The sequence below is a fragment of the Dermacentor silvarum genome, chromosome 10 (genome assembly GCF_013339745.2).
Source record: "Dermacentor silvarum isolate Dsil-2018 chromosome 10, BIME_Dsil_1.4, whole genome shotgun sequence".
Taxonomy (NCBI): domain Eukaryota; kingdom Metazoa; phylum Arthropoda; class Arachnida; order Ixodida; family Ixodidae; genus Dermacentor; species Dermacentor silvarum.
The window spans coordinates 30,407,834-30,479,922 of NC_051163.1; the positions used below are offsets into that span (position 1 = coordinate 30,407,834).

The 72,089-nt window shown below is 46.6% G+C and overlaps 3 protein-coding genes across 3 annotated transcripts; all 3 read right to left on the bottom strand.

Moving 5' to 3' along the window:
- Positions 1 to 7,326: 7,326 nt before the first annotated feature.
- LOC119431442 (GILT-like protein 1) lies at positions 7,327 to 17,152 on the bottom strand. The gene is made up of 2 exons (XM_037698930.2): positions 16,906 to 17,152; positions 7,327 to 7,911 (listed from the first exon to the last, which is right to left on the bottom strand). The coding sequence occupies exons 1-2, from the start codon at positions 17,149 to 17,151 to the stop codon at positions 7,327 to 7,329; spliced, it is 831 nt and encodes a 276-aa protein (XP_037554858.2). The 5' UTR covers position 17,152.
- Positions 17,153 to 20,527: 3,375 nt separating this feature from the next.
- LOC125939604 (GILT-like protein 1) lies at positions 20,528 to 23,981 on the bottom strand. The gene is made up of 2 exons (XM_049657860.1): positions 23,805 to 23,981; positions 20,528 to 21,112 (listed from the first exon to the last, which is right to left on the bottom strand). Exons 1-2 carry the CDS (start codon positions 23,916 to 23,918, stop codon positions 20,528 to 20,530), a joined length of 699 nt encoding a protein of 232 aa, XP_049513817.1. The 5' UTR covers positions 23,919 to 23,981.
- Positions 23,982 to 29,740: 5,759 nt separating this feature from the next.
- LOC119431444 (GILT-like protein 1) lies at positions 29,741 to 37,212 on the bottom strand. Its single transcript, XM_049657015.1, has 2 exons — positions 36,890 to 37,212; positions 29,741 to 30,762 (listed from the first exon to the last, which is right to left on the bottom strand). The coding sequence occupies exons 1-2, from the start codon at positions 37,004 to 37,006 to the stop codon at positions 30,181 to 30,183; spliced, it is 699 nt and encodes a 232-aa protein (XP_049512972.1). The 5' UTR covers positions 37,007 to 37,212; the 3' UTR covers positions 29,741 to 30,180.
- Between the last annotated feature and the right edge of the window lie 34,877 nt (positions 37,213 to 72,089).

A 72,089-nucleotide genomic window follows, 5' to 3' on the forward strand; every position in this document is an offset into this window, starting at 1 on the left:
AAGCGAGAAGGTTCGGGAGAGGCGATTAGCAGTACGAGCTAGACAACTGCCACTTTCAAATCTCATGATATCCACTTAAGTTAGGCGTGGGTACGCATTTCGTAAACTTTGTCTCAGGAAAACAGTAGAAGAAGATTTTGAATTGAAACAATAAGTTAGGCTAGTTGATAACTTAAAGGTAAAGTGTATAGAGAAGATCGACAATCGGAGTTAGAACAATCGGTTAGGCCATATATTAAAGGGACACTAAAAATTTTGTTATTCTGTAATTACGATGCCTCACTAGAAAGTACGCAATGGTTCATCCAGAACATCTTAATTTTCTTTCATTAGAGTCCGCAGACATAACGTTTGACAAAACTAGACAAAACGATTGGTTAGCTACCGTGGGAGCCATCGGTTAGTACGTGAATTTCACTGATCTTCGTATTTTCGGCACCAGATGTTCTTGTGGCTTTATTTACGGCGCTTTATATGCTTCTGTTGGTATAAAGTTTCGAAGCTGTCTTAGTTTTCTAAACGCAAAGGCAGCAAGACGGTTGCGCATATACAGTGAAATAAATTGTTGAAAATTCTCAATTTGCACTGTCGCAAAGCCGTTTGAAGCCAGAATGATGTAGTTTAGGCAAATCTATTGACTCATAATTATTTTCATGAGGGCTAAACCACCATGCTTCCAGCTCTCATAGAGCCTCATTTCCCTCAAATAAGTTGTGTAAGAAACCTTATGTGAGAGATACATTGGAATAAAATTCTGCAACTCTGACAAATCTACCATACAGTGCACCATACTTCGCGACGAAAGAGTAAATTCAAATTGAAATTTATTTTTAAGAAAATTGATTTTGAATGCTCACTTCCCTGTTTCCAAATGGGAATAAAGAATTGAATAACTCATTCCCAAACGGGAACAGGTTAGAGGAAGCCAGATGTTAGCCCACGAATTGTTGCACACAATGGACGTCAGACAAAGTGGGGCTACGCCTCTTCCACTCCGATAGTCTCGTTCCTGAGGCGTGCCGTCCAGACGCTGTCGTCGGTGTTTTCTCGCGCTTGGAGACACCGCGCGACTCATCCTTGCTCCATACTTGTGGCTGCTTCTCTTGCGTCAGCTTGTGTCATTGTTTGCAATGTGTTCGTGGCAATCTCGCGCTTCTGGCGGATTATACGTGGGACACCCGCAACCCCCTTATACGGTCACGCCCTGTTGTCCTCGCCGAACGCTTAGCGCTCAATGTGGACGCGTGCTTCGGTAGCGTCAACCATAGAGTTTCTTACGAAAATCACTACAGGGAACTCTGGCATTAGTTTCTATGAAAGCTGCAATCATGGTCATTCATAGCCAGCACAGAGATAATGGTCCGTCGATGGATTTGCCTAGACTTCGTCCATCTGGCTTGAAACGGCTTCGTGACTTGAGTTAGACAGCTGTGCTGCCACAGAGGACGAAAAAACAATCACGAAGCACCTTCTTGAACACCGCAACGTGACATAAAAGAAAGGGTCAACCGAATGTCGGCGCTCAAGAAGACAAGGTCGACGGACGGGGTGGTTCAAGTGATTTGATGAATGAATGTTGATTATAACTCTGTGTTTTGTATCTTTCTGTCTCTATTTTCGTGCTCAACGTTCTCTGATTTCGTGTCTCATTCGAGTGAGCTGCGTAGTAGCTCACACGATTGCCAGTTCCTAAGTGTCCGACATATCAGGGCTGCAAATCTGCACGAAAAAAGATGTTTCCCTCAAATGTCGGTGCGTGATTTCGCATGTGAGGTCAGTTTTGGAAGACACTTTCGCCTCAGACATTGGGCAATCTCGAGCCGGTACCGTCAAAATGACTCATCAAGCTTTAAAAGCAGAGGCCTTTACGCAGCAACTGCCTCATCACCGGTGACTTCAACGTTGATTTACACAGACGCGGAACTGAGAAAAATGGTCTAAGAAGACTTAATATATGAAGATTCCCACGCTGCCGATACGTCGAGCCGATAGGTGCTTGGACATTGTCCTACTGAATGATGGAAGCAGAAAATACGACTGTTTTACACAACTTATCAAAACTGCACGGACCACAAGGCAACCTCACATGATGACACAAAGAAGAAACGAAAATAGAGGTGATACACCAAGATTGTGCGAACTAAATATTTGAAACAATAATGGTTGGCCTGCCTCGAAAGAAATATAATCATAAGCCTTTGGCCACGTAGATGCGAACCTACGAATATTTGCTTTCTAACTATTTAAATCTAGTCTACATAGATATGGGGAGCCTGGGAGTATTTAAGTCTGTGCAGGTATTCCGATTACCACAACATGCATTACTATTGGTCATATAGAAATGAAGTTACATGTATCGCAAAGAAGATACATTCAACAAATATTTATCAATAAAACTTTTTTCCTTCTCTGATATCACAAATTTCTAGCTATAACCTTATATATTGGTTCTAATATTTTGTTTTATTTTACTTAAAATTGTTGTATTATTTTCGCTAAAGGAATCTGCTCAACATAATTTGTCATTCTATTAACAGATGGGAGTGCTTTAGAGATGCCTGTGGGCCGACGTTATATGTTCAAGTTTCATGTAGGAAGTCCTTTTTTGTTACACAGAGGTGAGCTGGACATACGTGGTCAGCTTGCACGGCTTGTATAAGCGAGTTGGTGGGTACCTTCATGTATATACCATATACACCCAGGTAACGACCAAACCAATAGCACCCCAGCAGCCGAGCAGCTAGGCCATACCCGGAAAGTTGGCAGAGAAAGCTTCACTCTAAAAGCAGGCAAGCAGGTTCAACATAGTGGTTTTCACTGTGGGCGAATGGTCCTGTCGCAGTGGGTGAGCTCCGAGCTGAAGGATCTCTAAAGTATGCTGCACTTTCTTAAGTGAATCTTGAAGGAGGAGCGCAAACATGTCAACACTGGTGACACGGCATGCACTGAAGCCTCGAGTCACACTATGGAAGGCTGGAGCGCAAATGTTGGAAGGTTACGCAAGAATTACGCGGTATGACATTATCGTCACTTCATTAAGCTGAACAACAAGGCTAAATATTACTCATTAGACAGCGCTTCAACCGCTTCTTTTCCCTCCTCTGACGCCCAACGCTCTCATTTCAGACAACAGCGCACAATGTAACTTATTTTCATCTCGTGACCTCGTTTTTCTACCCGCATTAGGCACCGTGATATCCGATGCTTTGTACTTTCGTCATCTTCGCTGCTTGCGTGTTACGATAATAGACCAAACGAATAGCTAGAGCTCTTCACGCGACGCTGAAACAACGCCCCATAAACTGCGTGTTATGCGGTTGGTTGACCATGCGTCCGCCTGTGTTTTCGAAGTCAGTGTCGCAATTTCGTTGCCTCTTTGTGACTATAACACTCGGCTTCGCTGAGTCGGCACGTTCTTCCCGCATTCATTTCTTCTTTCTTTCATTCTGATTCACATAGAAGCGTAGTGTTCGCTGTAGCTGGCGGCGTCGCCGACTGCCAGAAAACAAAAATGTTAGCAAGAACTTGGCAGCTGCATCGTTGGTTAGTATGGCGTGTAGTGACCAGAAGGGGGTACAGTAAGTCATTAAAAAAATAACTAACCGATCACACCTGTGTTCCGCTATTTCGTATACAATTGTTACCTCAAGAGGAAGCTTAGCACGAGGCCAAATTCCGATTTGCGAGGTAGGACATGCTTAAGTAAAGCTTCCACTTATGGTGTGATTGTTATGATGTAGCATTTCATGGATTATGCTGACTCAAATGTCTTTTGGCGCTTACCTGAATACGTAATTCAAGAGAATGATCCGACAAGTACAAAAAAGTTATATATTTGCACGAAAACCATATGCGCTCAGTGTTTCTACTGGTGTGCTTGAGATAAGGTTTTGAAAAGCGATACGCTACTGGCATCGTTTCACCATGATGCTGTCTAGATGTACTGTGGGGCTCTTACTGTGATGACGTCTAAAGACATGCCGCAATGACACGTGCCTTGTTTGGTGCGTTCATGCGTCATTGGGCGATCATGTTATAAAAATGTTATAAAAAATTACGGCAGAATCCATCGCGTGGTCACTGTCGGCGGTAAATAGATGAGCATTAAAGAAACGTAGCGACACACCATATTGCTGACGTCACGTTTATTTAAAATCTGTGATGGTCATTCTGAGACTTCCGTTGCTTCGGCTATATGCGACATGCACTGCCTCTGGTATCTGCCCACTTTTCTTTGGGTATATATAGATAGATAGATAGATAGATAGATAGATAGATAGATAGATAGATAGATAGATAGATAGATAGATAGATAGGATAGATAGATCGATATACAGATAGAATAGATATACAGATAGGATAGATAGATAGATAGATAGATAGATAGATAGATAGATAGATAGATAGATAGATAGATAGATAGATCAAAACGCCTGAAGTAAGCAAAGAATGCTAATCGCATAAAAGCATCGTGTACTATGCATTGGGTACACGTTAATGAACCCCTGGTAGTCAAAATTGATCCGGAATCAGCCACTACGGCGTGCCTCAGAATCACATCGGGATTATGACACACCAAATCCCAGATTTTAATTAAATTGAGACTTTCCAGTGCAGTCGTCAAATTGCGTGTACAGTTTGCGTGTTCGAGTTAGGAATAAATTCAGCTTTCTTTCTTTTTTTTTTTATGTGCGACTGTAGTCGGCGTACTTTTGCTCCCGTGTGAGCGCGTTTCTTTGTCTTTTAAAGTTTAATTTTATCCTTCCGGATAGGCAATCTGCCAAGCTAACGGGGTAATTAGCGAGTACAAGTACAGGGTGCTTGTCTTATGACTTGGAAAGTGTTGACGCGGCTCCTTTGATGAAACCATGCTCAAAAGACGAGTCACAGCATGTGCCAGTGTAGCACTTCTGAACCGGTTCCGTCATTAGTTGGGCAAATTGCGATGCAGGAAAGCGCACTTGAGAGTTAAGAAAGGGTGTAGCGATTCCTTTATTATTTACAGTTCATTCGTTCGCCATATTAAACGTGGTTTTTTGTTTGCGAGACAGTTTTGCCTGTATTGTTAGCTGATTGATGGATTGATTTCTTGGTTTCTTGGGATTAGCGTCCCAAACCGACATAAGAAATATGAGAGATGACATAGTGAGGCCCGCGCACTACTTTTCACCTCGGGGCTTCTTCAACGTGCATCTAATTTTAAGTACGCAAGAGCTGTGCTTCTGGTTGAAGACGCAGGTGTTGTCGTTTGAAACGCGGCGCCTGCGACCAGATGCGTCTGCAACGAGAGGTAAACGCATTCTTGAATAGCAAAGGGGGTTGGTTCTTCACAATTTTTTTTTTTCATTTTGTGCTCATCGAAAGGCGGCCACTGCGGCCAGAAGTTGAACCCATGACCGAGTCCTCTACAGAAAAGTGCCATTAGTACTGGACCACCACAAGTGATGTGAGTCTGCTAGGTAACTGAATGTCTTCGAAACATGATCGAATAGCTTTTTATTTATTTTTTACACCTGAAAGCCTGCTCTCGAAACGCTATCCCGCCCGCTTCTTCATAGGTGAAGCAAGTCTGTCGCTCTCACCTCACCTAACCTAATTAGGAGCTGGGCCGGGCTTTACTATTCGTTAAAACCGGGCTAGACCACTGAACAAACAGGACCTGCATATACAGAAACCGAGAAACAAAAGGAATGCCGAACTGCAATACAAACACCAGCGTTCTCACATTATAGGCGAGGAGGCAAGGACAATTTATCACAAGTCATTCTCCGCTTGCTCGTACGCCTGGCGGGCAAGGACAACAGAGTCAAGTCATCCATCCCAATGTCTCCAACTTTTTTGTTCTTTCCCAACCACGTGCCGTGTTAATGACAAGGTCCGGCCGCGAGATGAGACACTATAGGTTCCGAGAAATATGGGCACCTCAGTACGAGAACTAACGACCTCTTGTCGTCACCTAGGACGTGTGAAAACATTGCACACCTCGCCAACTGTCTGGACGGTCTTGCGGTTGTATTGGCACACACAAAGACCGCGGCGGCCCCTTGAGTATATCGTGGCGCGATATACGATGGCTCATTGAAGGCTGACCTGCTTTGTCTTTTTCCAGGCTACGCTGGTTGCCACAGGAGAGGTTAGCGAGGGGATAACGTCGATAAGTGGTTGCAATCAGCTAGAACGGTTAAAGTTTCGTGAAGCCTCTGTGGCTTCTATTAGCATTAGCTTGCAGCGGTTATCAAAGTGCTAACTGGACTGTTGCTATGACTTAGTTGCTATGGCGTTCTGCTTACGAGAACGAAGTCGCAGGTGCGATTCCCGATAGCATTTTTGCATGGTGGGGGAACGCAGAAACGACTGCGTACTTAGATTTAGGTGCATATTAACAAAACTACAGGTGGTCGACATTAATCGGAAGTCTGTCATTACGGCGTTTCTCGTCACCAGGGTGCCGCATTTTTTCACTAGCCTGAACTGCATTCGATTCGATTGAAACTAAGGGCTAGCTTACGTGAAAAAAAAAAGCACGCCATGTCACAGCTTACGAGGATCTGTTGATTGGTTGCTGTGTGCGTTACCAAAGTAGGACGTGAACGCGTTATATTTGTGAATTTTTGCTACAAGAAAACTACCGATATATGCGGAAATTGCTTAAATACCGCAAGGGACTTCTAATGGCACTGACGGCTGACATTATAAATCTGTATAGAGTCGAAGCGGTCGCATAACTTGGTTATACGCAATATTCCGGAAGATGAACGTGTCTTAAGACGGGTACATCAGAATGAGGTGATGCCGATTTGATGTGAAACCAATGCATCCGAAAGGACGAAAGATGAAAACGAACCATACCATCCGAGTATGCGAACATCAAACAAGCCGATAAGATTCACCATTCAAATCAACACTAACGCATTAGCAATGACGAAGCAGATGGAGAATTTTATTGTCCTCGCGTCGCCGATGGCGAGTTACGCCGATAAATTTTTCTCTACGGTTTTCTCCTTCACGGTGAACCGTTCTCTTTATGACAGGGCGTCCGAATTTAGCAGCTAGCTTACTGGCCTTGGTACTCAGTCTCACACGCGGTAACATGGTCGAATCTTGTTTCTCAAACACGACAGGTCAATTTTTTTAGGCCCGTTTGCGATGTTACTCTAGTCTATGCGAAAGGGTAACAGAAGATGGGGCGGGGACGACGTGCCGTCTGCCTCTTTGGGGAAACTCTTGCTAGAGACTATCAAAGTTTGATTGCCAAGCCGAAGATTGGGGACAAACGGACGTCGGTGGTGAGGTGGTATGGGGGAGAGCGGATGTCGCACGAAGACTTCAGCGCCCGAACCAGCCCTTCTTTTTCTTGACCAGGCACGGTTCCGGCACCGGCGGCTTGAAGTGCTTACAGACGGTCTCCTTGAAGTGCTTCTGCAGCTTCTTCTGGTAGCGCTTGTTGAATCCGCCGTCGATGACCACGCTGGGCACGTAGTTGATGGGTGGTCGCACGGACATGGTGCGCCAGCCCATCTTCTGCAGGAGAATCTTGCCCTGCGCTGACGAGGCGCAGCCGACGATCTTGCTGCTCTCCATTTTGTGCTCGTTGCTGCACTTCTGCACGTTCTTCTCGGGCTTCCACCCCTTGAGTGTGCACGCTATGAACGGCAAGTGCTTGTCGGTATGCGGGTAGAGAGCGATGGCGCATGCATGGAGCATGCTCGCCTGGCACTCGGGCTGCCCGTGGCGGCAGGTGAAGGTCACGGTCGTGTCGGCGCCCTGCGGTTCCTTCATGCGCGTGCGTCCGAACGGCACCATATCGACGACGAGGTGCTTGCGCAGAAGCCCGTACACGGGCACCAGCTGCTTGGTGATGAACCACGAGCAGTCCTTGCAGTACGGCTCGTACAGGACGGTCACATTCACCTACGGCAAAATGAAATTGGGTAATCGAATGAAATATAGTCTAACGGCAATCGGTAGAACACACGCTTATTATACGGTGTGACAGAGTATGTATGTATGTATGTATGTATGTATGTATGTATGTATGTATGTATGTATGTATGTATGTATGTATGTATGTATGTATGTATGTATGTATGTATGTATGTATGTATGTATGTATGTATGTATGTGTATGTATGTATGTATGTATGTGTGCGTGCATGCATGTATGTATGTATGTATGTATGTATGTATGTATGTATGTATGTATGTATGTATGTATGTATGTATGCATGCGTTGTAGTGCACGTTAAAGAACCCCAGGTGGTCAAAATTATTCCGGAGCCCTCCACTACGGCGTGCCTCATAATCAGAACTGGTTTTGGCACGTAAAACCCCAGAAAGAAGAAGAAGAATGTATGCATGCATACATGCATTCATGGATGCATGTATGCACGTACCATCGTCAACAAAAGTAACCAGCCCCTGCAAACGCGTGGCCGTATTGTGCTGAACTGCATCACTGCCCCACCTACTTCCTCCACACTTGAACTGTCTGGTGTCGAGAGCCACTCAGGCCACATGTGTGCCCTATATTACTCACCGGCATGTCCACTCTTCTTGTCGCGCCGTGCTCTAGCTTTTTTTTTTATTGCGTTAGTTTGCCTTACGGCATCAAAAGGAAGTGTTACACAAGATTGTGAAGCTTTGTCTCTTGCATAAAGTCGAATAAGGAGCGATGATGAGGGCCAAAGATCCACTTGTGTAAGTCTGGCGGCCGATTAGGGTGGAGACCCACACGTCTCAGATTACTTGGACGAGCTGATTGCAGACCAGGGCACGTCCATAGCAAGTGCTGTAGGTCTGCCTCCCGTAGTGCCGCAGGACAGTACGGGCATCTAGAAGAGGTGCCGATATATCCCCCCTGCGCGCGGATTGACGGTGTGACAGCCGCACTAACGCGAACTCTTCGGAGCTATTTCTCCTCTTGACGGGTGAGGCCACCCGGGAGGTCACAACCACGCGGAGGTATGAGAGCTCGCGTGGTACGCCGAAGAATTTCTTTCTGAATGTCCACTGTTTCAGCGTGCGGATAAGATGGGCACACCAAGCAAGTATGAAGAATTGCTGAACTCGACCCGGCGTCGACATAGGCACTCAGGTCTAGTTCCTGGAACTCCGAACAGGAAGGAGGGCACCGGTGCGGTGGTGTTCACGGAACTTGAGTTTCGATTAGTCACCTGCCGAATGCGACCAAGTGGCTTGTTGTTAGTCACCTGGCAGTGGTCCCATGGTGCTAGCGGCGATAAGGATTGATCGACTAAGGGGAAAGTCGGGTCCATGTAATTCGCCAAGGCAGCAGCCTCAAGAACACTACTGTCTTTTATCGCCCGCGCTACGCGTCTTTGACGAATGAGCTCATCAAGTGTGGCTATTTATATCAGAGGCTGCGGCAACAGTGGAGGAACGCTGCGAGCGTGGAGCAAGCGGACGCGCTTCACATCGGCTCCGGCAATTTCCCTCTGGTTTACCGAAAATTCCAAGGGACCCCGTGAAATTTTGCGTCTACTAGACGGATAACATCACCCGGCGCCCGAAGATACCACTCTGGACCAGGTGGGCCAATTTTCGGGCCTTTTAGGCCCATTTTTGTCTTCGCCACTTCACCCAGCTGGGCCTAACACCCCGGAGCCGGTCTCCATCGTTCTCCGCGGCCGCCATGGCGGCCTCTGCTTGGCGCGGCTACGATCCCGAGACGATGACATGGTCAGAAATCGTCGCTGAAGCCCCGTCTTCGCTTGAACCTTCCACTCCGAAAGAGGAGATAGTGGATGAAGGCCTTTTCTCGTTGGTGGCACTTCGTAAACGCCAGCAACGCCCGAACGCCTCGGTGGTCAACGGACTCTCCATAAGTGCCGGTGTTTCTGTGCCTCCGAATACTGCAAGGTCCAACCCTCAGCTCTCGCAAGCAGCAGGGTCGAAGAAATGGCGGCCCACCGCTATGCCTCGACTCCGCAAAGAAGATTTCACGATCGTCATCAAGCCCAGAGTGACGATCTCCCTGAAGACGGCCCTGCAGAACGGTGAGCTTGGTGCTTTGCTCTCTGCCTATGTAAATCCATCTTCGGCGGACATTCTTAGTGTCTGGCCCATCTGGGACCAGAATATCGTCATTGCCACCACTCAAGACGTCAATGCGGCGAACGCGCTCGCTCGTGAATTTACACTTAATGCTTCCAAAGGCCCCATCCCGGTGGTCGGACACGCCAAAGTCAACGGTGAAGTCTGCAGGGGGATTATTACGGTCCATGAGCAGGAAACTTCTACCACCTTGAAATCTAAAGTCCAGTGGCGCGGAGGAGAGATAGCCTTCATCCGCAAGCTGGGGAAGTCGACGATTGCCCTGCTCACCTTCGTGGGGCACAGAGTACCGCGTTACGTGCACTATAACAGTGTGGTGACTGTGGTGCGCGAATATAAGCGGACTATTCCCGCGTGTTTCCGATGCGGCACCATCGGTCACCGTCCAGACTTATGCCCGAATCCTCAAGACAATCGCTGTGGACACTGCGGCGAAACAGTCGCAGTCCTCGAAGACGGCAACATGGCGCCCCACGAGTGCACTCCTTCCTGCATTGTGTGCGGTGGCGGTCATCTTACGGGCTCACAAGACTGCAAAGCCAAATTCCGACGGCTGCAACAACCGGGCAACCCGACCGGTCAACGAACCCAACCTCGGACTGCAGTGCCCTCGGGTCCTGTCACCACTTCAAAAGCTCCCACGCCTAGCAACAAGACGACGAAAGGCACAACCGGACCAGCGCCACCGGCGGGCACCTTGCCTGGACGTGCCCCCAAGTCTCCTCGGTCAACTACCCCGAAAGCGTCACGGGATCCAGACGTCCCTACATTCCAAGACGGGGATTTCCCGGCTCTCCAGGGCCCTCCGTCTGGCGCACCAAAGAATACGTCTCAGCCCAAGGTAGGCAGCCGAGACGGGCCTCCTCCGCCTCCCCGCACTCCTCTACCTTCTCCCCCACCAAAGCTTCCTCCTCATCCACCCCTTAATTCTGACGTCGCGGACCTCCGCCGCGAGCTCGAGACTCTCCGGGCACAGAATGCTCAACTTAACGCCAAAATTCACGCGCTAGAAACGGCTCGGTCCTCCCCGCCCCCCGCACAGGTAGCTCCGGAACCGATGCAAGTGGTGCCGGCGGACCCGACACCCTCTAGCTCCGACTTGCGTTTCACCGCCCTCGAAAACGCCCTTGCCGAGTTGACGACTCAGATATCAAATTTTGGCCAAATCCAAGACAGCCTTCTCAAGGCAGTCACAGCCACGGTTACGGCCGCCGTGACGACCAACATTAAGACATGGCTAGAGTCAAACCCCCGGCTTTTACGCCGAACGGGACGCCTCAAAGACGCGAGCCGCCCATCAAAATTCACCCGACCCATCGATCTAGCCGAACTCTCGGAGGAGCCGGAATCGCTCCCGCTGCAGGTGACGGAACCTGGTCCGGCTCTCCAAGGCAATCTCTCTTCAAATCAACATGGCTGCGCCCCCTCCCAACCAACCCCCTAGAGGGCGGCGCCCCCCGCAAAGACAGCAAGCTCTCTCTCTTGTACAGTGGAATTGTCGGGGTTTCAAAGACAGGACGAAACGCGCCCACTTAAGGGCGTACATTGACAATCTCGAACACCCCGCCGCAGTCCTTGCGCTGCAAGAAACCGGAGCTGCGGTTAAGCTCTCGGGCTTTAACGCTTTTCAGCGAGACCCGTCCACCTGTCTCCTAGTCAATAAAGGCTACACAGCGCAGGAGGTAGATCTCGACCTAAATCTGGAATATTCGTACGTGATGGTCTCTGTCCTTCCCCTGCGGCGAACAGATAGTCCCGTACACATACTTAATATATACTGCCCCCCGAAACTAAAAAACGTCACTTTTTCTAACATCTTTAGCGCAGCGCTAAGGATCGCGGGTCGCGATCCCCTGATGATAGTGGGCGATTTTAACGCCCCCTGTCCCATGTGGGGCTATCGCAAGGAAGAGCCGCGTGGTCGTAAGTTGGCGGGACTTATATCTACGCTGGGCATCACTCTTCTAACCGACCCGGTCCACCCAACACGTGTAGGGAATTCCGTCACTCGGGACACCTGCCCCGACCTTACCCTCACGAAACACATCCGACACGCAGACTGGATCAACACCGAGGACACCCTCGGTAGCGACCACTGCATACTGAACACTGTCATTTACACTCGACCCTTACATCGCGCTTTTGCACAAGCCAAACTTCCCGACTGGAATGCTTTCCGCCAGGCCCTCCCCGTAACTTCTCTCTTGGAACAAGACTACTCCACTTGGGCACACGGACTCGTGCAAACACTCCGTTCACACGAAAAGCAGATACAGCTTACGGAACGTGCACCGGACGTGGATAACCACCTGATGCACCTCTGGGAAGCTCGCCGCAGCCTAACCAAACGATGGCGGCGGCAGAAACACAATCGTAAACTCCGCGCTCGCATCTCTGACCTTACTCAGCAAGCAGCCGAGTACGCTGCCCAGCTCGCAGACACTAACTGGGTAGATAGATGTAACAGCGCAGCAAGACAGATGTCGAGCCGCAACACTTGGCGGCTCTTCAGGAGTCTCATAGACCCTACACAAACACGATCGGAAACCCAGAAACACCTCACTCGCGCACTACACAACTTTCAAGGAAACACGGAGCAGCTAGCGAACGCTTTGCGCTCACAATACCTCAATCAGGATCGAGACCCACGAGGGATGGATTATTCGTATGCAGGCTGCGATAATCCGGAAATGGATCAGCCTTTCCAGCTTCACGACCTTCACGCGGCTCTTGCACAAATGCGCAGGGGGACGGCGCCTGGGAGAGATAAGGTAACAGTCAAACTATTGGCAAACCTTTCAGATCGGGCATACGGAACCCTACTCGAATACATCAACGCCATTTGGACCGGGGACACTTCGTTGCCAGCCGATTGGAAGACATCATTGGTAACCTTTATCCCGAAGGCGGGGAAATCGGTAAACATAGACAACCTCCGGCCCATTTCCCTCACTTCATGTGTAGGGAAACTCGTGGAAACGATGGTCCGTGACCGCCTCTCGGAATATCTCGAGAGCAAGAACACTTTCGCAGACACCATGTTCGGTTTCCGACCTCAAAAGTCGGCACAAGACATCCTTTTACAGCTTCATCACGAGATCCTCGAACCCACCGAACACCCACATAACGACAAGATAGTCCTGGCACTCGATCTCAAGGGTGCCTTTGATAATGTTAAGCACGCCGTCATACTAAAGCATCTTAGCGAGACCAACTGCGGCGCTCGTACGTTCAACTATATCAAACATTTCTTAACGGACCGCTTGGCCTTTATACGCCTACAAGAGACCGAGTACGGCCCGTTTGAGATGGGAACACGGGGCACACCACAAGGCGCTGTGTTGTCCCCGCTTCTCTTTAACATTGCCATGACACACCTCCCGGCACAGTTGGCGGGTGTCGATGGTGTTCAGCATGCGCTGTACGCCGACGACATCACCATCTGGGCCACTACGGGAAACATAGGAGTGATGGAGGAATGCCTGCAAGCAGCGGCGAGCATAGTAGACCACTATGCTACGTACTGCGGCCTCGAATGCTCCCCGTCCAAGTCTCAATTTGTGCATATTCGACCTTCCCCGAAATGCAAAATCTCAGTTCAGCTTTCTCTCGCCAGTGGCCCCATCCGAGAAGTGGAGGAGATTCGAATACTCGGTCTCTTCATTAATCAACATCGCAAGGCAGACACAACTCTTGCCAAACTCCGCAAGGTCGGCGACCAGGTGGGCCGGATGGTTCGCCGCGTTTCCAACAAGCGAGGAGGGTTGCGAAGTAAGGATGCGGTGCGGCTCGCACATGCCTTCGTGACTAGTAGAGTACTGTACTCGACTCCATACCTACGCTTACGGAAACATGACGAAGATTGCTTGGAGGTTGTACTCCGCAAAATGCTCAAGAGAGCCCTCGACCTCCCGATCTCCACTTCCAACGCGCGTCTTCTCGCGTTGGGGGTGGTGAACACCTATCGGGAACTTCGCGAGGCGCATCTTGTTAACCAATACACGCGTCTCGCCCAGACCGTGTCCGGTCGCCGCCTCTTGGACCGGTTACATATTAAACATGACCACCATACGATGGAAAGGGTTCGAGTGCCCGAACTGTGGAGACGCGCCCTCTACGTTCGACCCCTTCCAACTAAGATGAACAAGGAGGACCATAATGGCCGGCGCCAGGCGCGGGCGGATGCCCTGCACCGCCACTATGGCTCTAAGAAACACGTATTCTACGTCGATATTGCAGGTCCAAACCACACCAGGGGGGGATGGTACATGGCTGCAATCATACACGAGGAAAGACAAGTGGACGGCCTCTCGTTCAAAGCACCCAGCTCAACGCACGCGGAGGAGGTGGCGATCGCCCTCGCAGCCTCCCATCCCGACTCTAAATTCATCCTCACAGACTCCCGCGGAGCCTGTCGTAACTTTCAATTCGGATGGATCACTCCTCTCGCTGACAAAATTCTTCGCCGCAGTATTCGCGACTGCGACCCAACTCATCGCTCAATCATATGGGTCCCCGGCCACCAAGGCATGCCAGGTAACGAAGCCGCCCATGAGGCAGCCCGCGCACTCACTTACCGGGCACCAGGCATCACTTGGGAGGACCTTGACCCAGATCACAGCCCTCTTCTTTCTTTTAAAGATATTACTGAGCACTATCGTGCCGAACACCGGCGTTACCCGGTTCCTATGAAGGGGCTGGGTAAAGCTGGCGAACGAACTCTCCTTAGGCTCTTTACAAACACTCTGCTGTGCCCGGCGGTTCTCAAGCACTTTAATCCTTCTTTTGACGGCCGCTGCTCATTCTGTGGGGAGGTGGCCGACACCTTCCACATGGTTTGGGCATGCCGGCAAAATCCTTCTCTCCCCCCCATCACCCCTTCCCCTACCCGAGAGGACTGGGAGGCGGCCCTGCTCGGCTGCCAGGAACTATCGGCCCAACAAGCCCTAGTTCGGCGGACCTGGGCAGCGGTCAAGACCAACGGGGTCCCGGAATGAGGGACTCCGCCCAGTATTGCAAGGGGCACGACCCACTAGAGGCCTCTCCCCCAGCACCTCTCTGTATAGATAGACCAATAAATGCTTTTCACCACCACCATCAAGTGTGTTCACCTGAGCTTCTGCCTGAAGTGTCGTGATAGGTGTGAGCCTTGGAAGACCTGTAATCACACGCATAGCTTCGCGGTTAAGGTTTTCCAGTCGAGCCTGTTCTGCTTTGGTAAGACGCTGAAACTGTGCTTGATAGATCAAGCGAGGCTGTAAGACGGAGCAAACCAGCTGCCGAGCAATACGAGTGCGAGCCCCACCTGATCTCTGGGTGATGCAACGAAAGAGATGAAGCATGCTAGAAGGGGATCTGCGTGCAGAGCGTAGCCAGGGCGATGCCGAGCCGGATGCAGAAAAATCCACTCTAAGCACTCGGACTGTGGTGACGTCTGCCAAGACGCGACCATCGAGCGTAAGTCGAAGTGGGGCTTGGTTAAGCTATGGACGGCCCCAGCTGCTAGCAATGCTTATGTAGGAGGTCTTTTCAGTTGAGAGCGTGAGCCCCACTAACGTGCACCAAGCAAGTGTTGTATTAAGTGGTGCCTGCAGTGCCTAGCTTGATGAGTTGTGTGTGAGCAAGCCCCCCCGAAACATGCCGTGGCTAGTGCGCTACTGAGAAAGTAATAGAGGCTTACATGCGATAAAACCAATTAATGAAAATGCCGGCGAGTGATGGAAGACCTACATGTACAATGCGCAGGCCTCGTCACCAACTGAGTTCTAGCGGAGATGAATTATTGAAATACGGGATGATGCAGTTCGCCATATGGTACGGCCACGTGCACCTGTTATCCGCTAAGGATGCTCACGACAGTACGTATGATTGAACCAATGGACACCCAACTAGGGCAACACCTCATGGCTTGCTTATAAAAGTGAACCGCTTCCAATCCATGCCCGAGTTTAAACTCATACTACATGCAAAGTTGTACAGAGATCAACACACTTCTCTAGAACTGCACTGGCGATATCTGAAGATGACCTGTGACACAAAATCGGCTGTATGTGAGGTTCCGTGACTACATTGACAGTTTCCATTGATTTCGCTCGACCTGGGGGTTGGATTAAACTTTGGTAGCTACTTTGGCCCTCAGGAGTGTGTTCTAGACAAGCGTGTTGACCTCTGTATTATATAGACCAGAAATTTGTAACACTCGCCCCCGCGTTTGGAGCAGACGTGCAGCCGACCACAAAAGCTTAGGGGCCACGGGATCTCAGAAAACGTTGAATTTCCGAGCAACCTGTGAAACAGTAGCCAATAAAACGGTACATGACTATGTCGCTCGCATATACTAGTAGAGGCTGGAAATGCGAATAGCACGATGCACTATGAGGCTGCGGAGATATTCAGATTTCTTTCTTAGATCCGTGTGGTTCATAAAATTTTGCGGTCGACTGTCCTTAATTTTCGTACCAGCCTCCATCTGTCGGCGCTGCCCACGCACGAACTGCTGGTTGATGACGCGGCAGCTGATGGCAAGCGAACACTGCCATCCAGTACGCGATAAGAGCAGGCTGAACGATATGGCTGCCGTTCGTATTCTCGCAGTCCCCGGCAAACGAGGACTGTCAGCTAAATGCGCTGAAGATTATCGCCTATATAAGTGGAACGTGGAAACGCGATACACTTGTCCTAAGTGAGCGATGCTTTGAGTCCATCGGGAACGCACAATACATCCTTCGGGATACGATTCATCCACTCGCTAGTATACGTGATCTGGCGCTGCCGTCAGTACAAAAAGCTTGTGCGCGCTCTGCCTTATACGAGGAGCTCGGGGTAGCCCACCTTCTGCACAGCAGGTGGGAAGAGGGCCGCGGCTGGTTCCGGCTGGGTCTGGCCAAGACACGGGCTGCAGGTGAGAAGGCCTAGGAGCAGCAGGCTGCACAGCGAAGCGGCCCCCATGGCCGAATCTTGAGCGACGGCGACGCGAGGACACCCCAATGCCCCGATGCCGGCTTGACGGGGCCTCGGGTCTACCGGTGGAAAGCCGCCTGGGTTAGGCGGAATTTTGTTTTGCGACGGCGCGCGCATCGCGTGAAGTGCGCCGACTGTGGCCTGTATGGCTCTTCCTCGTCTTCTTCTTTTTGTCAAAAAAAAAGGAATGAAATTTTCAATCGTAAAATAAAAAAATTAAGTCGAAGACTACAAAGGAGGGCGCATAGAAGACGTTCCTAGGGTACTGAGACGAAGTTTCCATTCGCCCATCAATGCATTCGCCCATTCAAGTACATGTAAGACGCAGAAATACTTTGCTGAGATAACCTCTGGGCAGATTTTAGTGACGTGTATTGTATTTCAGAGAGAAAGTTAAATTCGAGCGACTGTTGGAAGCGGAATGTTGATATAGGGCCTGAATTGCATTCTTTTTCCTAGTATACCGAACATTTGTAAGTTGGAAAAAAAAAGAAAGAGAAGAACGGCACGAGGTTTACAAATCCGTAACCCTGCACCAAGAACATAGATCGCAGTTGAGTAAACTATATCCGTTAGATTGTCCAAAAGCTGACAAGTTTGATATATTGATTACTTCTCACGCGAATTTATTACAATGTTTGCAAAGGTTTTGCCGGTGTCTTAGTCATAAAATAGCGGTTTACGTAAACATTATGTATAACACATCAATATTGTCCACTATGATTTAGTATTAGCTGCAATTTACAGAATTGTGATTTCGTTTTCCATTGCTCAGTTGCAAAGTTGTAAGCATGATTGTTTCGTTTTCCGAAATGTTGCGATTTTTAGGAATTATTAATAAAAAATTGACATCTCAAAACGTACATACGTTTGCAACAGTCACTAGATTTTAACGCTTGCTTCAACACGCAATAAACCTCATCACATTTGGTGCTGTGGTTGCCTAGATAAACGATTTCGCTTTTCCCATGTGTTCTGCTAGGAACCGCCGAGCTTAAAGGTACGATTCAAATGATGCTTCGGCAGACAGTACATTTTTTCATGCAAAATATTTCAGGAATTCATTTGTTTGGTGTCAATAAATGCTCGCAATTAAAAAATTAAGAACGGAGGGGGTTGAGCTTTCAGCCGGTGCGTTTAGCGTAGAATGACCCCGTCGCCCTCTGCCTGCTTTATTGTCCTTCTGCCGCACAACGTTTCTAGCCGAATAAAGTTGTTCTCTCTCTTTACTGACACCGTTCTGGCTCTTGCGGTCAATTCGATTTTTATTTTCGCGAGAATTCAAAACTCTGTCGTGAAGTTCATACCGAGACAGCTCCTCGAGCGCCAGACTTCGTCGCTGTCACTGGAATCCGCCTTCTGGTATCTCTTCCACCCCAAAACGTGCTAACGCAGCCACTTCGCTGATACGTAGCAACATTACAAAGTTGATAGCCCTGTATCTTCTGCCCTCGTAAGTGGACGACCTTCGTCATCTGCTTGGCACCTACTTCAATACTTTTGATTTTGGCGACCGCTCCAAAGGCCAAAGCTCGCTCGTTAAGCATCGAATACTTACTATCGATGCGCCACCAATTCACAGGAGGCCTTTACACCTCTCACCATCCGAGCGCGAATGTATCAATAAAACGCTTACAAACGTCAATATTGAGCCATCTTCGAGTCCGTAGACTTCCCCTGTTGCCTTAGTTAGAAAGCAAAACACCAGTTGGTGTTCCTTCGTAGATGGTGGACATTTAAACAGGGTCGCAGAGAAAGATGTCTATCCCCTTCGACGTCTCTATAATGCTCAGGATTGTCTTCCCAGCGTTACCTTTTTTTTTGTTTTTTTTTTTGTTTTTGTTTTTTTTTTTTGCTCGATAGACCGGCGCACTGGTTACATGGAGATCGTCGTAGGCGATATGGACCGTAAGTTCCAGTTGAAATTTATGTCGTCTGACTTGTGCAATGCCCCGGCCACGTTCGAGCTAATGATGGACACGCTTTAGAACAACGACAAATGGTCTAGGTGGCACTGCTACTTGGACGACGTCATCATGTTCTCTCCGACATTTGCGGCACTTCTTCAGCGACTTTGACTTACTTTATTTAGCGTTCCCGTCACCTGGCTACAACTCAATTTTCGGAATTTCTTCGGTATCCGCTAAATTAAAAAATAGTAAATTATGGGGTTTTACGTGACAAAACCACGATGTGATTTTGAGGCACGCCGTAGTGGGGGGCTCCGGAATAATTTGGACCACCTGGAGATATTTTAAATCTTCGACACGCTTGTCTACTGTGCTGGCTTCCGCCCCAATTTCGCCAAAGCTCGTGCTGTCCTCGATTTAGGTGTACCAATATCTGCAAAGGACGCTAGAAGTTTTGTGGGATTGTGCTATGTCCACCGATCTGTAAAAACTTTGCCCCGCAAGGGTGCGGGCAAAATGAGGCAGGTCGACTTGCAAAATTACACAGCCCCAAGATAAAACACAATGCGTTACTTGCAAACGAGGCATTTGTAGTAGGTCCCAAAATGGCGTGTTTCGCCCGTGATTCATTTTGTACCCCCCCCCCCCCCCTTCACTTAGCCTATATTATACAGGAAAGGGTCACAAAATCAGATTGTAGTGGCACCTTCAACAGGAATGGCAATGAACTAATCCAGTATAAGCAGCTTAACAGGTACAATAAACATTAACAACAAAATCTAACTACGCAGTAATAAGGATTCAAAAGCATAAGTATTGCGTGATTGTGTTATATAAGTGAATTTATATTTCAAGAAAACTACATCCGTTATCAAAAATTGCCTAACTAACACAAGGAATTTCTAATGATATTGAAAGACGACATTCTAAACCTATACAAAATTGTAGAATTCGTATAACTTAGTTTCGCGCAAATTCGGAAAGATAAATATGCCTTAGCGAAAAGTATCTTAGAGTGAAGTGATAGAGATTCGCTACGAAATCAATATAACTGATCGGATGACAAACTAAAACTACTCCTGATGCACAAATAAGCGAACACAAACAAGTCAGAAAATATTCTTCATCGTAGCACCAAGTAGAGCGTGGAAACTTCGCATTTACGCTGGTCACACAGGTACTGACAGGGCAGGTGCTGTATAGGTGCCCTCACGTCACCTACAACTTACGTCGCCGAATTTCTCACTTCGCTTTCGCCTTTACCACGAGACGGCCTTATTTCGACAGGGCATTCAAATTTATCAGCCGGTTCACTGGCCTTGGTTTTCAGTATCACAGGCGGTCAACGGGTCGAATATTCTCTTCCGAAGACAATCAGTCAATTTTTCGAGGGCCGTTTGCGCAAGTTAATTCAGTTTGTACGAAAGAGGCAACGTTGAAAATAGGGGCGTATCGTCTATCACATTGCGACAACCGTTTCGAAACAGTGTCGGGGTATCAGCGTCAAGCAGAATATGGGGGGAGGGCAGAAGCTGTTGGTTGACTGGGTAGAGGGGAATGGTGTGGGGTGTCGCAAGAAACGTTCAGCGCCAGAACCAGCCTCTACGTTTCTTGACTAGACAGGGCTCCGGTACAGGTTGCTTGAAGTGCTTGCAGACAATCTGCTTGATAAGCTCCTGCAGCTCCTTCTGGTTGCGTTTGCTGAAGCTGCCGTCGATGACCACGCTGGGCACGTGATTGATAGGCGGTCGCACGGACATGGTGCGCCAGCCCATCTTTTGCAGCAGCAACCTCCCCTGCGCCGACGAGGCGCAGCCGACGATCTCACTGCTGTTCATTTTGTGCTGGATGCTGCACTTCTGCACGTTCCACTCGGGCTTCCACCCCTTGAGCGTGCACGATATGAACGGCAAGTGCTTGTCCGCGTCCGGGTAGAGAGCGACGGCGCATGCGTGGATCATGCTCGCCTGGCACTCGGGCTGCCCGTGGCGGCAGGTGAAGGCCACGGTCGTGTTGGTGCCCTGCGGTTCCTTTATGTGCGTGCCACCGAACGGCACCATCTCGATGACGAGGTGCTTGCGCAGAAGGCCGTACATGGGTACAAGCTTCTTGTTGATGAACCACGAACTTTCCTTGGAGTACGGCTCGTACAGGACGGTCACGTTCACCTGCGGCGAAAAAAAAAGTGAACAGGAATCGAATGAACTTCCGCCCTGTTTCCATCTCCTGGATACAATAGAAGGAATTTTTCGAAGCGTACTGAAGCGAAGGGGGTGCCCGCATCTGAAACGACATGACGTTACCATACGACGTCGTGACATAAATTTAACATACTCCCGCCTTACAGTAGTGTTTTGCCAACGTTGCCGTTGTGGCAGGCAGAATGTTTTATCTTGACTAGGAAGCTCGTGGCTCGCTCTAGTGGCTGAATAGTTCTAGAGTTGCTAGGCTTGTCATTTTATTCTCACTTTTACTCGATGGGCCGTGGTGTAGTCAGTGCATCTCAATGAGTTACTCTAAATTTGCATCACATCGTCATGTGATATTGAAGTTCCTGCTCAGGTAGTGTCAAGTATATAGACTGAGTGTCATGAAATTCATAATGAAATTCATAGTCACTACAGTGTGGATCTCGCGAACCTGAATCAACGAAAGTGTGGAAATAGAGCGTGTATACCTGATTGGTAGATTATGTGTTTTCAAGCAAAATACCTTCAATGCCTTCGGAAAAGTTTTCGAGTTGAACTCGAAAGTCCCAAAACCATTAACGACTTCGATCCGCAAATAGTCTGTGTTTTCACTGCGTATCACCTCTTTTGTGTCACCGCAGCAAGATATTTAGCATATTGCTGAACTCCATTAGGTTCTTGAGCGTGTCAATTTCACTTGATGCTTAAAGAGCGACATGTGGCATGTCCCCCTCTGAGCCTTCATTTATCGGTGAGCGCGCGTCTGATTCTCTAAAGCACGCTGAAATTGGCTGGTTTAGCCATTTAGGTACACCTTACAGCTGCGACTCTACAAGCCCAGAAACCGGGTTCGACATTGACTGCCGGAGCAATTAGGGTCACTGTGTATGTCACACTTGATATGTGGTGCTCTTCAATCGATCTCTTTCGCGTCAACTTGGGTGACATGAGTACATACCCCTGGTCATGTGCCACTTTTCAATGAACTCTTCGATCTGAACTTGGGTTCCTAAATATGTGCCACTGGGCATGTACCGCTCTTTAATCTCAATAGAAAGAGTGTTCAAAATATTTAGTTTACTGGGCGGAATCGAATCCCTATCATACATATTTGGACAATTTTACCGGAATATATAATCACGCATGCGCAACGGGTATCTTTTGTGGCGGTGCCGCTAGACATCGAAGCGCATCCAGTGGCAAGTGCCAGAAGGACGCCCGGCTGCGCACATGCCTCATACATGACGGTATGTTTCTATATGGTCGGTTTCTATAATGCTTTAATGCCTATCGTGTTAACATTCATCGAGAGATGGGTTCTGCCGGAATTTCAAACAACGTTTACTACATCCGCAATCGGTCCGTATTCTTTTACCAGTTTTTAACAGCTTGCTTAACAGTAGCTGGACCGCCATGTGTATTCAAAGCTAGGTGCGGGCGTCACCCATTCAAACCGATCAGATATGTGTGTACGCGCGTGTCGCCATGGAGTAAATCACGCATGTCGTGTGCTGTAATTCAGCATAGTTGAGGGCGCCACCCATTGAAGTGGATGAGATACCGGTTTACACGCGTGAGATCACGACTCAATGCAAGTGCGTAGTTGCTATACTATACCCGAGGATAGGCGCAAGAGTCAATCATCGAAGTGCCTGAGATGTGGACCCACGCGTGGGAGGTCAAGGCTCAATGCACCTTTAGGTGCAGCACGTCTATAGGAGCAGCATATATATCCAAGATAAACGATCGCACCACTCATTGAAGTGCATAAGCTATCGGGCGTAAGCTATGCAAGCGCTTGCATGTAGGCTCCCTACGCTGTGAGAGTACGCCGCGCCACCTAACGCTTTTTACGCGAACCTAACCTAACCTAACTTAACCTAACCTATCCTTACCTAAGCTAACTTAAGCTAACGTGAGCGACACGCATTGACAATAATCCTCACGACGTGACATCAGGGCGTCACCGGCGGCGTTTCAGCCAATCGCGTTCAGCCGCGTTCAGCCGCGGTTGCTAAGGCTCTAGATTTTCAATATACATCACCGCGTTGCGGCTATTTCAGCCTCCTACAGGATCTGCTGACGGCAGCCGCTTGGGATACAGCGGAAACGATGATGCTATTCTGAGCAACAGACGCGAGCTCGTTTCATGGCCTACTTTTGATAAGCAAAGCATTTGCAAATTTACGGCACCGTTTGAACTCGCACAACTTGCATACTTCTTCTATATTGACCAGAATATCTTCTTTACGCTCGCACCCGCGTTTAGAGCAGGCGTGCATAATTTCGGGCCTAGTTCACCATCTGTCGCACTGCGGCTCGTGCAGGTACTGCGGATTCGCTAACGAAACAGTTGAAGGCGAGCGAGCACTGGTAGCAAACATGCGGTAAGAGCAGGCTTAGCCATATCGGCACCATTCGTTTTCCCGTAGTCTCCGGCAAGAAGATGGTTGTCAGCTACAATCGCTTAAAATTTTGGTCTATACATACGGAGCGTGGAAACGCTTGTCTCCAGATGCTCGCTAGCTAAAGCAAATCCTGAACCTGCTATACCTATCCTACAAGATATGACTCCTGCACTCCCTATATACAGGATATGTGATCAGGCTCTGCTGTCAGTACGCAAAGCGTGTTCCAACTCGGCCTTATACGAGGTGTTCTTAGTGCCTACCTTCTGTACAGCAGATGGGAAGACGCCCGTGGCTCGTTCCAGGTGGGTCTGGGCAAGACAGGGGCTACAGGCGAGTAGGCCCAGCAGCAGGCTGCACAGCGAACCGGCCTCCATGGCCGAATTTAGGGCGACCGGTGACGCGAGGACTCGCAATGCCCCGTCGCCGGCCGGACGGGGCCTCGGGTCTACCGGTGGAATTCCACTTGGATTATGATGATCATCATCATCATTTATATACTAAGGCACATACCCACAACAAGGGATGGGGGTGGTACATTTCAATTAGAATACGCAGATGAATCCCTAAAAGGCATTGAAAAGTAAAACAAAAGGGAAAGCGAACAGAAGTTACGCAGAATTGCGTGAATGACATTGAACTCGGATTTCGCATACAAATTTTCAAGAAATAAAAGCAGGATAACATCAAATTAGCGTTGTAATCCTATTGTGTGACAAACTGGATTGCACGTTACGAGGGAAACATCACTTTGGCTGAAGCCACAGGGATGCCTTTCTTGCAGTTTACAATTTCGTCAGAGAAGGAAAAAGAGTACCTTGCTGAATTTCTATATTTATGAATTATTCCTATTATTTCACTTCAGTTATGTCACTATTAATTCATCTCAAAATTCTTAACACTATTTTTCTAGTTACTGCTATGAAATTTAGTTTTTGTTTATATTCTAACAAACATAGCTTAAAACGCATGCTTCTTGGCAAATCCCCCGTTGTGGGTATGAGCCAACGTTTGGGAGATGAGATGAGTCCAAGTTGGCGAAACAAAGCCTGGAGAAGCATTTTTCTTGTTGCGAGAATCGACGATAGAGCAGAAAAACGATCAATTGTCTCCAGTTCATTACAGAAATAGCCTCCGCAATTCTACTAGAGAAACCAAGCACTTGACACACGTCACGTTTATCAGACCGATGCTGAAATATGCGAACATAGTGTGGTTTCAATTCACAAGTACCTGGCATTTCTGCTATTTGAGAGCATCCAGCGAGAGGTAGTGAGATTTATCTTTAACTGTTACAAGCGAACCGATTCACCTATACCGAGCTTCGGCATTACGCGAGGACGCGGGATATCGAAGGGTACACTGCCAGACAGAGCAAGGATACATCGCCTGAAGTTCATTCATGAATTGCTTAACGGTCACTTCAAGACTAATGCAGTAGCTTTCCTTAACAGAAAATGAAAATGTGCGCCAGAAGCATGACTAAATGTACAAATAATATATTTTTTAAATAAACATACGTCTGGTTTTTATTTTTTTTCCTTCAAGTAATCAGGAAATTTCAAGCAGAGCAGCCATCACTATAAAAGTTTCTAGAGGAAATAGCAAAATGTATGGTGCCTGTGCTCCTGCCAAAGTGGCAAACAATTCTTCGTGTGCCGTTACATTAAGAACGTTCTTATTTATGTTTTTTATTCCTCAATAATGTCATTATACATCCAGCGCTTTGATTACGCCTGTATTATGTCTGTATTGTACACCCTCTCCTGTAATAATTCCGCCTGTGGGATTGAGAGTATACCGAAACAGTATATAAAAAGCAGAGAAACAGTATAGAAAAGCAGAGCTACATCCGAGCAGTCCTGTGCAATTAAAAATTTTGCTGCGGAATGCGGTGTCGCAATCTTGTAAATTCAACGTCATAATGCGGTGGTGGACACCATTACGAAGTCCAGGGGAATAGCTGATGCTAGAAGTCAGCATTCGATAGTATTGCATGTTTATAAAATATTATGCACATAGGTTTCTGTACCTTGCAGAAGCAAAACGTGAACTACCGGCCAATCCAGGAAAGCTATGGCATGCGAGCCCAACACTTCGTTTATTTTGTTTTACAGTGACCCGGTCACTCAAATTAGGCGGTCTACTCGTTAACGTGGAGGGACCAGCGATCGAATTGGTTACAGCATAATCGAGTCTGTCATCCCAGTAAGCGCTGATCACACGGATAGGGAATCTGTTAAAATAGCACATGTCAGGCATGACGGCATTCTGCACATAGTTTGAGCGACGACCACTAATTCGGCGTGAAGTACAGGGTGCGAAATTACGAAGGTGTAAGACGAACAAAGGCGCGGAGAGAACATGCTGGCACTATTGCCCTGGCATGGAAGCATGATTTGCAACTATATATAATGTAGTAAGGCTTTCTGTGGTCTTCTAAAAGACCACACGAATTACTCCTCGGTGTTAAATAAACATTTAAAAAATATATCGTGGAACGGAACGTGGAGAGTTGCCGGAGAGGTTAATTGAGGGACAATGCTACGTGTGTCTCTGTTTAATGTTGTTAATTGTGCTTGCACAAAAAGGACTACTGGGGAGTGTAATCGTTACCACTGAACTTTAAAAAAAATTACACGATTCACTAATAAGCCATATTTCAATCTTCTGTGAGGAGATTAAAACACTTTTTACAGCGAACGCTGTATATGGCTAGGCGAAACGAAAAACCGTTCGTCCCATGTTTCTCTAAACGTCTCCATTGGCTGCGCCGTCAGTTACGTCGTTCTCTACGTCACACGCAAGCGCGCGCGCCATTGGCAGCGCCGTTAGTGACGTCGTTCTCTGCGTCGTACCTGCTCTGCCCGCAACGCCGGCTCCTCGGCTCGCCGCTTGTCGCATACGTTCAATATCTCGAGTTAGCTCGGCGTCGTGGTTAGCAGCGTCCGCCCGCCATTGGCGCTTGCGTTCCACTTCGCGATTTCAACGTGGACGTTTCGTCGCAGCCGAGGCCAAAGTGCCGCTCGAGAAACTCCCGCCGAAAGCGGGCGTTGGCCCCGGCCACGGTGTATCTTACACCATGGTCCGAAGACGGGTAAGGGAGCGGGGGAAAAAGTGTGGCGACGGCGCCACGGCACTGCAGCAATGAAGAAGGGCAGGGGAGAGGGGGAAAGAGTGTGGAGTCAGCGCTGCAGCAATGGAGACGGGTAGGGGGAGAGGAGGAAATAGCCTTGCGACTGCGTCTGAGCTTGTGGCCGGCGCTTCTGCGGTTATACCGTCCCACGCGTCGTAGGTGCCGGCGCGGCTGCAGCAGCGGTTGTTGCGACGGCGCCTGTGCACCTGACCTGCGCTTCTGCGGGTATAACCAACACCACCTAATAACTGATCTAATCTAGGTGGTATTGCTATAAGGTCACGCGCGTCGGAGGTTCCGGAGCGGCTGCATCACGGTGGCGGCGGATGCATGGGGGTTGCGGTGGCCGCCGCGGCGCTTGTGTCGGCGTAGTGTGGTGTCGTATGAAAAGAAGTTGCAGAGGATCCCTAAGCATATTCTAATGAGATGAGAACGCGAAAGCGCTTCTTTTGGCTAGGTTGTTGTTACGGAGGGCGGCTGCAAAGTGGTGTTGCCGAGTTGTGCCATAAAGAATGAGGCAATGTGTGAGAGGGAGAGAGAGAAATTTACCTACAGAAAGGCAGAGCGGTCGGCCTGAGCTGTAACTTGCTCTGGCCTGCTACTCTACACTGGGGAAAAGGGACGGAGAGGAAAAGGGTTAATGAATGAATGAATGATGATGATGATGATGATGATGATGATGATGATGATGGTAAGAAGAGGAGGTGTGTATATACAAGTTTACAACGTTGTTGCATCTCTAAAGCCGTTCGTCCAGCCCAGTGGCTTGTAGAAAGACTATAGCGGTACTGGTTATCAGGGCGAAGCAATGTGAGAGGTGCACGCTTTCGCCTACCTAGCCAATAAACGCAGCCACGGCTGCAGGTTGTTGCTGCGGTAGAGTGGAGCGCGCGCCCATTGTGGCTGCACCAGGCGTTGATGCCTGTTTCTTTTCAGGTGGGAGAGGTCACGTGCTTTCCGGACACTGCTTTCGCGGACGCCTTGTGCGGACGCCAGCTGGGTGCGCGCTTTCAGCCAACCTAGCCTAAGAAATGCTTTCGCGTTAGAAATGTACGATTTTATAATGTATGCAGCCCATGTATGCAGCCTAAACATCTTCGTTGGTAATCCGTCCCCATATGAATGTTGCAGCCCCATGAATGTTTGTTAGGAAAAGCGATACAAATTTTACTTATGTGTACACACTAGTTCCGTCGCTAATCTTTGTCGTATGCGGAGATGCCTCTTAAGGCGCTTGCTGTTTGCAAGGCAAAGAGACTGAATGCGGGTTCGGGTGCTCGTGGGCTCCTTAATTCCGTGGCATATAACGTAGCCGCGTTAATTAAACACAGTCACAAGTTAGAAGAGACATCTTTGGGTTTCGTGAAAAAAGGCCAAGGAATGCACTGAGCTACACTAAGGACTCGTAAGCCATCTGCTTCTCCGGACGCGCGCGTTTGCCTCCGCTTTCCATCGCATCTATCCCAGTCATGTTTACCTTCCGCCGCGCCACCTGTTGCTGCGCGCGGGAAAGTTCAAATAGATCCCTACTTTCATGACTGCCGCCGTTTCTCCTACCTGAGAAAAGGGACGTTGCAAATTACATTCCGACAGATTGGACTGTCAGGGATTGGCGGGTCTCTTTACAATGGTTTCAATGCGATTAGCACTCTTCGGTAAGTTCACCCAGTTTTCGGCCTTACTATGAACTTAGACATTTTGCAGGAGTGCTATAGCTGTTTAATATTTTGGATCGATCACTGATCGCTGCAAAATTAAATATCCGTATAGGAAAGCGGTCTTCAATGATCCTAAGACATTTAATTCAGCCACTTATGTAGGAAGACCGCCTCGTATGCAGTACACTGAATTTGGAATTTGGCAACATTGCGTCAAGTTAGGTTAAGCCGCACCCAAACTCTACTCAGAGGAGCATAACTGAGTATAACAAGACCCAGAAGTGTGAAAGTAATCTAGCGTAATATTTTTTCCCGAATTCGGTAGCTTGGCGGTGTTGGCGCTCATTCCAACGTAAGTGCGACAGAGATCACAGTAGCATCAACTAAGACGACTGTTTGAACATGTTGATAAGACGTGAAAAACTTTATGGGCACGAGACTAGGACAGAGATGACTCTGCGCTCGTGTGTCTTAGCCTATTCTCTATCCTCGTCTTATGCGCGTGAAGTTTCTTTGAAGTAGCATTAACCTTTTTTATGTTCTCTCCAAGCCTGAAGGTAATATATTTTAGCTGCTTTGATGCTCTGCGAGATACAGCTTAGATAAACTTAGCAAACATATCAGTGGGAGACGTTGGCAACCTGCGCTTGCTACCACACCTTCTCACTTGTGTATAGAGGAATGCGCTATAATTCATAATTTCTCGAAAACGAGATGGTGTTTAACACAAAATGAAAATGAATAAACTAAAATTGTGATTTTTTTTTTTTGCGCACGGGTGATCAGTTGCAAAGTAAGTTCTTGTACTTTTTTTAAATATTTCTTGTTTATCACAAATTACTGCTTCAAAATCCAAGAATCTTTTATTTCTTCCAAAATAAAACTCAGGTTCTGTATTTTACAGGAGAGGGTAAAAATCCGAAGTTTGCACCTAGACTCTCGGCAGGGATTACGCAAATAGCTAATATACATAACGGGAAGTACAACAAATATTACAATGAAATTATCTGCAAAAAAGCAATCCACAAAACAATAAGTATTCAAAAACCTAAGACAGGAACGTATTATATTTGTGAATTTATACTGCAATAAAACTACTCATTTATACAGAAATTGTATAAAGAAGCGCAAGGGAGTTCTAATAGCGTTGAAAGACGACCTCGTAAATCTATACACAATAGGCGCAGTCGGATACATGCGGCAAATTCAGGAAGATAAATATGCCTTAGGCAAGGGTACATTAGGATCAGGTGATGCATATTTGTTACGATAACAATGCATCCAAACGGATGACTTGCCAAAAGGAATGGTACTGCAAAAACACACGGAAACCAACAAAAAAAAAGCATTGAGCATCGAAGCACCAACGACACGACAGCGTGTACACATGGCAGGTCACGCTGCGATAACCGCCGGCCAGATGGAGAATTTTATTTTCCTCGCGTCGCCTATACAACGATTTACGTCGGCGAATCTTGGCCACTTCGCTTTCGCCTTCACCGCTAGATGGTCCACTACTCTTGATGCTCAGGCCGACAGGCAGTAAAAGGGCTGAATCTTCTTTTCCAAATGCGATCTATCAATTTCTTAAGGGCCAGTTGTACGTGTTACCGCAGTCTGCGCGGCAGGGCTAACAAGGTGGGGGAGGGACGTTTCGGCTGCGAATTTTTTCTGAACCGCTTAGGAACAGTACAGGGTTTTAGAAACTCAGCAAAAAGACGGGAGGCTCCGTCTGTTCGGTATCTGGCGCTGCCGTTAGATTTCACTTCTGAAAATGGTTAGGAGAGCTAAATTTGGTGGTGGGGGTGGTTTCCGGGGCAAAGAGGGGGCCGTCGCAAGAAGTGTTCAACCCCTGAACCAGCCCTTCTTCTTGACCACACACGGCTCCGGTACAGGCTGCTTGAAGTACTTGCAGACGGTCTCCTTGAACTTTTTCTGCAGCTTCTTCTGGTTGCGCTTGTCGAATTCGCCATCGATGACCACGCTGGGCACGGTTTTGACGGCTGGTCGCAAGGACGTCGTGCGCCAGCCCATCTTCTGCAGGAGAATCTTGCCCTGCGGGGACGAGGCGCAGCCGACGATCTTGCTGCTCTCCATTTTGTGCATGGCGCTGCACTTTTGCACGTTCTTTTCGGGCTTCTTCCCCTTGAGCGTGCACGCAATGAACGGCAAGTGCTTGTCGGTGTCCGGGTAGAGGGTGATTGCGCATGCGTGAAGCATGCTCGCCTGGCACTCGGCCTGCCCGCGGCGGCAGGTGAAGGCCACGGTCGTGTCGGCGCCCTGCGGTTCCTTCATGCGCGTGCGTCCGAACGGCACCATCTCGACGACGAGGTGCTTGTTCAGAAGCGCGTACACGGGCAACAGCTGCTTGGTGATGAACCACGAGCTGTCCTTGCAGTACGGTTCGTACATGACGGTCACGTTCACCTGCGAATGAAACGTAGTCTTGTTTTGCATCTATTGGAAACGCAACACGGTGGTACACGTTCTTTATTTAAGCGGGCGAAAACGATGAGAATGTGCGCGCACAGAAGTATACAAAAACTTATTTTGATTTTGTTGTGCTTACGCGGTATTGCTTCTCTGATTATGTTAAGATGCCTGGTCTAAATGATGTAACATTAGGTACGACAGAGCGCTTCGTTAAACCACGTTGTCATACAAACTATAATATTATATATTATGTTCGAAGTCCTTTAAGTAAAATTGACGAGGACTTGCTCGGAATTGCATCCCAAAGAAAAGTCCATAAAAATGTGAAAATGGTGTGCGACTCTAGTCGCCAATATATAATGTAACATGAGGGTCATTTCATGTACTTCATTACTTTGCCATCAAATACACCTTTTTGCATTTTTTTATGACACATCATGGATTTCTATGCGTAAAACTCGGCTTTTGTAAGATGCTGTAATATACACCTGGAATGTCATTTGGTCTTAAACTCTCGTGCAGAAACTGTTTTGAATTTGAAAAACCACGATATGATTACGAGGCACGCCATAGTAGGAGACTCCGGCTTATTTTGGCCCCCTGGGGTTGTATGAATGCATGCAAGTATTCATGCAAGAATGCGTGTGTGTATGTACAAACATGGGGCAACGCCTCACTGCTATCCATTCCAATATACCCTCATAATTTGGTCTATATACGTGCTAGGCATGGCGTGTATACTGCTCCCTGAGAAAGACAATAAACATTGATGCTGCTTTCAGAACTAAAAAAAACAGTCAAAGTTTCACCCGAAAGGCAAAGCATCGATTGCGATCGCAAATTAATGCGCAGCTACACAAAGTAAGGATAGCTTTATCAGCCGTGTAAACTTGTAAACATACGCACACTAACTAAATTAACAAGCATGGTGTCACGTGCACACAAGCTAACACGAACGCATCTCACTCGATGACCGCGGAAACTGTCAAAACGCTGGAGTGATTCAGCGTGGCAGCAGCGGCAAGCGAATTGAGCTTCATGCCGGCGCTCGCATCAACGCGATCTTAGCCGCGAAAACACAGGGAGGACGGACTCTACCCCCTCCGCAGATGCCTTTCAAGATACAGCCACCCGGGCGGCAGCGCGCGGCATGCTACGCGGCCTCCCCCCCCCCCCCCCCCCCGAGCCTTCCAGCCCGGCGGGACCGCGCGCCTGCAGTAAAGCGAGGCGCCTCCACCTCCTTACCCTCCCCTCCGGAGCGTTGTGCGCGACTGGAATCCTGCGCGGTTCCTTCCCCTTTCCCGCCTTGCGTGCGTGAGCCGTGATTGCCGGCTCACCGTCGCACGCTTTTCACTCGCACATACAGCAACGGCGCCCGGCGACAATTTTATCGCCCGTTGACTTTATACGGAACCTCACGGCGACGGCAGAAATGCGCCTGGAGTGTCCATATAATTGCTATCGCAATAAAACAACCGAAACCGCCAAACCCATTAGGCTCTTGCCGTTAGCGCACTTACTCGAACCTGGACCAGCTTCGATTCTAGGCGGAAGCTTGGTGTTCGGAAGGTGCGATCAAAAAATTTCCTCTGATGTAAGCGAATGAAAATATATTCAACAATTCTTTGTCACATACTTTTTTTCCCACAGTATCCTGTCTTCGCTAACTACGGGACGCAATGTTCAAACAAATTGTCAACACGCCAACCCGTCAACTGCAACCGAGGCCTCCCAAATTGCGTCGTGTGCCGACGTGTCTCAGAGCTGTGCTGCAGTGTAGTACCTATAGAAAAATTGGAGGACGCTTAAGCTTCGCCTTTAAGAGTGGAACGCGATAGCGTTATCGGGCTCCGTTCTCATCACATTTTTCTTTATGAGTAAGCTTCACTGAAATACCAACGTGAGAAAGCCAGCTTACAAAGACAAAGCTTACACTGATCCCCTAAAGTGCTGTTCAGTAGGGTTCACTTTTAAACACAAATGCATTACTGGGAAGACATTTTTACAGAAGCAATTTAAGCCGTCTGGTCGGGGTGGTTCGGGATGATGTGGTTTGGCATGACTGTTTCCGCCAGACGCCGATGCTTAACGCCGAAGCCTACACCGACGCCGGATTTTCTGGTACGCGGGGCCCTTAACACTCGCGCGTTAATATTCTGGCCGCGAGGTTGCCTTAAGTGCCTGCCTCTCGCGTCCATTCTGCACCCTCCCATTTAAGCCGGTCGCCGGCACTCGTGCATTTTTTTTCCGTAAAGAAAGCGTTGTACTAGATTCGAGTAACTATGGCATTTACGGTGCAGAATGCAGCTTAGTGACGAAACTGCCGAAATGCTCATCTTAGTAATAAATAAGTAGTTAGAGCGTAGCCTGCTAATCGAGATAAACTTTACAACTGCGCAAATCTGTTAAGCATCCATCAAACCATCATTCTGACGTTTATGTTGGACAGGGTTTGTTGTTTTTCTGTGTGACCGTTGGCCAATTCCGACCTCTTGTACGTGGGATGACGCAATCATTCGCAACTATACAACCGCCGCACGTCTAATGCTAGGTGCGACTTAACGCTTCGTGTCAGAAACGTTAAACGAAGAGGCCGTCACACTCCGCACATTTGCTTTTCTTTAGCAGCCTGTGTCTGCCCCAAAATTTAAGTGCCTCCCAACGTCCTCGCGAACAAGCTATCTTGGCGCTTGTACGCAACCCCCTCGTGCCACAAAAGCAATAGAGCTGCGCTTACGACACCCTATTTTTGTAAATCTTTGCACAGCCATTTTATCTTTTGTTCAATCCTATCGTTTTTACTTCCTCATTAATATAGAGAGAAACATCAGGACCACGCAAAACAAGGTTCAAGGCGTGGCTATTACTACTATAATAAGACTCATTTATGGCAACATCCATCAGCACACAGCGTCTTGGCATTATCTGGCAAAAGCACGCAGACGCTTGTTTCTTGGAGTTGATGCATGGGAGGAAATACTATCTTCACGTAGGGACAAGAAACCCGCACAAAAACAATTCTAGTGGTAAACATCGACAAATTTAGCTACGTGCATAGGGCATACGTTGTATGTCCTGCACCTTGCATTCGCCTGAGCACTGAATGCTTTCCTCTGTTCAGGAAAGAGCTTGAAATGTTGCATTCACTTTCGGGAACAATTGTAGAAAGTAGCCAAGAACTAGCGACTTGTGAAGAACGGTTAGCGTTTTTTTTTTGTCTTTTTTATGTTTAAAATGTTCTAGGCAGCGCTGGTTAGTTTACGTTCAACATGGCAAACGACGGAGATGACGGGACAAGGGTTATAGCAACAAGGTAGATACTCCATCATTGCCGTACGTATATCTTCCTGTCCCTTCAACTCCGCGGTTGGCCATAAATCTTGCGAATGGCGTCAGTTCCGTAATAACAAGTGCACAGCTCAACTGTTCGCTGAAGAATGTGCGTTCTTAAGGGCTATGAAGTCAGATCACATTGACGTGAAGCAAAACTACAAGTACCGTCTCATCGCGAGATTAAAAACTGTGATGGCCACGAACATTTATGAGCTATGGTATGTATTGGGCATCTCATGTAACTACAGCCAAACTTTCAAATGAAAATGTCACACCTTAGACGCACAAGATCAGTGCTATATTGCTTGCAGACGTCTTGAGTTAGACAAATTTTTGAAGCGGGATCAGTTAAGCCTATTTAGTTTAATGATGCAAAATTTTGGCTATTTGTTTTATTTGTATTTAAGATTATATTTTAAGTTAGCAAACGGCTCAGAAACTCCAAATGTTCTTTTTTTCTACGTGGTTCCTTTTTCTGGGTTCTGAAGAAAGCCTACTAAGAATTGAAAACAATGAAGTTAGTGTGCTTTTGCGTGTCTGGATGGCAGTGCCCTCAATCAGGGTGACTACAACTGATGATCAAACGCAGTATGTGAGATAATTGTAAATTTTACCAGATTTTTTTTAAATAGCTCGGTTAAAGTTAGCTAGGACACCCTGTCCATCAAAAAATTGACGTGGACGCCAACCAACCATTCAAAAGCATCAGACCTCTGTCCACGTGCCTGAATTAACTTTTTAAAGCACGCTGGTGGCGTACTATAAGCAGGATAGGCGCGGGTGACACTTATTGAAGCGCATATCGATCTACGAACGTGAAGCCAAGGCTCACACTCGGTAGGTGCTCCAATAAACCCAAGTATACAAACAAATGAAACACACACAAGTGCGTGAGATAGCACAGATTTTTATAATTGGGGATCCAAGTGGCTTGGGGACCCAAGAAAATCGCGGGCCGCAAGTGCGCATGCGTATAACAAAGCCAGTCTTGAGTTCTTGCGTTCCGATTGACACAACGCCCAAAAATCGTAAACTAGCACGGGTCCCCAAGCCGCTTTGAGTCTTAAAACAGCATACTTAATTCGTACTACTAACACAGTGATTATGTTTTTTTTACATTTTATTGTTTGCCCTTTTTGCTCGAAAATGAATTCTGTTCGTTTCCCCTTGTAAGAAAACACTTCTTTGCTTTCAAGCACCTTTTTATTTTCCCCCACTGCGGCGTCCTGAGCGCTCGATCCAAGGCTGTCTGCGTTTGACCCAATCCTTAAACCCTGCTGCTCCTCTAAACCCAAGAGCAGCCCACCCAACGCCCAGAGCCTCGAGTCCCCAATTCTAAATCTCTCTAGTGACCTACGCTCTGGAGGTATATCTCAATGCGCCTCGGTGGGACAGTATATTCAGGACAGACGCCATGACACCCGCCGGGGTGGCTCAGTCAGCTAAGGCGTTGCGCTGCTTAGCACGAGGTCGCGGGATCGAATCCCGGCCCCGGCGGCGGCATTTCGATGGAGGTGAAATGCAAAAACGCCCGTGTGCTTGCGTTGTAGTGCACGTTAAACAACTCCAGGTAGTCAAAATTAATCCGGAGCCCTGCACTACGGCGTGTCTCATAATCAGAACTGGTTTTCGCACGTAAAACCCCAGAAAGAAGAAGACAGACGCCACGACGTCACGGCTGAATGTGCGCAGGCGCACTTCTATATCCAAGGACAGACACAAACGTGACCCAGCTACGCATGTGATATTGTCCTACGCGTGTGGCGTCATTGCTTAAAGCGCGTAAGTGCTCTGCCTTGTGGACACCTGGAGCTTGTCAGACAGAGTTGCCGCCTCTGGCGAGATCTGTCAACGCCAGCTGATTGGGCTACGATGACGGAGATGACACGCTGTTCTGATTGGCAACAGAAGTGCGCCCGTTTGATAAGCGAAGCGTTTTCCATAGGGCAGCGCTCGAACCTATATGACTTGCACAGTTGTACCAGAAAAAGTATAGGACCCTAGTTGTACTATATAGAGCAGAATAATTTTACTCTCTGTAAGGAAGCAAAGCTAATATTTCGCATAGAAACAGCAGCGCCGTAACAAACACCCTAGCGAGCAGTGGAAGGAGTTTTTAGTAGGACGTGCTTTCATTTCGTGTCAACAATTTCGCCGCTCCTCATTAGGTACATGTGCCCAGCAGCTGACCTGACGGGGCGTCGGCGTGCTAGAACGTACCAGGGCATGCGCTCCTCAAAAGGGCAATTACTACGGACAAAGCTTTGCCAGATGCGCCGGGCGTTATCAAGTGTTGATACAGGCGCGCGTTTGTCGTCGTTCGAGAAAATCAGCCTCGGCATATTTCAGCAGGATAATCGAACTGCCCTATCGCCTGCCGGCCAGCACTGCTTTCCTATTTAGAGCAGGCGCACATAACCTCGAGCCCAGCCCCCATCTGTAGGTGCAACCCACACGGGGGTGTCGCTTTCCATGACGCGATAGCTAATGGCGATTGAACACTAATGGCAAGCATGCTACAAGGGCCGGCTGATCGCTATTTCCGACTTTAGTTTTCCCGCATTATCCGGCTAAATATGGCTGTGAGGCAGAAGCGCTAAATATCCTGGATCATACACGCGGAACTCCTTTCTCCGAGCGGACCAGTGGCTATAGAGGGCGTCGTGAATGTGCTACGTATCCTACGAGACATGATTACACCGCTGGTTAGGGTACGAGACCTGACGCTGCTGTCAGTGTGCAAAGCTTGTCCGTGCTCTGCCGTATTGGAGGCGTTCGCAGCACCCACCTTCTGTGCAAAAGATGGGAAGAGGCCCACGGCTGGTTCCGGCTGGGTCTGGCCAAGACACGGGCTGCAGGCGAGTAGGCCTAGAAGGAGCAGCCAGCACAGCGAAACGGCCCCCATGGCCGAATCTTTGTCGACGGCGACGCGAGGACTATCAGTACCCGGCGCTGGCTCGGTGGGGCCTCGGGTCTAGCGGTGAAACGCCGCTGGGCTTAGGCGGGAATTTTGCGACGCATAGGCATCGCGTGCACGGCGCCGATGGCGGCGGCACTGCTCTTCGTCATCGTCTTCTTTGTGCCAATATTTCAAAAAAAGAAAGTTGAAGAGTGGACGAATTCACTGGTGTGTTCTACAATCTCTATGGGATTCCGTCCGGGAAGCAGGCTTGATAGGTCGATTGTAAAGCATCTAAAGCCTTTTCTTTTCTCTTTTTTTTTTGTTACACCGACGCTGAATGCGCATTCCTGTTGGCGCCGCCGTTCATGGTTCATCGTTCATCGTTCCGGTGCATTGTTTTTGTCTCTTTGGGTCCCACGTGTGACAAAGGTAGTTCAAGGGCGCGTTACAGGTCCCCGAGCCCACAGGCGTATGTGTCATTGTGCTTAGACCCTTTCTGCACCAGGTGGTCAAAATTAACCCGTAGCCCACCACTACGGCGTGCCTTATAATCAGAACTGGTTTTGGCACGTAAAACTCCAGAAAGAAGAAGATGCACTATCACCCGGATCGGGCCACATGATGTTTGTGTTTTGTCAATAACTCGGACACATTTTTTTCCAGATCCTAGCCATACATAGCTTAGCTGTAAAAAAATGTTCTGGCCGTTGGTTGCGTGGGCAATCCAAGAGTTTTCCCGAAGTAATCATTTGTTTATTTTGGGTTCCTGCAGTATTATTTACGAAGGAAGTTTTTTTCTGTTGACTACTCAGTAATTGAGGTGTTACATGGGTCTTTTCTTGCTGACTACGAGGGCTACAAAAGTCACATTGAAAGAATGGACTGTGCAGGAAGACTAAATTAGGGTCACAATCTCAATTGTACAAAAGTAGGCGTAAGAATTTGACGCATGTATTGGCAGTGAAGGCAGTGTTGCTAAAGGCTGATTTTGCCTGACCGTCTCTGTCGGCAATCGCTGCGGTTGTGGCGCGTTATTTAGGGTCACGAAGTCGTGTCGTGAAGCTCACGCAAGCGTCGATTTCATATTACGCGACATGTGTGCTTGCTTGCTTGTTTGCTGTGTGCGCACATGCGAGCGTCTCTTTCTGTCTCTCTTCCTGTGTGTGTTTGTCTATGTATCCATGTGTGTGTGCACGCGTGCTTGTGTGTCCTTTTTTTAATATACGGTGCTTTGGAGATGTCGCCTTTAATTGGCGCCGGCTGCTCCTTTTGACATATAGATATCAAAAAGAATTCACTTACAAGTATTAAAATGAGAAGTCATCTCCACACCATAGTAACATAAAGTCCAGTCACATAAGTGCGCTAATGTGTCTTGCGTATGTGTGTGTTTGATGTGTGTGTGTCTTCTGAATGTGTGTGTACGTACGTTTGCTGTTTATGTGTGCGTTCATGTGTGTACGTGCGTGTGTGTGTTTGGGTTTTTCAATGTGTTCGATGTGTGTGTGTTTACGGGCGTGTGTTCGTGTGCCTTTATGTGTGTTTGGTTATTGTATGTTTGATGTGTGGGTGTGCGTGGCTTCGTAAGCGTGTGTGTATTATTTTGTGTTGGATGTGCAAGTGTATGTTTGTGTGCACATATATGTCTGTGTGTTCTCGCTTGTATCCTTGATCTCTCAATACTGGCATGCATAGCCTCGCAATACCACTACCGACAGTTTGAAATTTACTGTTTGCCTGAGACGGTACAAGTCGCCACCGTTCATGGAAGCGACAGAGTCTTCTCCAAGGTATAAGTATAGACGTGTTGCTATGCGTCTTGCAATTCTTTCGCCCTTGACAATGCGCACTCAAGAGTTTCGTACTGTTCTCCTCTCGTATCCTACGTACCCACTTTGAAAGATTGGCCTCAGCTCCTATTTCGCACATTATCGGGTATTGAATCGAAACCAAGGCTGCCTTTCTGCGGGTGCTTTTTATTGAATTTCTCTTCGTCTGCTCTGGCTATGACGTCATGCGACACATTTACTTTAAGCCGTTACCTTATTATTTACTCTCAGTCTGCGGCATTCCTAATTGAATTTTCCTTGACATTCGCGTTTGGCTTTTTCTAAGTCTTCGCACTTGCCTCCCGAAGTTGTAACTGCACTCAATACCACAGCAATCCCATCATTTTGTTATATTGAAAATTTTTTTATATGCTTCCGTTGCTACGGTCGTGTTCTTTTGCTGCTACTGGTGTTCCTTCTCATTGCTACACAGCGAAAAGTACGTCAGCTGTAAATTTGCCGACACAGAGCTTGAAACTTGGGAATCAAACTCAGTGCCTTGTGCTCAGCCGAACAAACTCAGTATCAGTAATACGGCCAAGGGTTGCAGTTTGAAAGAACCTCATTTCTTAGCCTTTTTTAATTTCTTTTCTACTGGTCACCGACCACTGCGAAATCAAGAGTGTCGCTTCATGCGAGTGAATGACGAAGGTCTAAATGAATATTAAAATAAAATAATTGTTATAATACGGCTCAGATTGCTACTATTACTGTGACCAGGGGATGCATAAAACACCCGTGACCTACCACATGTACTATACTTCTATATGATGATGCTTGATAGCGTATACCTGATGTCTTGTATTGCCATGTAACCAGCATTTGACAACTTTTACCGAGCCTTAAGCCGTCCAAAAAGTTTTACGTGTGACTCCATGAGCAACGTGGGCTTGAATACACAAGTTTTACTAAGTAGGCGGAACTTTTTCATCGTGTCCCACATAGGTTTCAACCCCTAAGCGGACCATATTTGCAAGAATGCTCAGCTTAATGGTACTCATCTGGAACGAGATTAAGAATGGGTTGTAGTCGTCGTCAAGGTATCGTTGTTATCGTATCTTCATTTTGCCGTTCTCGACACAAACACGCTCGCGTCCCATACGCCATTCTTCGCCTTACACTGGCATGCAGCTTCATCTGGCAACACCTTGCGTAATTGCAAACTATGTTAAATTGCCAGCTACCTGCAAAATGCTTCGCGTGACACTGGTTCCCACGGTGCGCGGAAGCTGCATATTTGATAAATTTGACACCAAAGTCGTCTATGCAATAACTGAAGCTAAAACGACCTGTGACACAGCAAAATAAGGATGTGCTTTCTTCGGCTCACGGCGTTTTCACCATACGCAGACCTTATAACCTGTCGCAAATTTTCCAACGCCGATGGCCTCATGATTCATTCCACCACATTACCGTTTAGGAACGCTGCGCTTGCCGACAGTGGCCTAATTTTTGTCTGAGACTCTCCTTACTCTAATCTCTCCGTGCTTTGAAATCAGGCCAGCGGCAGCAATAGAACCACCACTAGGCGGCAATTATATCGAAGCTGCCCGAGAGAGCACTAGCGTGGGAACTTCTGCGGGAAACTGCACTTCATAAAGTGCGAGAAGTTCTTTCATACAACCAGCATCTGCATTCTGCAATGAGACTAGCTTCAGTGGCAGCAGTTACCTCACACGGCAATATGTCCGTTCGGGCATCAAGAGATTTGGCTCGGGAACTTTTGCGATCGGCAGTTCTTCATAAAGCGAATGCACTTCATATAGTATATACGAGCAGTATCGGGTGCACCGAAACGATCCCAGCGTCCGTATAACAGCAACACCTCTACACGGCAATACGTCCGAACTGGGAGCGAGAAACTTGACCTTGGTAATATCGCGAAAGGCGGTTCTTCATAAATTTGACGCGTTTATTCCACATATACGGCCCGTCTCTGTGCTCTGAAATAAGCCCGGCGTGCGCAAGAGCGGTACCGCTGCAGGCCGATATGACCGAGTTCGGGAGGAGAGAATTCGCGTGGGAACGCCAGTGTGAGATAGATCTTCATATAGTGCACGCAATTCACCCATGTACGAGCACAGTGTGCCCGAAAGGAAATATCTCCGCGTCGAACGTTTCCTGTTGGCTTTAGCACGCGAGGAAGTTGCGTCGTCTGATCTCTTCCGGGGATATCAGGAGCTCGACGATTGTGCCAACACGCGCGCGCCGTATTGCGATCGGGCCAACCAGAACTTTGACCAGCTGTGTGGCAGTGCGAAGCTTCCTATGTCGGACACCGAATGACGTAAGACGCAGCTCTAGGTTAGGGCTCAGACAGCCTTTGCGTGACCGAATCCCGCCAGGCCTTCAAACAACCCCTGGAATACTTTACTAAGCCGTTGCTGCCCAAGTTCCTCCGACTAATCCCGCGAAACTACTAAACTCACACGCTCAGGAAGAACCGCACAAGAAGCCCACGCAATGTAGACTGCTCACTATGAATTGAGGATGTTCGCAGGAGGGCTATATATGCTTTCTTTAATATTTTGCTCCGCCACGTTTAATTTCATTATCTTGTGGGAAAGCTGACTTAATGACATCCGCGCGCGAAATATCCCTCACGGGATATTCTATCATATCCGGGATATATTGAATATCCGCTTTAATCAGCCAGAGAGATATAGGCAGGAAGTTATGTAGGAAGGCCGCCTCTCCTCCACAGTGCACGGATCTCGGAAGCAGGAAACGTGTCGTAAAGTTAGGTTAAGTTGCACGCAATCTGTATTCGTTATTGGAGCTTTTCGTTTCTTAACGTGTGGGATCATTAAGGACGCTAAGGTAAACCAGAAGTATCTGACGCGATGTGTGGATTGATGTAGCGTATTAGGTTTTCTGCGCGTTGTAGCTGCGGCCGACATTACAGCAACTTTTAACAAGAGCTCTTTTACATTTTTTCTAACCTGAAGGCATTACACTTTAGTTCTGTTTTGACGGCTCCACCAAATACATTTTACAGATTTATTTAGCTAGGGCATCAATGGAGAGGTTGGAAACGTATGTGCTGGAAGGGATGATAATTGCTTGGAAGAACAAAAAAAAAAGGGAAAAAGTTTATTAGGGTGAAAAAATAAATAAAAGTAAACTGTTCTTTTTCTAAATCTCTTTGGCACAGATATACACTGGTGTACACTTGGCGTTGGAGATTTCTTTTCTGCAAACATTTGCTGGTTATTAAAAATTACTGCAGAACTATTGGTGCCTTAATAAAAAAAAGGCACCCTCAGTAATCTCTCGGGTTTACGTGTTGAACACTTTCCTTTAGAATGCATTTTTTGCGGTTGGGGGTATTTCTATAGTGAGGCTGGCGTTCACTTCGATAATTTGCTGCACTGTCGGATGACTTTGACGGCTGCGTATATCACGACAGTAAATATTATCAAGAACTAGGGACTCTTTCATGTCTTTAACTCAAAGAATACAAAAAAAAAGAACATCACTTGCCCCCGCATCCTGAAAATGTTTAGGATACCTATGCAATCCTTAGAAACGTGCATCATCCCTGTCTTAGATGCCGATCATTCAAGTTTAGTCACCGCGCAGTTGTTTCCATGTCGTCTTTACCATCAAGCCTTTCTCAATCAGTCATAGTCGTCATCATCATGCCGAAGTCGTCGATGGTGTCGTGCTCTTAACAGGTTTGTTTAAAAGAAAAGCTCAACCTCAGGAGCTGCTATCGAAATACATGGCGTTGTCGTAATCATGTCGGTGAAAATTTTCAATCTCTTTCAAGGCGATTTCTTTGTTAAATTTTCCGAATAATATGTTATTCGCCTTTTTCTTTGATTTTCCCCCAAATGCATTTTTTTTACTTTCTACCGAAGACCAATCGTTTTCTCTAATTATATTCGATACGAGTATGGCGTATATCTTGAGGAAAATTAAAACCCCGGACCAATACACCGGCACCCTCTCTACTGTCTGCCACCTCTATCTACGGGGCTAGTCGATCGAACTTTCCAAGGCGCAAGAAGAACTAGTAATAGAAGAAACACAAAGCTCGAAATTGACTGCAACGCTGAAGGCCGCACGTAACGATCGTCGTATCTTTTACCAAAGTCGACGTTACTAAAGCAGCACTGAACGAAGTCAGCAGGTCAGCCGCAAGAATATAGTGCCAGACAGTGCAAGAGGTGACGGAGCCGTTAATTATCTACAGGCACGGGCGTTGAGTCGCAAACCTGATGCAACGAAGTCAAGGCAAATTCGGCACCGAACGCGATTGCCCCGACACTCTCTTTTACGATGCTTTCCGACAGCCGTTGTAGAATGAACTACGGCGAACACGGGTCCGCACTGTACGGCTGTGGAACTGATTTTGTCAAAAACATACAACTTCTACACGTTTGCACTATCTTACTCTTATTCGAACTGTGGCGTGCAATTTGTGCGGGTGTGATGAGACTCTATAGAGCACCTCCTGTGTCACTGCCCATCCCTTGAAGCTCAACGACGTGCTATACAAGCTAAACTCAACCTGTTCGACAACAGAGTGCTCTCGGAGGGAAAGATCCTGGGGCCATGACCTATTCATTCTTGCATGCAAAACACCCCAAAGCCCTTCTGCACTTCTTGAAGGCTACTGGACTCTACGAACGCTTGTGACAGTGGAGATTCCTCTGCAACTGACTCTGCGGATGACTGACTCTTTATCATTTTTCTTCTCTTTCCTTCTTATTCATTCTTCTCTTTTCCCGCTCCCCAAGTGTAGGGTAGCCAACCAAGCATTCCTTGGTTAACCTCCCTACCTTTCCCTCTTGGTTTCTCTCTCTCTCTCTTAACCGACCACATCTTCATAAGACTCGGGCCCCGTATTCGCAAAAACGCTCTTACTCTAGAATAATTCGTTCATATGACACACAATAATCCGGACATATGATTAGCGAAGGCGCTTATCAACTAAAGGCTTTGTGAATTCGACCGCAGACCCTTGTCATGCCATACAGCCGTCCTCATGCCATCGTCACAGCACCATCGTCGTGATTCTAACTTCTTCATCCGGCTCTCGTCATGCCATCGACGTGAAACCATCGTCATCATACGCTTGTCGCCATGTTTTCGTCGCCACGCTGTCGTTTTACCATCCTCATCACTTCAGAAACGTCATCTCATTCTGGTCGTGCCGTCGTAGTCACATGGCCTTAGTCAGCCCATCGACGTCATTTCGTTGTCATTATATCGCAATTCTGCTGTCGCCATTCTATTTATTCATTTATTTATTTATGTTACCCCTATAGGCCCTCACGGGGAGGGTATTACATAGGGGGGGGGGGGGGGGGGGGGGGCAATACAATCATTATTAACGCTGTACATATTAGGAAGAGTAAGAATGAACAAAATAAGATCAACAAAGTATTAATACACATTTACCTCACAGCGAAGTAAATCTTGGAATTTTTTTGTGTCAGTTTCTGTGGCGATGTGTGATGGCAAATTGTTCCACTGAATTATCGTGCGAGGAATGAATGAGTTACCGTGAGAAGTTGAATGGTGCTTTACGCGTTTAACTTTGAAAGAATGATCACGTCGTGGAAAGATGGCATGGCATGACTGAAAGAAATCGTTGTGAAGGGATGGATGGTGATAAAGCTTATGGAGAAGTATTAAACGAGCAAGTTTACGGCGATATGAGAGGTCTTCCAGTTCAACACTTTTTTTTTTAGTTCTGAGACGCTTGTATAGGATGAGTAGTCTGGAAAAAAATGAAACGAGCAGCATGGCTCTCCCAGGATTCGATGTTAGGCTTGATCGGGGTCCCAGATTGCCGCAACATATTCAATTTTAGGACGTATTAGAGTAGCATAAGCAAGCTTTTTTACGTGGATAGGGGCATGTTTCGGGTTACGTTTAAGAAGACCAAGTGAGTGATTAGCAGACACTGTAGGGTGAGGTCGATGTGGTAATGCCATGTTAAGTCACACTGAAGGTGCACCCCAAGGTGCTTGTAGGTTGTTTTTAGTTCTACACTATTGCCATTAAGGATGTAAGTGGTTGGAATACGAGATGTACGACGAGTGAAACACATATGTTTTGTTTTAGAAACGTTTAAGGTCATTAACCAGGATGAGCACCATGTGCTTACTTCGTTAAGGTAAGTTTGTAAGGATTGGCGATCAGTGTCATTGATAATGTTACGGTAAATTACGCAGTCATCAGCGAAGAGTCGAACTCTGGATCCCACACAGGCAGGCAAATCATTAATATAAATTAGAAAAAGCAAGGAACCGAGCATGCTTCCTAGGGGTATACCAGATGTGACATGAGCAGAAGATGAGTTAGAATTATTAACAGAGGTTAACTGTGTTCTTGACGATAGAAAGTCTTTAATCCAGGCGAGCACATTAGGGTGGATGTTAAGCTGTGCTAGTTTCAGTAGAAGTCTGTGGTGAGGGACCCGATCAAGAGCCTTTGAAAAATCCAGAAATAATGCGTCAGCCTCAAAGGCCGCGTCAAGTGATAAATGTAAGTCATTAACAAAGTCAGCGAGTTGAGTGTCGCATGAAAAACCCTTGCGGAAGCCGTGCTGATATTTGAAAATAATGTTATGATCTCTGAGGTATCTAATTACTTGGCTATGAATGACATGCTCAAGAAGTTTGCAAATGGTGCTGGTTAGTGACATGGGTCGATAGTTAAGAGGGGAAGAACGCTCACCTGACTTGAATATAGGTATTACCTTAGCTACCCGTCGGTCATTGGGAATTAGCCCGTTTGATAATGATTGTGAAAACAGACAGGACAAGACAGAACGAATGCTTAGTGAAGTACTCTTAAATATCTTATTGTTAAAGCCAAGGTGATCCGAACTTCTAGTAACCTTAACGTGGTTTAGCAAAGCTAAGGTACCAGCTTCATCAATAACTATTTCAGGCATGCTAATATCATCAAATATATTTAATTCGGGAGATGAGCTAGTATCTTCGTCGGTAAAAACTAATGAGAAGGTTTCTTTAAGAATCTGAGCACATACAGATTCATCAGTTATGACGCCGTTACTGTCGGTAAGCAACATGTCAAGATGAAAGCTAGGGTCTATGATACGTCAGAATTTACGAGGGTTGTTGATTAACAGAGATCATAAGTCATGATTGAAAAACAGACGTCGAGTGGATTTTAGTAGCGACTGGTACTCTTTATCGCATTTCTTATATTTTTCCCACGCGCTCAAGCGAGTGTTTTTTACAGCCTGCCGGTAAAATCGCTTTTTCTTGCTGTTCATACGCCGACACTTCTGATTAAACCACGGTGCGCTGCGGTAACATTTGGTGGACATGAGAGGAACGAAGTCATTGATAAGGTTAGTAAGAGTATTTTAAACAAATCCCAGTTTTGCCTGAACGGTTCTCAAGGGGTACTGATTCAAGAACTCAGCAGAGAAATAATCCAATTCAGAGTTAAAATTTGTCATAGTTAGCTCTGCTGTAACATCTGATTTGTTTAATACTGATTTTATTTTCGTTAAAGAAACCTGTAATGCGTCCTGTTATTACGTCATGATCCGAAATGCACTCTAAGTGAATTATGTCTGAGAAAATGTCAGGATTCAGTCATGATTAAGATGCCGTTGTCATACCGTCAACCTCAGACAGACGCTGTCAAACATACGTTGTCGCACCGTCGTCGTTACGTCATCGTTGTTGTGTCATCCTCGTCATTCCAGCTTGGTTACCGGTTATCATGATAATATCGTCCCAACGCCATCGTACGTCGTCATGACACTATCGTCACCATACAATTTTGTCATGCCTTCGTCATGACGCAGTCGTCGTTATATCATCGTCCGAATCCGAATCGATACAGCGACCAATCGATTCGAATTAAAGCTCTAAAGTAATTTCGTTAACAATCTAACAATTGCAAGACAAAGACATCGTCTCGCATGTGGTGATTCTGGAAGCCTAATTTTGCGGCCTCATGAATTGTAAAATAGTTTACACATTTATACATTTTCAAGGGTGCAATTTTTTTTACAGTGATGCATAATGCTACGCAGTGGTGACGTCATCCTGGCTCAAGAATGCTGCGATGCCCGGTGCGTCGTCGTATTTTAAGCGGGTGGCGTGAGTAAGAGACTATTCCAAACTCGCCGCAATGCATAAACGACGTAAAGGCTATAAACGAGCCAGAAGAGAACGAAAAAAAAGAAAGAAAACTTGGCAGCTGCTGAGGTGAAACAATTTTCGGAGATTCGGGTTTCTGTGAAAGAATGCAGATGATGGCTTTAGCATACTCTGCTTTAGAGCGCCGGCGTGCCTCCCTTCGCGTAATACAGACACCACACGATGTTGGCCGAACTAGCCCGGATGCAGCTGCACCCTGCCGTCACTGCGGCTTTGATTTCGCGATCATATAGGGCGGCCACTGTAAAAAACAAATGTACGCATAGTTGTTTAAAGTGCTCAAACTGTGGAACATTACAGCTTTATATTCCCTGCATTTTGTCAAAAAACAAAAACAAGCTTATTTCAGAAAGCTAAGGGGCAGTATGTTCATTCCGGCATACCTTAGGAGCAGAAAAAAAGAAGAGGAAAGAAAATGGAGGGCTGCCATTGTCAACATTCTGAACCTTCGCTGTGGGAGCTGCCCACGAATGCACTTGGTGTTTTCAAGTTAAAAGCAGCAAAAGGGTTATCTGACAAATGCGGCAAGTTGGACTGGTTGGTAAAGTTACATGGTGAATTGTAAAACAGCGCTCAATAAAGGCGAGGACAAGAAAAATTTGGATGAAATGTTTCGCAGAATCGCTGCCATTGCAACAACCTTGGTTTTGGTTGATATTTCGAATAAGGATGTCACTACGTATAGCACCATTGGGCCCGAGCATTCCTTTAAATTACAACTGGCTTCTAGGCCTCTGTTTTCTTTTCTTTTTCTAGTGTTAGCCAGTCATTCAAATTACTCAACCTTTCAGGGTGAACATTTGTAAAAATGTATAAATCATTCAAATTTTGCCATAAGTCTTGCATCCGCACAGGCAGTGGTGGCTCGTCATAGAACTCAATGGCACCCAATGGCGGACACATTTCCACAAGATGGTAGACATAATGCCTTTAGGCTTGCGAAAGAAAGCAAATGTGCTGTCACCGAACATGTTGTTTGCGACATAGCTAAGCAGAGTAATAGTTAAGCATTTGTATGCAGTTCAGAAGGCAACAATTTGTTTCAACGCACGCACTGTAGGGGTCGGTAATGTTTACTAAGACTGAACTTAAACGTGCTAGTTGAAGTGGAGAAGTATATGACCACTTCTCACACCATGTCACATTGTCCACACAGTAAGCACCATCGGCTGACGCGTCGTCTTTATACCGAACAGTGGTGCAAAAAACTGCATCGTCATTTTTCCGTCCGTTATCATCGTAACGAACAAATTCATAGGTCCCACGAAGCGCCACATTAAGTCACTAATCTTCGTGTATTATAAAGGTTCAATCATTGTTTCAAGTTTATCGCTCTTTTTCATCGATAAAACATATTCACCGCTAACTTTGGGTGCAATTTGCTTTGTTCTCACTGCCAACGCTTCACGCTTCTGCTTCAGCTGCCGCAGTGAGCAGTTTTGCCATCCGTGCTTTCGGGCATTGTTTCTTTCTGAAGCAGCGTCAGGAATCTACCCAGCTGTCAAAGCACGCGATCGCTATTTGGAAAGCGCCGGGGCGTAAACAACGGTATGAAGAAAGACATTTGGCATTTATATCGCGCGCACCCAAGCAATACACTTCATCGTCCAAAGCGTGAAGGAAAATGGGGGACGCTCCTAAACCCTACCTCGTGACACCATTCATCTAGGTTAGGGTAAATATTTATAAAGAACCGGCAGAGTTGTTCGAGAAACTTTTTGCATCAGTCGTTTCCATTCTGCATTCTCCTCGGGAAAAATATACGGCGTGTTCTCGGCAGCATCTGTCAGAAGGGCTCCTTGAAAAGTACTCTTGTCCCGACGTATTTTCGAGCGCAAACTGCGACAGGAGGAGAGGTTTTTAAGCATTAAATATGTATATATAGAGACTGTATAATATTTGTGAGCTTAGCTGGCTTGACGTATAAAAAGAGCGGATATAGAAGAGGCCTGAGGCATCAGCAAAATAACCAATTGTTTCTCCATAGCGCCCGTATTTTAAAGTAACCACAAGTACTTTATGACCGCAGAGTACCACGTCATTGAGCCTCCACGCTAACGCTTAGGTATACATATCTGCATTTTTCTTAGAGCACGTTTTCTTATTATTAATAAAATCACCGGGAGAGTTAACTGCGCATAATTGGGCTGATTATGATGTCAGATACCAGCAGTTCGCGGGGGTATATCTTCATAAATAACACACTGAGGTTTAGTAAGTTCCGAAGGCTGAATAAACAATCACAAAGATAAAATGATGGTTCACGAAGAGTAATGCTGCCCCACGAAGGTCTATGGGCAGGAAATCTGTCGATGAGCAGAAAAAAAAAAAAAAACATCAGGAAAGCGCCTAAGTAAATATCATCAGGAAAGGCTGTAATAAGCAAATAAGCTTTTCATTCGATTCCATTCATTCGATATCATGCATCTCGCTAAGTGGTCATTCTTGGCGATAGAGGGGGGCGCGAGTCGCGCGAATCAATCACGATGAAAACAGGAATAATGGAAAATGAAAATGATAGTTATTTAATTCACGGGCGCTGCTCCTGCGATCGACAAGGGCGAAGTAACTACCTGCCCCACACGAAGGTAGCGGGAAACAAGGCATTTCACAATTTTCCTATTGCGAACCTGGGCCAATTCAATCTTGGGGGCATGTGCCTCACATTGAAGGCAACAACAACAACAACTACAACAACAACAACATCGACGACGACGACAACAATAACAATGACCAGAACAGCTCGCGTATGCCAGCAATTATATTTTACGAAACTTCATCCAGCCGGCTGGAGCAACGCCTTTCCTTGCTTCTGGATATGTACTTTTCCTCGACAGCTTCACCTCGGGCTCGATAGCGCCACTTAACAGGCACCTGTGCTCTGTGACGTGATGTGCGAATGACATTATGCACACTGAAAGGGCACAGTCGGGGATAAATGTTTCTGGACCAAGCCGACAGAGAAAACGCTTGATTTCATCGCATTTGGAGTGCGCAGCCAGTAACTGAGTGGCACACTAATATTGGCGAGCACTCAAAATTTACTTGGAACTTCTCAGATTGAAGTTGCATGCATAGGCCGCGGCGAAACTGAACGTTTTATCTTTCGGCGCAGTGCACTAACTTCTGTGCCCGACCGTCCGTAATTCGCTCTATATTATCTCATCGACAAAAGTCCCCTTCATGTTATGCGAAGTAAGGGAAGCCCTCTAGAAACTAAATGGCAGGTCAGCCCCTGGTCCTGATGACATCCCCAACGGGGCCCTCAGAAACCTGGACGACGGTTCCATAGGACGTTTGACAGAGGAGACAAATGGAACATGGGAACGAGGGGTTGTCCCGCAGCCCTGGAAAATGGCCTCGGTCATCCTCATCCCAAAGCCTGGAAGACCCCCGAGTCTCGCAAACCTCAGACCCATTTCACTTACGTCCTGCATGGGAAAGGTGGCGGAACATGTCATAAACAACGGCATCTCCAAGCACATCCAGCAACAAGGATTGTTTCCCTACAACATGATCGGCTTTTGTCCGGCCTTGTCAACGCAGGACGTGATGAAGCTTATCAAGTGTCAAAACATTGACAATACCCCAAGAGATATAAGAGGCATCTTAAGCCTAGACCTGGAGAAGGCGTTTGACAATGTCTCCCATACGCACATTCTGAACTCCATCTCAGAGCTCAATTTGGGAGAAGCCTTCCACACATACATAAGCTCATTCCTCAGGGATCGCAAGGCCACGCTAAAATTGGTGACCTCCAGTCTGACAATTTCAGTTTGGGCCCCAGAGGCACGCCACAAGGAGCGGTAGTCTCACCACTACTTTTTAACATTGCCATGAAGAAACTCTCGAAAAGGCTGTCCAACATAGAAGGGATCAATCACACGCTCTACGCCGATGACATAACAATCTGGTGCACCGGAGGAAGCGAAGGAGACGTTGAATTAGGCTTACAGGAGGCTGTAGATAAAACAGAGATGTACCTGGAAAGTACGGGGCTTAGATGCTCCCCGAGCAAGTCTGAGCTCCTCCTCTAAAGGCCAGTCAGGAGAGGTCCCAAACCTAGAGGCTGGAAACCGTTGTCTGAAATAGACATAAAACTTTACACTAAAAGCGGCTCGGCTGTACCATCCCCAGAGTAGACACCATTCGGGTCCTGGGCATGTTCATCGAATCTAATGGCAGTAACAATACGACGCTCAACAAGCTCACAGCCAAAACCGAGAACATGATCAGGCTCATCAACAGAATCTCGAATAGGCGTGGTGGCCTTCAGGAAGAAAACCTCCTCAGATTATTCCACGCCTTCCTCATGAGTCACATAGTTTATGTGGCAGCCATGCACAATTGGTATAACTCCGAAAAGAAAAAAACCTAACACACTCATCAGAAAGAGTATCAAAAGAGTACTAGGCATTCCGTTACGGGCGAGCACGGACCTCCTTATGCAACTAGGAGTGCATAACACTTCAGACGAGATAATTGAGGCCCAGGAGTCGGCCCAACTGGCCCGTCTATCCTGCACCCCGACTGGAAAGAAGATCCTGGCGGTTCTTGGGATCAACCCTATGCTCATGGAAGAACGGAAATATCCAATCTCAGAAGATCAAAGGAATAATATACGAGTCGCACCGTTTCCCCGTAATGTTCATCCTCAACACAACGTAGGCAGACGCAGGGCAAGAGCCCTCGCTCTCCTCAAGAGTATCAAAGACGATCCCCACTCGGCATGTTTTGTCGACGCAGCCCAATATGGACAGTCGTCTAACTTCGCCACTGCCATCGTTGATCACAACGGACAGATGGTGAATGCAGCTTCCCTGAAGTGCTCAACTCCATCCAGAGCGGAGCAGGTCGCAATTGATATGGCACTCCTAGACAGCAGCAAAACACAAATCTTCACTGATTCGAGATCGGCAGTCAGGGCTTTCGCTTCAGGGTCCATTGCTGAGGAGGCTCACAAGATTCTCAAGAACAAGATCATCTCTACGCACACCATCACGTGGTTTCCGGCGCACCTCGGCCCCAGCTTGACTCCTTGCCCAATCTCAATGACATCGCCCACTCCCAAGCGCGCGCACTAACCCACCGCGCAGGAGCTAGGGGCGAGCTCAGAGGCCGGGGTTCTCCAGTTTCGGGACACTCTCATTACTTTCAACGAAATCACTAAGCACTATCACCTGGGTAGGAGGACTTATCCTCCACCTCACAGAAAACTGGCTAGACCTCTGTCGTCCACTTTACGCATGCTTCAGACTAACTCCTATCCCAACCTGGCCCTTTTTCATTCGATCACTCCAGAGGCTTTTAGCTCTACTTGCCCCGACTGTGCGGCTGTTAGCAATCTAGAACACATGCTCTGGCGATGCCCCTAGTTACAGGGGCCCAATCGTATCACGGAAGAAGAATGGAGCTCTGCCATCCAGAGCTCATAACTGTCACGACAAACTTGGGCTGTCCAGAAAGCGCACGATGCGACGGTTAGGCTCGGCCTACCCGTCCCCACGTGGGAGCGGCCCGCAGCTCTGCCCTAGGGCAGGGCTTCTCAGGACCTAGTTAATAAAGTTCTTTGTCTGTCTGTATGACAAAAGTACTCCCTCTTGCTTTTCCCACCTGTCCATTACCTATTGTGTAGTAGCAAGCAAGACACTGGGCTCCCCCGGCCGACCTCGTTGTCATTTTCAAACTCACGTTTACTGTTTTTCGTGCATCTCGCGCATTCCTGCAAACTCATTCATGGTCCCAGTGCTTTGAGTTATCGATCAACCATGCCCTATACCATGAAGATCACAGCCGTCCGGGCAGTTGGGCTTGTTTAGCGACAACCCTGTAGCAGCAGCGATTCCCGAATCAATACAAGGACTAATAGAAAAGCAGTATACTGGAACATTTACTAAAAAATGTCATGGGAATCATTGCTAAAGACATGCAGTTTCGCATGCCGAGCCATCAGGCCCCTGAGGCGCCATTCGTACAGTCTGAAAGAAGAATACAATTTTCAGACCCGGAAATGCGAGGCAGCTGTCTCAAAGTTACAACTATAGTGACAAATGATAACCACACAAATTGTAAACCATTAGCATAATGTGGGAATATGATAACGTTATATGCAAGATTTCAAGTGTGATTGCATTAGGCGTTTAAACAGCCTAATAGATCTGAGATCATTTGGCACAACGTATACGAATGGGAAAGGATCAAGGAAATTAGCTATTGCATCTTCAATTTATTGAGAAACGTACCCAGTTCGACTGCGCGGTACAATGGAGTGTATCTCCATGAAGCGCAAGCTTCTACATTTCACATATATTTGCATAAATGCGTCGAAGTGATCGCGAATTTTAGTGAGTACAAGAACAGAAATCTTAAGCTATATTAAGTGTTAAAAAGAAACTTGCTTCGATCAAAATGAAATGTGGCATGGAATGTTGTAATCTGTCTAAGCAGTAAATAGCACGTATTACGCGCTCTTGTAGTATGGGACAGGCAGAAGTATTTCAAGCCACACCATGAATCAAGGGTCTATGTTTACTTAAAAGTCGCAACGATTTCTATAACGAAGTCTGATAACGATGCTCCATTCGATGTGACAATGACAAGTCACCCTTCAGCTGGGACGCTTAGTTTCCCTGTAACCCGTAGTAGTGAGTGAGTGAGCAGTAACGCATCAGTTCCACTGAACAGTACAATGAGAAAGGCACATTTATTGGATTCCGGTTGCCTGTCCATGAGTGAATAGTGAATCATCGGCTTACGAGAATAGAGCAAGAAGGCAGACGTAGAAGTGAGTGAATACGTTAGGTTAGCTGGTCATTGGTACAAGTGTGAGAAAGGAATTTAATGTTCAGATGATCAAGCCTGTGAGTAAAATAATGCTGAAATAAATCAGCTAGAGAGGAAATCAGTGCGGTACGTAAGTGGGGTAGCCAGGGGGATTTCTTTTATCACTTTCTTTTTCTCTCAACTATCGCACCCCCGTCCCTCTTCATCGGTACAGGGTAGCCAACCGAAGATATCCTCTGGTTAAACTTCCTGTCTTTCCTTTGCCTTTATATCTCTCTCTCTTTCTCTAGTGAGGTTTCAAATAAGAAAAAAAATGAGTCAGCGAACGAGTGAAAGAGTTGAAATTGATTTATGAAGCTTAACGTCTCTATTTATAAAGTTTAACGTGCACCCAGAGCACGATGCACAAGCGTTTTTGCATTCCCAACCTCATCGGCAGTCGCGACTGCGAATCAAACCCGTGACCTTGCCCACAGCAGCGGAAGGCCATTGCCACTGAGCCACTGCTGCGAAGCGAGCGATCGTCCTGCGAAAGCGTGCGCTACCGAGCGCTGTGGGAGCGTGGTTAATAAGTGATCAACGGAATGAGTGAGTGAGTGAGTGAGTGAGTGAGTGAGTGAGTGAGTGAGTGAGTGAGTGAGTGAGTGAGTGAGTGATGTGAGTGAGTGAGTGAGTGAGTGAGTGAGTGAGTGAGTGAGTGAGTGAGTGAGTGAGTGAGTGAGTGAGTGAGTGAGTGAGTGAGTGAGTGAGTGAGTGAGTGAGTGAGTGAGTGAGCGAGCGAGCGAGCGAGCGAGTGCGTGAGCAAGTGATAGAGCGAGAGAGGAAGTAAGCGAGAGGAAGCCACTGAGCTATAGCGTAATTAGACAATGGGCAAGAGTGAGTGATTGACCTCGCTAGGCATTCAGACTAACCAACACGTGAAGTCCGTTAGAGAGTGACTGACCTTCCAGCAAAAGAGCCACTTGCGACAGACTAGCATCGAGCGAGTCTAGAACGAGCCGATGAATGTTGCTTCCACGAAAGTGCCGCGTCTATCCAAACAGGCTGGATTCTTTTCCCTCTCGTTGCATCCTTGACTTCCCATCACACAGAGAACAGTTTCGCAAGTGCCGGTCCATCCAAGATTGTCGCCCACCCCCCCCCCCTCCCCCCGCCCCATTGTCAAGCAGCAAAACAGTGGGTGAACGGAGGGCGGATGCAAATTGGCGTCGAGGTATCTGACCCCACAGAAATGGAGAGATAAGCCTTGACTGAGCAACTTCTGTATCTCTTCATTTCTTCCTATTCTGTGGCGTCTGTTTTGTTCTATCATTCAATTTCTATACCTTTTTTGTTCGTTCGCTTTGTTGTTTTTCGATTCAAGGACAACGAGAATTTCATCGTTCACAGACGCATAGAAAGAACCGACGTCGCAACACGCAGGAAGATAGTTGAGAGGCAGAGACAAAATGAGCTGGTCGCCCGAAGACTGGAGATCTCATGAAAAACAGCATGAAAGAACAAATAAATCGAGGGAGTGAGGTGTGGCGGGGGGCAAAGCGGGGCTATGTATCCAAGAGGAAGCCGCGTAGAGCAACGGCACATCGCGTGACACGACACCCGCGCGGCCAGACACGTAGGGCCCTCCAACACGAGAAGGCCGTTTTGTACCGATAGGAACAACGTGACTCGGTATAGTTGCAAGGAGGAAGGCGTGCGGCCTATTTCGGTGCGACCCTTTCTGCGCCGCTAAACGCCATCGCCGCACGCGTGGTGTTTCCGTCGCCAACAGGCGAAGAAGTGCGCGGAACTCGATGGCCATTTTACTCCGTTGCCAAGGGAGGAATGGCACGACTTTCAAACTTTCCTTCTTTTTTTTTTTAACGCGATAGACTTCTGGGCCCCGTGTCGCAGAAAATCGGGTGTCGGCGGCCGTTGTGCGTTAGAGAAAATCATCCCGTATATATTTAGGTATATGTATATGCCACACTTTGCTATATGGCATGCGGTATAGGCGGGTTATATTTCCACACTATTCTATCACAAAAGTTACTCATACATTCCTGACAAAGTTATTCCTCGGAATTGTAAGAATGGCAGCCCACAAACAAATGTCATGAAGCAAAGCACCGACAGCGCATGACTTTTATGTTAAATCTTCTCAGACTGAAATATTAAAAGTGCTAAACAATCACGGAAACCCTGAAAATTGTGGAATTTTCTAGGCGCGAATATGCACGCCTCCCGGGATGGGGCAACGCAAGAGGCCGCGTTTCTAACAGTAAGCTCGCCTTAGTGAATAGCGTTCGCCGCCTGAGTTTCCCGGTAAACATCACGGTTACATAAACTGCAGTCGCTGGGAAGCGTGAGAAGCAGTCAGGGATCTTTGAATGATATCGCGTTCTACTCTTAAAGCCGAAGCTTAGGCGTCCTTCAAGTTTTTTCTGCAAGTCATTGTATTGAAGCTAAGCCATCACGGTATGGCCAGGAACAGTTCCTTTTATGACTTTTGCTAGGCAGTTAGCGAGCGTTCACGCACTACAGTTACTCGGTAGTGCCCCCAACAACTTTTTCCTACAATTTAAAGGGTCACTTCGAATTGTCACTTCGAAGAGATAATTCTATTTCCTTATTTTTCATTTAAAATGCAGTTAGTGGCATGGGCGTACTGTAGGACAAATGGCGGCTAACAAAACAGAAACAACGAAAAACAGATCTCTCAGGAGGAAATTATGGCGAATATTTGTAATTTCTTTTTTTATGCGGCACCATACGGTCCTTGCATGTATCCTTATTTTTTCTCTGCTTCATTTTCTGATATGATTAATAGAAATTGGGCCCCTCAGTTCGCTTTTTCCTCACCCTTTGCTGTGTGTATTTGGCAGCTTATATCTTGCTAAAGCTTTAACTTGACCTGGCTAATTGTGGCTTCGGCGCTGTCTATCCGCAGAAAGTGGGATGCACAAGTCGGTTCTAATCGATCGTGTTCGGCTTGTTTGTTTATTCCGTATTTTCGCCGTCGAGTCGGTGCGTATGATTTGCATAGGATCAACGGTCAACCGATTTAGGCGCCATTCGTGGAAGAGACAGTGCTGCTAATGAATGCAACATTATGCAATAGCTTTACACAGAGTCTTGCATTTCGTTTTGCGGCGGGCGTATTTAGTCAATGTGTGTGAAAGCTGCTGCTGGACGTGCCTTTGTTTAAGTTTCTAGTATTTCGACAGTTATTCACGTGAAGTTTCGTTGTTCCTTTTTTTTTCTGGCATTCGTGGTTTTATCACTCAAAGCACAGGACCTTATTAATAACTGAGCTGTAAGAACATAAAAGAAAAATGCAGCGAATGAAAGAGATCGAGCTTGAGCTTCAGTAAACAGGAGATGTCGCTAACGTCAAACGTTTGCGTGAATAAATTGAATAAATGCACCGGAATAAATTTTTGATTCACCCAATTGCACAACTCTAAAAGGTAACCTTATTATAAACCTGCACATTTACACTTCTCGCGTGTGAAAAGCGCGTTCTTACGTTAAACAATGTTACCAACCGCATTAATTTATTTTATTTTATTTTTTGGTTACCTTTTAGAGTTGTGCAATTGGGTGAATCAAAAATTTATTCCGGTGCATTTATTCAATTTATTCACGCAAACGTTTGACGTTAGCGACATCTCCTGTTTACTGAAGCTCAAGCTCGATCTCTTTCATTCGCTGCATTTTTCTTTTATGTTCTTACAGCTCAGTTAGTAATAAGGTCCTGTGCTTTGAGTGACAAAGCCACGAATGCCAGAAAAAAAAGGAACAACGAAACTTCACGTGAATAACTGTCGAAAGACCAGGAACTTAAACAAAGGCACGTCCGGTCGCAGCTTTCACACACATTGACTATACATACGCCCACAGCAAAACGAAACGCAAGACTCTGCTTAAAGCTGTTGCTTAAGGTTGCATTCATTAGCAGCACTGTATCTGCCATGAACAGTGCCTAAATCGGCTGACCGTTGGTCCCATGCAAACCGATACCCACTGACTCGACGGCGAAAATAATAAATAAACATCAAGCCGAACACTATCGATTAGAACCGACTTGTGCATCGCTCTTTCTGCGGATAGATCGCGCCGAAGCCACAATTAGCCAGGTCAAGTTAATGCTTTAGCAAGATATAAGCTGCTAAATACACACCTCTGCTGAACGTTTTTGCTCACCTTTGCTTAACATTGCTGTTCCTGTTGTCTTGTGGAATATCTCTGTCAAAGGCCAGCACTCATGTAAGGAATCGGCTTATATGTAGCTCCATCTGTGCTGCCCCTACAGATGTTGCCGTGTGCGGCTGTGTTGTACGGAATTAAACATTGAAACATTGAACGGTACCTAAATATCTCAACTGCAATAAATATACCCCTGCAAGCGTCTCATTCCTTTAGTAAAGTGGAGCTTCTCTGCCTTCTTTTCCTGGGTTTGGCGCGTTTGTTCGCTCGGCTTCTTGCATAAATAGGTGAACCGGTGCGGGAGATGGTGGCTGAGCTGAAAAGTGGCTGACGTGATGGGTGTTTCCGCGTCACGCTAATTTATCGAGCAGGCACTTAATGGCTATCCTACAAAACGCGCTGTACAAGATTAACAGTATTATAACGGTTGTTTAAACACCTAATTAAAGACTCGCATCTAATAGATTCCAAGATGTTCGTTGGATCTGCATCTTTTTTTTTTTTTTGCCAGACATTACGTCCATCACAGTAAAACTTATGGGGGCCACTTACAGTCGACGGAAGCGCCAAAGCACCGAGGCTCTTACACTGAAGTTCTATATAGAGTGCACCTGTAATTTACTCCTTAGAAAACTGGCGGTATCCTTCCGTTGAACCGTCTCCACTTGGCTACCATGGTGTTTCTTGAGTCTCTCGTTGGAATTAAAAAAAATAAGGACACATGAAATGTACATTAACTTAAAGCTGGCGAAGCCACGGATTACCTGAATGCTGAAGTTTTCCACAGAACGTTTCGCCGTTTTACCAAGTCAGACTCTAGCGCTGAATGTATGTTCAAACCTTTCCGAAAAGCTTTTCCAATGCTTTCGATTGCAAACTCATATTGCATTTAATAATGAGTTACGGAAAGCGCACTGTACTAGAGGGGGGGGGGGGGGGTGAGTACTCTGTAAGAGTCCACCTAATTGACTGTACATTTTGGCCGCTGTTGTTTGGCTGCCGCTGCACGAGTGAGGAGGAGACAGGTGCCCCCAGCCAGTCTCCTCGCTCGTGCAGCTGCAGCCAATCAGCGACAGCCGAAATGGACAGTCCACTAGGTGGACTCTAACCCAATACGCCCCCCCCCCCCCCCCCCCTTGCTCTGACTCACCAACCAATCTGTCTCGGGTTCAGCTCGTGCGTATCCATAAATTGTACAAAATTTTATATGGAATCTTTCACGGCATTTCCTTCATAGACCTAGCAAGACAAGAAACAGTCACTGCTGCAAAGTCATCACAGTATGAAACTAGCTAACTAACGGCTCATCGCTTCGCACACGCCCGTCACCGCATCCAGCAGCCCTACTACTGCATGTAATTGGACGCAGCGCAGTTCTCCGAGTCTCGTCTCCTTGATGTCTTGCACCTTGGCACAGTCCAAGTGCCACCTCGTTTAATTTGCTCTTGTGCGAGGTGCGCTCGGCTTCCCGCGTAGTCTGTTGTTCCAGCAACCCCATCAAGCCACGAGGACGATATATGTCTCCAGGCGAACACCCTTGGCTCCACTTCTGCAGGAGTGAAGATCTTTAGCGCAAATGACAGCGTCGAATATTTGGACGCCGTAAAGCCTACACTCTATCATCCGCGCAATATACCTGTCTGGGTGCCTCTTTTCTTCCCTTCGCCTGCAGACTCAATGACCATTAATATCAGCTGATGCGAACCTTCCTGACTAGGTCAGAGTAGTCGTCATTTTTGTTACTATCCTAGCAACTGCGTCTGTCATTAACAAGTAATCAATCGCAGGCCCGACTTCAAGGTCGTGGCCCCGAGCTATGGTGCGTTGGGAAGGCTTCCTAGGTTGCCATGGCGTAACCCGCTCGTTTTAGGTATCGGTTTGCACTGACCGTGACGCTTCCTAGAAAAATCACCAGGGGAAGCTTTGGCGCTAGTGTCCATGGGAATTGCAAGCATGATGGTTTAAAGTGAGCTTGGGAATGATGGTTAGTTCAAGGATCTGCCTAAACTTTCTCCTTCTGTCTTTATATGTATTTGTGACTGGAAGTCATCATGCTACACAAAATATAAGGTTATAAATGCAACAATGTGCGATGTATGTGCTTGTGCGCATAGTCATATTGCTTTCTACGTGTGAAAAGATAGGAACGCTTTGAAATTTCTGCCAATAAAGGCACGTAAAGTGTAGTAAATGAAACCAGAAGAACATCTGAAGCCACAAGCATGAATATCAGACAAATCCATGCACTAATCATCATTCCCATGGCGGCTCACAGGATGGATGTATGGATGGATGATTGCTATTTGCGTCCCCTTTTAAACGGGTTGGTGGATTTCGCCACCAAGCGCTTGTTATTATTTCACCTAATGTCCTAACTATATATAAAAAAAGCAGAGAATTCCTAGCATCAAACTTTCTGAACCACTATTGGGAAGTTTGTTTTTGTGCGCCTCCGCGGTTTGTGATCTCACTACTTTCTTGCCACCAAACTTCCAATCGCCTCTAACAAATCTCTATTGCTGACCTGTTTACGTTCCCCCTGCTATCGCTGAACTCAAGGGCTTCAAGGATGCCAGAGGCACCTAAACCTACCACTGGGCAGATATACTCACATTCTAATAAAACATGTTCCATCGTTTCCCTAGCTCTACCGCAGCAATCTCATGCTTCTTCTTCCTTGTTGTACCTCGCTTTATAAGTACGCTTTCTAAGGCATGCTGATGTCACTTCAAAAACTAAACAGCTTCCCTTTGAGTTAGCAAATAATATTTGTTTCCTGATTTTATTTCTTCCTCTTCAGTAGTTACTCATAGCAGGTTTCTTTTCCACTGGCGCCATCCAGGAGATTGTCTCAGCCTCTCTGACTTTGCGTTTGACGTTCTTTGTTGCCATGTTACTTACTATGCCGGTTGCATACTTGCTGGCAAGCTTCCTGGTTCCTTTCCTCCACTGTAAGTCAGATCGCGGTGCCACAGTTACCTATAGCGATTTTTGTTGGAAACCCTATTTTACTCGAGGCTCGTGTCAAAGAAAACTACTCGTATGTTTCCCGCGCACGCTCCAATTGAAAGCCTATGACGTCAGCGTGACGTGCATCACTATATGAGACTCAAAAATCGTGCGGAAAGGTTGAAGGATATGCGAACAATGGGCTACGTATCCGCGGGGCAATTTCATTGCATCAGCTCTCCGACGCCTACGCTTGCCTTCCTGTCGAAGCTGCGTCTGTCGAAATTGCTCGTCCGATGAACTTGACCTTTTTTTGTCCAATCCCGGTTTTGATGAGTAGCGGAGCTACACTTTAGGAGAGCAGTTGACGGCTTTCAAGGCGTGGTTGCTGCTACACCGTCGGGGGACTGGTGGATGGAATGCGTCGTCTTCGATGTGGCATCACCTTTTGATTTTGGAATCTCACCTATAGAGGGCTCTCAATATGCGCACACGTCACGGCCTCATTCAGGTAAACTATTGCTGGTAGTCACATGAGTGTCTATTTGACATGACTAAGTCTCATGCGTGTGCCATGAATGTGCAGACCAAACGATTTCTTATATCCTAAAATTTGCAGCGTTTAATAATGGCAATAGAGATACACTTCTTCTTCTGTGTACAAAAGTCACTACAGTATAGTTCAAACTTCGAATACAGTTTCCTTGTTTCAACGTGCTGCGCTATATGTCTAAAAGCTTTTTTTTTTTTTTTTTTAGTTTTTGAGATCGGCGGAATGTACCGGGTTTTGATATACTTGAATTCATAGGACACATTATGCGGCTTAGTAAAGTTATGTGTTGCTATGTATTCTTTTTCTTGGATGCTTGTGCTTGATTGACTCTAAGCAAAATAATTTCATTTTTTTTCTTTTTTTTCTCTCTTTCTGGTTATTTATGCCTTGGCTCTGTAAGTCTGCCTTTACTTTCGTCCTCCACGTCAGCCAACGTCATCTGATGCCTGTGTCCTTGTCTATCCAGCGCTGTTATTTTCCTAAACCTGAATTCCCACCAACTCGCCCAAGTTTCTCTTCTAGTACAGGTCATCTCACGCTGTGAAGCGCCATGTACCAGTTTACTATGGCCACCTATTAATGGACAGTAACTTACCAAAAGAATTGATACAGTATCAGCTGTATGCTGGTGGGTTATTTTCGTTGCTTCCTACCTCAAATGGGCCAGAGGTTAATCTCACAAATTAAAATGTGTTTATCTTCCTGTAAAGCGTGCTTCATTGCAATAACATCTCATGCTGAGGTGAAGGTGTCATTGTAAACCCATGTGTACCCTTAATTTTAAATGTCTCGGCAAACGCAGCTTCAATGACATATAAATAACCATAAGAAAATCGTCTTTCCACTCGCAGACAAATTATATAATGGCCATCACGACTACAAGAATGAGTCATTTATATTTGCTATAAGTATTATTATTATTATTATTATTATTATTATTATTATTATTATTATTATTATTATTATTATTATTATTATTATTATTATTATTATTATTATTATTATTATTATTATTGTTGTTGTTGTTGTTGTTGTTGTTGTTGTTGTTGTTGATGATGATTGATTGCCAATTCCTGTGGCAACGTCTTGGACCTTAGCATCTCGAATGCTCAAGTTTTAGATGTCTCTCGTTCTAACATGTCCCTTGTGCGTCCCGATAAGTTTCATCCGCCACTAAAGATAGCTGTCTCTGTGTCAGCCCGGAGGAAGAGCTCCTCCAGTGGCATAAATGAATGCTCTCGCTTAGCTTTCAAGCGTGGTGATTATCTTAGTTTCTATAATTTCTTGTCCACCACCGATTGTTCACTGATTACAGACAAAACCAATGTTGATGACCAAGTAGATCGGTTTACGGAGCTTGTTTTGAGCAGTATGCGCCAATACATTCCCCAGTACAGACCTAAAGATCTATTATATCCCCACTGGTATTCATCTGAACTCATATTTGCCCTAAAGCATAAAGATAGCGCGCACCGAAAATCCAGAATTCCTGTGCCTAATGAGTGCAGAGAAGAATCCCACTTTTTTTTCCGGGCTCTCTGTAAACGCCTCTATAAGCGGGATCAAGACTCATATATTGCATTCTTGAAAAAACGCGCCTGCGACCGGCCGGCGGAATTTTGGAAGTATATCCGTAAGCGCTCTAATAAACGTGGATTCGCCTGCTTGACTCTAGAGGGGCAGAAGTTCACGCAGTCGCGGATTGTTTTGCTTCCCATTTCTCGTCTTTATATAAAGGTGCAGGTTTCAACATTGGTGTCGATTAGCATCACACGACGGTTTTATATCTAGTGCGGTGTTGTTTGATGAAAAGCTCAACCACGAATGCCTTAAGCGCTTGAAGCATTCCCTTTCCTGCGGTCCTGATGGCATCCCCTCCGAAATTTTAAAAGCTTACGGCAGTATGTTTGATCCAGTATTGACATCTATTTTTAATAACTCTTCGACTACTTCCGCTTTCCCTCACATGTAGAAAACTGCTCGTGTTCTTCCTGTATTTAAGTCTAGCTGTAAATTCGATGTAGCGAATTATCGCCCAATTTCTCTTCTCTGTGCCACGTCTAAGATTTTTGAGCTTGCTCTTCACAACATATTGTCTTTTACTGTGAAGAACGCATTGATTCCGAATCAGCATGGATTTCTCACCGGCCGCTTCACTATCCCAAATCTCGCAAGTTTCATGACAGAGACATCCGCGCCGGTACTTGAAAGGAGGCAAGTTGACACCATTTATTGTTACCTCAGCAAAGCTTTTGAAGTGGTCAGCCACTCACTGCTTCTGATCAAGCCCACACACTTTCGTGTTGAATTGTCAACTGTAGATCGCTTGCGGCGTTATCTTATTGATAGATAATGTTATGTTAACGTTAATGGCCAAATGTCTTCTTCTTACAATGCAACTAGTGGTGTCCCTCAGGGATCAGTATTAGGACCACTCCTCTTCTTAATTTTTATTAATGACGGTCCCTTCCGCCATTCGGAATTCATTTCTTCTATATGCCGATGACATCAAGATTTTTAAGGCAATTCATACTGTTGATGACTGTCGCATCCTGCAGTCTGACCTGTTTTCTTTTTCTGAAGAGTGCACCGATAATAACGTCACCTTGAATGCAGCTAAGACCAAAGAAATGAGTGTCACCCGCAAAACAAACAAGCATTTTGTTTTCTTATTCTGTAGATTTTGTACCGTTGTGTAAGGTCTAAGAGATCAACGATCTCGGTGTACTTTTTGATGAAACCTTACACTTTTCAGCTCACACTAAACGCGTTGCAATGCTAGGTACGCGCACTCTTGACTCTGTTTGGAAACTATATAGGGAATTCAATTCTCCTACACCGTTCCGCAAGTTGTACACAACAATCGCTCTTCTTGAACTCGAATACGCGTCGGTCATCAGTAATGGCATTTCTAGATCACACAGTAACATTATAGATCGGGCCCAGAAAATTTTCTAAGCATATATCATCACCGTGATGCTAACACGGACATTGGAACTTGCTCTAGCGCTGTTGGATTAATGTCATTGGCCCTACTTCGCTGCCAACGTAATCGCGCTGACCTTCTGTTTCTCTTCAAACTCCTTCACGGTAACCTCACATGTCCCGAACTCCTCAGTTGTATGATGTTTCGTATTCCGCGGAAACTCACCAGAGAACATACACCTTTCCATGTTGTTGCCTGTCAACATCAACACTCAACCATCCACAGAATACAGAGTCTTTGAAACGCTTCTTTTTGTGATCTTGATATCTTTCATACCTCGCTGACATCGTTCTTTTCTGAGCTTTGCCTTGTTCTGTTACAGTTCCGTGCATTGTTCACGTACCCTTCTCCTCCTTTTTCTTCTATTCAACAATAAAAGAGCAATTGTTCTTTTTAATAATTGATTTTTTAAAATTACATTCCCATGCAGTGTTCTTGGTTTTTGTTTGTTGTTTTATAGTATGGGGGGGTGCACCAGCACTCAGACATTAGGGTTGTTGCTTGGTACGTTAAATAAACATGAAGGATTGACTGATTGATTATTATTATTATTATTATTATGAGCAAAAAAGAGGGGTAAGATGCGCACATAATTCGATTATCCAGATATAAACGCGCGTCTACTAATTTAGAGCTGCCCCAAATATCCACAAATGCATGCTGAGCGTCTGGCTTTCAAAGTAAAAGCCACAAATCGCCCCTCACTATATAAAAAAGCACCGCGTCCGGGTGAAAGAGCATCACAGCTTTAGCTGCTATGCCAGGCACGCACTCGTCAGTGAGCACGGCATGGCATTCGCTGGTGAGCCACAAACTTCTGATCGAGGGCTCCTGCTCGGATGACTTCGCTAAAGCAAATATTCTCTTACTGTCTTCGTTTCCCAGAGACGAAACAAACACTCTAAGAGCGGAAGCGCACACAATGCGTATCCTCTTCCTTCGGCCACTTCCTCGCCGATAAGCGCAAAGACAAAAGACGTTGGCGGCGGATACAGTCGAACAATGCTCTCGTCCAATTGGTGGGTTTGCCTCTTATAGAATGCTAAAGATCGGGCGAGTAGGGTATATGGCATACTTGTCGATAGATGGCACAGTAATCCCCGTACCACAAACGACGAACACATAGCGATCTGTGTTGTGTGGTTTGAGCCTCTTCCATTGTGTCTTGCGGATTACTGCACCATCTATCGGCAAGTACTCTTCTGCAAGCCGACTCGCCCTGTATGGACCCTCGCTTACGCCACTGCTGGGTACTTGCGCACATTCCCTGTCCGAGAGGACCCTTTCGAACATGTGTGCACGTGTTAATTACACCATACCTACCCCGGCGTCAAAGTGGTTGTGGCGTTCTGTTGCTGAGTTCGATGTAACGGGTTCGATTTTCGGCAGTGGCGGGCTAATTTCGACGTGGTGTAAAGAAAAAAACACTTCTCTCAAACTCGTTATTTGTTTTGGGGTGCTATGAACTCCATAATTTGATTTAATTATACCGATGTTATGCATGCCTGCAGTGCTTCAAACCATAGTAATGCAGACGAAAGGAGTTCTCGGCATGGAATTTGGCAGAAAACCAGATGGGATGCTGAAGTTAGGAAATTTGCAGGCGCAAGTTGGAATACGCTAGCGCAAGACAGGGGTAATTGGAGATCGCAGGGAGAGGCCTTCGTCCTGCAGTGGACATAAAATATAGGCTGATGATGATGATGATGATGATGATGATTAGGTCTCACATAGCTGTATGTCGGTTAAAGCGGTGCAGGCCTGTTGCGCTTCTCAGGTGGCGCTGCGAGAGAGCCGATCAACAGCGCCCTCCACGCAGCGTTTGTCGGTTTCTGGTAGTAGAAAAACGGAGCCTCTCTGCTATAAGGAGTCCATAGCAACACGATCTATGTTTGTCCGAGTTGCGCTGGGGCTGGAATTTCGCACATTGTTTTACAGAGAAGCTGTCAGCCTCTATAGTTTGTCCGGATTTCTCGTGGCGTGCTCACCCCAGAAACATCAGCTGGAAAAGATGTTTGTGTTTGAGTTTGCGCGCAACAGAATTATGTTTTCTCATACATTCGAATTGCAATTCGATGCTACCACGTCTGCAAATTGCCCGTAAGTCATGCGTTATGAATTTTCTGACGCATTTTACGTTGGAAATTCAATTAGTTCAATAACGCACTTGTTGTATAGGCGGAGGGCGTACAAGAATGAGGATGTTTACTGTGTTGACGGTGCCGTTACCTATAGCGGCCGCCGCCACTCAGACAGACCTCAAACGGAAGCTGGAAAATTGCTTTGTCTTCAAGTTTCCGCGTAACATATTTATGTTATCTCGTATATTTGCATAACGATGCGAAGCTATCACGTCTGCTCCTTGTGTGTAAGTCGTACTTTACGCATTTTCGGGCTCAAGTTACTTTTAAACATTAGTTTATTTCAGTGAGGTATGCTGCACTTCAGCGCACTTGCGTGCGCCCGTGACGTAGTCGTAGTGACGTGACGTGACGTGACGTGACGTGACGTTGTGGTAGTGGTGCTTCTCTAACGTCCGCAGCAGCCTCGTTGTGCATCCGCTTTCACAGGATAAAATGGAGGCGGAGATTTTTTTTTTCTTTTTTCACTGACGACTTTGTAGAATGCAGTGTATGTCACAAAAAGAAAAATACAGTGGTGCCGATTACGTGTGGGACGCGCAGGAAGCGGACGTTTTTTTTTTTTTGTTTTTTTTTTTCGCGCTGTCCGCTTTTGAGTACAGCTCCAGTTAGACGACCTAAAGCTGCAATAAACTATTGCGATGCTTGTCTAACGCTTGCGCGCAATAACTGAGAAGTTTGTGTCCTGAAAAATGACGCAATCAAAAATTAAGCTAATAAAACGATTAAATAATGTACTGTGACGTAGTTAACATCGTGACCGACAGTCTGACCACCTTTGCTCCGTGTTCAAGCTGGCTGCCATTACACGGCCAGACTCAAAACTGCTTCTGCAGCAAATGAAGGCAGTTCCTGACAGTTAAATTGGGTAAATCGCGTGACACCATTTCTGTAGCACGTGCGTCCGTGCCCAATAAAATTGATTATATAGCTCGAACGGAGCGGGCGCAATGGCTTATTTGTTTGATTTTGTCTTTTATCTTCCTTAAGCAACCTACTGATAAAAAGTCACAAGTCTCTATTTACACTGCCCTCACTCATGTACCACGTCAGCCAGTTTTGTTTCAGTTATCTCGGCAACATGTTTTGCATGGGCAGCATGTGTCGTTCTAAAGCCCATGCCGCTTCACCAGACAAACTTACTTCAAAATATCTAAATTTTTTTGTGTGGTGGTGGCTTAGAAATAGGAAATAAAAAGTAAAAGCAGCTCCAACAACGGTTTAAGAGACCCGACGGCATTGGTTGCCCCTGCTTTTTCTTAAAGTTAGGCAAAAAACGAGGCGCACCTTCACAGCAAGCTAGGACGCAAGCCCCTAGTGAATGCCGATACGTTTTACGCGAGCTCGGCACCTAGTCCAGGGCATAAATGAAGCCTAAGCGCGCTAAGAAAGCAATAAAGACAAGTTCTACTGCTCTGTGACCGCACGATTCAATGCAGCAAGATGCGATCTCTACTAGCCAGCTAATTTGGTTTTTCGCGACCCATCTTGTGGCATAGTGCGTTCGAAACTCCAGTGCAACAGGCCTATATAAAAAGTCGTAGACGTGAAAGGGAGAAAACAAAGTGTTTTTGTTGTTTGCTTGTACGACGTTCTTAAGAGGAAGCTTTAATTAGCTCGTGTGTTCCTATCTAAATACATGTTTAAAGGAGAATTCGTTTTTCTCGGCAACCACTGCACCAAATTTGACGAGGTTTGTTGCATTTAAAAGGAAAACTTAAAATCTGGTGACTGTTGGTTTCGAATTTCTTATTTACATCGTCAAGTTTACATAAACATTGGCAAAAATCACAAATTTTCTGAAAACAAAACTATCAAGTTTATAACTCGGTAACTCAGGAATGAAAATGACATTACAATTATGTGCATTGCCTTTAGTAGTACATCTAAAGTGGACAAAATTGATACATTACACTGACTGTTGTGTAAGGATGTGTAAGGATTACACATACTTAGTAATATGTAATTACAGCTTTTGCAGAACCCTTGTACACAATTTCCGTAAGGTATAAATTGACATATCGAATTTGTCCCCTTTGAATGATCTATTGGATGCCGTTCACAGAACCACGATATCTGTTCTTGATGCAGAGCTATTAATTTGTACACTTCGTGCTTCTATTTTTTCCTGACTTATAATTTTTTGAAATTTCTTTTTGAAACATTCAGGTCCTAAATCAAAATGCCGCTTCCAACAGTCACTATAATTTAACTTTCTCTCTCAAATGCAACGAATTTCATTAAAATCGGTCCAGGGGTTATCTCACAAAAGCGTTTCTGCGTTTTACACGTATTTGAATAGGCCGCATCGGAGTTGGGGCCGGGCTAAAGCTTCCTCTTAAAACATAATTTTTCAAGGTCAAGGTCTGTCGAAAGCCCGTACGGTGAAGACAAAGTATGGTTCCCCTGAAAGCGTTGAACGTCGAACAAAAAAAATCAATAAAATGTAGAGAAAAATTGGGTGATGACTAAACCTGTATAGTTTAAGCATTTCACACGAGGGAACTGTTTGCTTTCTTGTTTGTGTTTTTTTTTGTCACATGACTCGCCCGTTGGTGCTGAAATGCCTCCATCTGTAGTTCTTGTTTCTTTTTTTTTCTCTCTTTTGCCGGCAGTTTCAGTTTTTGTAACAAGCATATGCAAAATATATAGCAATGAAACCAGCGTAGCTTGAACAAGATGCAAAGCAATACCATTAGGCATTACTTCGATGAAGAGCGCTATTACAAGGCACATCTCTGGCATAGCTCAGATCACACAGAGAAGACGCCGTGCAAGACTCGTTAATTCTACCCGGTATACTCCGCGGGTCATTTTTCCTTTTCTCTTCATCAAATCATATTGACGTAAAGTTAGCGAAAGCTGGTTCAGTCAGAACGCTTCTCCCCCAAGCGCGGCAAGTGAGGCGAGCTTCATAAATTGCCGGAAGCTGCTCCGCTATGGCTAGCTCGTAAATTGTTGTTATGCAATGGCCGCTACGAGCCTGTGAAGCCGCGAGAAGGACGATAGAATCGGTGTTGCATCACATGTTGCACAAAGAACTTATCAGACGCTGCGCGAACGCCAAGATGCGTCATCTCGAAGTATGCTCGACACAATCTTTCTTTCTTCTTTGGCTATTAGTCGAACTTTTGTAGAGTCATACGTATATCAGTTCCGATAGGGTGCACCAAGGCAGCTTAACTGCCAACGAGAATATACTAGAAGCGAGCTCCTCGCATGGTCATCTCGTTTATTACCGAGCATACATAGCGATCATTGGATCTTCCATCACGGCGAGAAAAGAAGCAAATCTGCAGGTCGTGCATCTCGGTAACGGCGATGCTTGCCAGAATCGCCCCCCGTCCCCCCCCCCCCCTGCCCTTTTTAATGCGTTGGCGAGTACTACCGCAAAATCTTTCCGTCAAGCGAAATGTGTAATGCCTTGTATCTCCACAAAAATGCTCAATTTGCAAAGCCATTTAATCGTTGTAATAGTGTACATGTAAATGATTGGTAGCTTTATAAGCGATCAGGAAGAATGGACACCAAAAAAAAATGATCAGAGAGAATACCCATATGATCAGACTTATGCATACCTATAATTATACATAGGGCTCCACTAGAAAATGCATGGGGAAGCCTACAGTACGGGTGGGCCAACGTGAAACTTTGGGATGGGCCAACTTGAAATTTGCGGCTGGGCCAACTGAAATTCGGGGGTACGTTTACGCATACTTAGACAACTTCAGTCAAGCTTCTGCACAATTTCTCCCACCTCCTTCCCTATATCGAAGTAATACACGGATTCAAGCGCCTAAAGCTGCGCGTATGTGAAGCGGCAGTACGCACGCACGGGCACGTACACACGCGCGAGCGCGCACTTTCTGAATTCGAGAACCGACAGACATACTCCGTAACTAACCACTTTCAAGAAGAGCCTCCTTCACAGCCCCCATAAACCAGCTGGCCGACAAACGCCCACACTAATGCCGGCACACGCACGCACACAATCACGCTCTCACACATACGGGAAAAAAAAGTTTTGTGCAAAAACATACCGACATGCTTACGTGTTTGCATGCGCCCTAACTTCACACGCACACGTACACATCGCGAGAGGCGACAGACAGACCCAGCGACTGACCGCTTACAAAGAGAGAGAGAGAGAGACGTCGCTGACTGCCATCGCGAGGCCGTCCATACACGAAGCCTTTTCACCGTTACCAGATCCACTGCCTCGGACGCCACGACGAACGAAGCGGAGCGACGAAAGAACTTCGCTCCTGCCGTCTTTCCTCCGAACGTCAGAAGAGCGTTTCCATGCTTTCCGGTACAGACGCTGCAACGTTGAGTGCTTCTCTCGTAGCCGGCTCTCGGATGCGAGACGGGCATTGATGCCGCCTTTCTTTAATATTTTTTCCCTTGCTTGTTCGTTATTTGCTTTTTCTTTCACGCCCTCTTCGTATGTCCCTCGACGTTTGTTTATTTTTGTGGCTGCATTTGTTGTTTCGCAGCTACGCGATAGTCTAACGCTAGAGAAAGGCGTCCTAATAAAAGGCAGGATGCCTCTCTGTTTGCACACAAGGAAGGGAAAAGAGAAGCTTTTGAGGCGGCGACGAGGGATGAAGGCAAGGGGAAAGGAGGGGGGAGGCGACGTGGCGACGTCGAAGATGGTATTAACTAACCAAACAGGCACGTACGAAGGAAATTGTAAAAGCAAATGCCCACCGAGGTCCTAGCTGCGTTGCAAGCAAGCAGACCAATAAATGTAAGTGACGCCATGGAAGTGGAAAGACCAGAAAGGAGCGTATAAATAGCCGGCACTTCGCAACCGCGCTTGACCGAGACGGACGGTCGACTGTACAGTGTGGTGTTTCATGGAGTCACGCTAAGGGCATTGGCAAAAGTGTTCTCTCGCCTGTATTTCAAGGACGCGTGCCCCGCCCCGCGTTCTCTGGAGTGAGTGTCGAACTCTTTAAAAGGACTGCGCCTTTTTAAGAGAACACTTTTGGACGCGCGATCTCCGGGTGGTTGGTTGTTTTTGCATTACATCAAAACTGTTATTTTGTTGACTTTGCCAAATCGGTCAACCGTACCGTGCGCTCTAATGAATCTGTCTTAAGAAGTGTCTCAGGCTGTTCAGGTACTCAGCTAGTGTGATGGAGCACGGTAAGGATAAAATATCCGCTCAGCTGACGATTGCTACACTCTAGACCAAATCCCCAAATTTGCAATGTTAGGTAAAAAAAAGCATTCCTAGAATGTTACCACATCATAAAAAAGGGCATTTGACTGCGAAAAAAGAGGAAAGAAAAGAAACATACAACATAGCCGAGATGTTGCACTTCCGGAATTCTCACATTATCATATCGGCCGGAATATTAACGCACGCCAACGCGATCCATTTCACTACACCTACATGAAGCAGACGTGTCGAAGTAGACAGGCGTCTCAACTTCTTTCGAGTGATGCCTCAAATGGTTGCCACCTCCTTCGCCTTCGCCTGAATGATCTCC

Excerpts from the sequence above, each read along its gene's own strand:
- LOC119431444 (XM_049657015.1), bottom strand. The coding sequence starts at position 37,006 with ATGGGGGCCGTTTCGCTGTGCTGGCTGCTCCTTCTAGGCCTACTCGCC. Across the intron at positions 30,763-36,889 it reads TCCCATCTTTTGCACAGAAG|GTGAACGTGACCGTCATGTA; the intron begins GTGGGTGCTGCG and ends TTTCATTCGCAG.
- LOC119431442 (XM_037698930.2), bottom strand. The coding sequence starts at position 17,151 with ATGCGCGCGCCGTCGCAAAACAAAATTCCGCCTAACCCAGGCGGCTTT. Across the intron at positions 7,912-16,905 it reads TCCCACCTGCTGTGCAGAAG|GTGAATGTGACCGTCCTGTA; the intron begins GTGGGCTACCCC and ends ATTTTGCCGTAG.
- LOC125939604 (XM_049657860.1), bottom strand. The coding sequence starts at position 23,918 with ATGGAGGCCGGTTCGCTGTGCAGCCTGCTGCTGGGCCTACTCGCCTGT. Across the intron at positions 21,113-23,804 it reads TCCCATCTGCTGTACAGAAG|GTGAACGTGACCGTCCTGTA; the intron begins GTAGGCACTAAG and ends TTTTCGCCGCAG.